Here is a 60,948-nt window from a genome sequence, read left to right as displayed (position 1 = left end):
TCCCCACAACTGATTATCCAGCCCTAAACGTCCACAGTGGTAAGGCTGGTAAACTGGCTTACACCCTTCCAAGACAGAGACAGGGTCTTGCTTTGGAGCAAAGGGAAGTCACGCTCACTATCTAGTATAATAAAGGTAATGTCTCCCTCAGAGGCAAAAGCAGGAATGCTACTGCCCACTATAAAAGCTCAGGGCGTAAAGAGCTTTTTATAAAAGCTCCTCTCCTGTAATGCTACCCACTAACATCCCTAGGCATTCATCTGGATCCACCCATATAATCCTACCCTATAAGAAATGTTAGAGGACGCTCTTGAGACAGGACTATGATACCAGAGAGGAACGTGGGTCCACACAAAGAAAAGAAGGAGTGCTAGAAATGGAATCAGTTTAGATAAAATAAATCTTTTTATTTTTAATTGCTCTAAAACAGAGGTCAGCAATTTTTTTTCTCTAAAGGGCAAACATCTCAGGAGTTGTGTGCCCCGAGGTCTCTGACGCGGCCGCTTAACTCTGCTGTGTCGTATGAGGGCAGTCGCTCATAAAACGTGAAGACCTGGTGTGGCTGTGCACCAACAGAACTGTATTTATGGACGCCGGAATCTTCCTTTCGTGTCATTTCCATGTGCCATGAAACATTTTTCTTCTTTTGATTTTTTTTCAACCATTAGAAAAATTTTAAATCCATTCTTCAGTCACAGGCCTTACAAAAAGAGGCAGCCGGGTAAATGTGGCCCTTGAGCCGTAGGTGGTTGACTTTTGCTCTAAAAGATAGCGTACTGTACAAAGCAAAACCAGCAGCAAAAGTACTGTGTTCTGAAACTAATGCACCACCGGGTGGAGCTGTGACCACGCCGTCACAATCTGCAGACATTTCATATAAGAAAACAGACAGGCTTTCAACAGATGCAGCTGTAACCCACGCGTTCCAACCCTGACTCAGAAATTCACTATTTCAGGCCAATTTCACACAAAGTGTCAGATACTAAGGAAAAAAGGGAGAAGCAGATGGGATCTTTCTGATGAGCATTTCAACCTTGAAACTGAGGAAACCACTCCATTATTCCAGAAAAAGACCTAGGGAAAAATTCCTTCCTATCTGCTTGTTTCTGCATTTATCTTGGTAATTAAAACAATTTTCGTGATCTTACCTTTTATTCTGGGTTCTTGTACACCAAAAGTAGTTTTAGAATATGTATTAAACATCTCAAAATAGGTATTTTAAGATATTTATTAGAATCTAAACTACCTGGTTTCTATTATTTGCTAAACTTAAAAAAAAAATCAATGTATAACTGATTCATTTTACTTCACACCTGAAACTAACACATTGTAAATCAACTATACTCCAATAAAAAATTTTTTTAATCACATCTTATAAAGCTTATCAATGGATTTCATAAATTTCAATTTTATTAGGAAACGTGATAGGTGAACAGGTACACAATGGTAAAGTAATGTAAAGTTAATCATAGAATCTAGGTGATGGGTATATGTATGTTCACTGTGAACCTCAACTTTACAGTTTTGATATTTTCATTGAAAAAATGTTGGGGGAAAAGGTGGGGGAGAGAAAACAAACCAAAACAAACCGCTCAGCACCTCCTCCTGCTGTGCAGTGACAACAGAACACGGAGAGGGGACGGGAGGCTGCAGGGGCACTCGAGCTGGTCCCCAGACCACCAGGAACCAGCCCGCTGGACAAACAGGGGCAGGCAGAGGACACAGCACACGAGGACGTTCTTGGGCGGTTATGAAACACCTGTGACCGGAAATGCAGATGGCACGAGGCTTCCAGTAGAAAAACAGAGGCATGAAGTCTGCTTTCCCCTTTCCCTCCTCACCAGCCCCCCATCTCCACGCTAGACACATCACGGAGACGTAGCCACTCCGCTCAGGCCAAGCCCCGGCAGGTAGGGGGGCAGCCAGGCTTTCCCCGGGAGCAGCAGCTCTCCTAAGTGCGGGACGGAGGAAGGGGGCATCCACCAAGGAGGAGAGGGCCAAGAAGCAGGGAAACAACCGGAAAGGTTTTCGGGGTTTCTACCTGCCGTCCCACATATTGTGGAACTAAATGTCAAGTTCTTCAAAAAGAACTGACTTTCCATCTTTTTCAAGCTGCTTCTCTTCCCCCCCGCCCCGACCCCTCGTTCCAGAAAATTCATCTGTAACCAAGGATTGCTTCAGATATGCTGAATTAACCAATAAAATGGCAAAAACACGCCAGCATCACATACACACACCCGCCACAGACTCCGAATTCCCAAGAAAGGAACTTACTTTCCAAACCAATAAGCCTTTAAGAGGAAGTTTAGGAGACCTTATGAAATGTAAAGCATTTCATCTGCGATTCAACACGCCCTCAGCTTTCCACTGTTCTGATAACATCTCCTTACATTTACTCCTGGAAGTCAGAAGAGCTACAGGCTGAAAGACAAATCCCCAATACTCACAAATGGCCAATAAGCGCAGTACTTCGGGAGAACGCAAATCAGAACCACAATGAGATAGTCACACATGCTAGACTGGCCACAATGTTTTTACTTAAAGGAAAATAAAAGTGTCGGCAAGGATGTGGAAAAATGGGAACCTTCGTGCACTGCTGGTGGAAACGTCAAATGGTGCAGCGCTGTGGAAGAGTTTGGTGCTTCTTCCAAAGGTTAAACATAGAACTACCACATGCCCCAGCAACGCCACTCCTAGGTCTACACCCAAAGGAACTGAAAGCAGCGACTCAAACAGGTATTTGTATGCCCATGTTATTCACAAGAGTCACACGGTGTGAACAGCCCAAGTGTCCATCAATGGAGGAATGGAGAAATAAAATGGGGTCTCTGCATGCCATGCAACATTACTCAGCCATCGCACGAAGCGTCGGTTTATGCTACACCACTGACGGACCTTGAAACACGATGCTCCACGAAGTAAGAGCGACACGGAAGGACGAATATCGTAAGGTTCCACTTATACGAGGTACCCAGAACAGGCAAACTCAGAGACAGCAAGTAGAACTGCGGTTACCAGGAGCTGGGGGAAGGTGGGATGGGGAGTTTCTGTTGGTGACGAGGAGGAAGTTTTGGGATACACGATGGTGACTGTTACACTGTATGTAAATTCCACTAACTGTACACTTACAGATGGTTAAAATGATAAATATGATTTCCCGTATATTTTACCACACAAAGGAAGATCAAACCAGCATTAGTAAGTTAAATGCTTACTATGTACGTGGCATTGGGCCAAGACATGCATGTGCTCACCACACCCACACGATTTGCTCTCCGTTTCACAGAGGCAGGTAAACGGGGAGTAACAGCCTGCCTCCCGTAAGGCCGCACAGCATCTCCAGCACAGCCAGTAAAATGGCCTATTCCGAAATGCTAATCCATTTTCCAGACCCGGCCATACCCCAAAACACACCCTCGACGAAGATCAGCTTCAGGGGACTTGCAACACAGGAACAACAGCATGTATTGTACTTGCCAGCACACCATAAACGCCAAACTTTTCCAGGGCTATTATACCCTCCAGGAACCTTCTCACACGGAACTGGGTATACCGGAAGGAAGCTTTTCTGATGATGAAGAATCAAGACACAGTAGCCTCAGAGGTGAAGAGGGTTTTGTATCCGACACCCTCGAAACCAAGACGTGGAGTGTTTTTTACTCGCAAGGAGAAGGCTAAGCACTTTCCCGCAGCCCTCCAGCCCGGAAGTGTTTGCTGTGGGCCAATCCCTGGAGACTGTACCACGTGCAACTTTCAACGGACTCTGCATTATTTGAATTCAAGGATGAAAAGTAGAACTCTGCAACTTATCGTAATAGAAAGAGCAATCTCCTGGCGTTTTTTATTGTTTGACTAACAGAACAAAACCAGGCAGAGAGGTCCCCGAGGAAATGATGGTCATGCTTCACTGCCGTTTGCCACTGGTCCTTCAAGCACTTACTGCTTTTCCTTCTAAAGATTTCAGACATTTATTTTGATCACAAACGCAATCCAAGTGTGAATAAATAAATGTATTATCTTTTAAGACCCTCCCCCGCCCCCCCCCACGTTCCTTTAAATAGAAAAATGTGCTAAATGTCTCTTCACAGCCTATTTGGCCATAGTTGTCCCACCTACAGTTTTCAAAACAGACTGAATTTGATCTTCTGAAATCCTTCCTTGAACCGCAGCTCACTCTGTTACAGAAGTCCTGGGAGAGAGGCCCTACTGGTATTGCTGGTAGTCCCCGAAAGGTGAGGATGGTAGCTGGGCTGAAGGCAACTGGGAGGGGTCTTCAGCAAGCGGAGGACCTGCAATTAAGAGGGAATTTAAACACCACCTGAATATTATGTAATTTAAAGCGACAAGTCTCTGTAAAGAGCAAATCAGTCAACTCAGAAAACAAAGTGCTACATCAGAGCTGTAACCTGAATTTCTTTATCAAGCTGCCCGATTCTCACGAGAGCGCGTGCTAACGTCCGGCGGCCTGGCGGCCCTCCTCCAGAACGAGCAGCTCTCAAATGCTACGCCAGCGAAGTCACATGGAGTAGTTACAGCAAGAAACAACACGCCAGTTTTAATGCAACTGCTGAACAAGCTGCCGTATCAGGACTGGACGAATCTCTCACACCTCCTGATGTATTTGTCAGTAGCTATTTAAAATTATTTTCACAAAGTTTAAGTACCTTAGTCACGTTTCAAGAGAACTCAGTAATACAATTTATACAACTAGGTAAGGAATGGGTCCTGAAATGGGAAGACACCGCCATCCCCTAGCTTGCGCAGAACTAAGTGTTGTAGTATTTGCTTTCAAAGGATGGGACGGCCTGTGACCTAAGAAAAAATGTGGCTGTTTAAAAAAAAGACTTTAATGGGAATAATCACTCCTCTTTTCTTCAGGGAAACTGAGGCAGACTAAAAACTATCTGGAAGGAAGAGAGAAAGAGGACAGTGGTAAAGAGGGCTTTCTTTCCAATACTTTACTCCAGTGAATTTTTTTTTATATTCTAAAAATATCTGTTCATTACAGAAAGCTGGAGAAGACACTGGGTGAAAAAGATAAACCAAAAATAACCACTGTTACCATTTCGATACAGTTTTATCTCATCTTTCTGTTTTAAGAACTCTTTCATGTAAGTTAACTGGAAAAATATGATTAGCTTTTCAAAGATTTTTGCCCCCACATAGCCTTTCGGAAACACTCCTCCTGTCTAAAATAAAAAGCACTTCTTTTAGAGAACTCCTTCCGAGGAAAGAAGCCGAAACCCCAGCAAACAAGGCTAAATCCTACAAGACAGTGTGACCGAGGTATTTTTCTATCAATTTCTGAATTTCTGCAAACATGGAACTTTTCTCACGTCTTATGTGAAGTCTTTCACACTAAAGTGCCAAACTAAAAAGCAAAATAAGAAAGTAGCCATCACAACAGAGCATTCAGTGAGAAATAATGATTGAAAGCAGAGGCAAGGACCGAGGGCCCAGGAGCCACCCGGGTCACCCACTGGCCACAGGGAGCAGGCCTCAGAACCGTGCCCAAAAGACACCGAATCCCTCGCCTGGTGCCTCAGGGAATCAAATCGAATCAGGAGCTGTCACCTGTCCCTCACTCTATGCCGAATCCTTTCCAAGCTCCAAAACTAACTTCCAACCAGTCACACCGTTCTGCGTATTTCCTTCCCCAAACGCCGGGTCAGCTCTTCCCCATGACGACCCTCGGTGTCTTTCTGCTCCCTTCCAATGCCAAGGAACAGTCCCATTTAGATAGCTCAAGTTTTCTAAGTTACAAGCATCTGCACACGCTGGCCGCAGAGCAGACATTCCCTGGCCACGTCGTGACCACCTGTGGACCACTAACCGCCCAGCATCTCACCTTCCCTGCACCAGGCAGGAGCAACAGGAGCAACGCGTTACATCACCAACGTCTCAGAAGAACCCTCCTTCCGGCCCTAAGTGAGCCCCAACCACGGGTCACCTTCTCCTGCTACTTCACCTTCTTCAAGGAAGCAGCACAACCAGATGACCGCATTTATCTGTGAGCGTGTCAGCCTGACGCTCCCACTGCCCCCGGCAGCTAGAGCAGTGCCCCACACACAGGCAGTGAAAAGCTGGCGACTGACGGCCATCGTTGTTCCACGTCTGCAGGGACCCTTCTTCCCACACCGCTGAAATGATCGGCAATTTCTTAGAATGAGCAAGTGAGCACTGATAAAACCTAAGAACTCTAAGGAAAGATCGACAGCAAGTCATCAGCCAAAGCATTCTGTTACTGAGATGAAACACAACTAACTGCACCCACACCCGTGCAGAGCCAGAACCCTCACAAAGCACGGCGTATTCACGTGTGATGCAGAGATGTCAAACTGCCACATCTGAGCAGGCATCGGGAAACCATTTCAAACGTCTGAGCTGTGGTGTCAGGCAGAAAGACGACTCACCGTTGGGAAACTGGGCAGAGGCAAATCTTGTCAACAAGATACCAGCTCCTTCGATGAGAGCTAGCAGAATGCCACCCATCGCAGCTGACCCAACCATGGCCACTGGTCCGTCTGAGCACGTTGAGAACAGAGAGATTACTTTAACAGAAATCCAGGTTAATGTAAGACACCATAAAGCAAAGACCTGTCCATAGGGCTCCATGCTACTCCCCGTTCCCAAACCCCCTTTCTCGCTGACCAAGACCAGGGTCAGCAAACTATGGCCCGCAGGTCAAATCCAGCCCACGGCCTGCTGGTGGAAATACAGTTGTATTGGGACAGCATGCGCGTTCATTCACGTATTGTCTAGGCTGCGCTCATGACATCAGAGCTGAGTACATGTGACAGAAGCCCTCACAGCCCACGAAGCCCACACATTTACTACCTGGTCCTTCACAGAAGAGGGTGCTGACTCCTGGGCTCACCCACTACGCCCAAAGGAATCCTAGGTTGTTCTGTCCCAAAGACCCAGAAGATGGATCTAAGCTCTTCACTCATAACAATGCTGTGTGACAGGTACAATGATTAATTCCAGAGGCTGAGGAGAGAAACTGCCCAATCACACAGCTAGTAAGTGGCAGGAGCAGAACCTGAACTGCTCTTAACCACGGGGATTACTGGTTAGAGCTCCAGGCTCTCTCGTCCTCAACATTCCAAGTTAAGAGATCCTTTTACTCTTCCCCGCAAATCACTGTATACACTCACTACACCAAGTTACACAGTGCTCCGTCTGTCTATTACAGATGTCCCTAAGTGCAGGCAGGGGCTGGCTTCAATGTGTGTGTCTAGGCCTGCTTACTTCTTGCTGCCAGGATGGCTCCTGTTAAGGCACCACTCGTGATGGAGTTCCAGGGGTCTTCTTTCCCTCTGACTTGAACCATACTGCAGTCAATCATGGAAAACAGGCCTCCCCAAACGGCAAAGCTGCCTGTTTTATTTAAAAACAAAACAAATAAATTTCATTTTTTATATTTTAGCCTTTAAATGTAATAGTCAGAAACAAGCTTAAATAACAACACTCACTATATTCTTGAAACTCTCACACACACATGCAAGCAAGTTTGAATAAGCACCGAACAGGAGTCAGAATACTTATCTTTTTAATAAAGCTTGGTTTGTATTACATCAGCAGGGAAATCAGCAACGGCCCGAAGCCTAAAAGAAATAAGCCAGGCCTAAAAGAGTTGGGCTAAACCCATTCAAACCCCCTTTCAGAAGAGTGTGTATCTGTTTAAGAAGTGTCCTCCTTCCTTCTTTTCATCACCTTACCTCTATTTTTCTTTTCTTCAGTCAGTGCCACTGAGCACCTGCTCTACAAAAATCACCGATGTGAAAACAAAAGAAACCGGGCTATTCTGGGATGTACTACAGGCGTAAGCCAATACACATAAAGGGCAAAAGGGTGATACAAACAGTTTGAATTATGGAACCTCGAGGGAATGGGAATTACCTTTCCTCTCTCATTTCTATCCTTCATTCCTCAAGCATGAAACTAAAAGCAACCCTAAATCAGATTACTTTGCACTTTAAACTCTTCCTAAACACAGTGACTATTCTGTGAAATAAAAAACAAACACCCACACGTACACGTGTATAAGTACACACAAAACACAGAAAGGCAACACCAAGATTTTAATTGTCAGCATCTCTGGGTGACAGATGATAACAAGACGATTTCACTGCTTTGTGCTTTTATTTTCCAAATCTTCTAAAATGAATACACATGACTTACACTCTATGAAGAGTTCTTTTATTAAGATTAAAGAAAGAAAAACTGCACTGAGGAGCCCTTGTCAGGTTATCCTTCACCCTCTGAAACCTCACAGAAGCAGGGGTGTGTCAATAAGGACAATAACCTGGGTTCCGCCAACTGCCTGAACCAGACCATCACCAGCACCCTTCCCCAGAGCTCACCCTGTGAGTTAAATCCAGCAAACACAACCAGTTAAAGTATGCACGAGGGACTTCCCTGGTGGTCCAGTGGTTAAGACTCCATGCTCCCAATGCAGGGGGCCCAGGTTCGATCCCTGGTCAGGGAACTAGATCTCGCACACATGCCGCAACTCAAGATCCCACATAACGGCAACAAAGATCCCGTGTGCTGCAACAAAAAAAAAAGATCCCACGTGCCACAACTAAAAAGATCCCACGTGCCACAACTAAAGATCCCGCATGCCACAACTAAAGATCCCACATGCCACAACTAAAGATCCCGCATGCCACAACTAAAGATCCCACATGTAGCAACTAAAAGAGCCCACATGACACAACTAAAGATCCAGCACGCGGCAACAAAGATCCCGCGTGCCGCAGCTAAGAAAAAGATCCCGCATGCCGCAACTAAAAAGATCCTGCATGCCATAACGAACATCCCACGTGCTGCAACTGAGACTCGGAGGAGCCAAGTAAGTATGTTTTAAAAAAAATAATAAACTATGCATGAGCCTCCTCGTTTTCGGTCCAACACTAAATACCACATGCTACATACAGACGAAATAGTCTGTCCTAACTCAGTGGCTCTGTGCCCTGGGAGAGAGATATGTCCAGGTATATTAGAATTATCTCACCAAATTCCTCAAACAAGGCTCTCCCACTCCCTCACAAGGATCTGATATCTGCCCACCCCAAGAATGACTGCCAGAGTAAGCTATGGTGGCTGATGAGAGTGGAGACTGAGTCCACACAAAAGGCTGGCCCCGTGTGGGCAGCTACAGCCGGAGCAGGGCGAGGAGGCGTCCGCAGGAAGGACACTCCCAAGCATGGAGATCAGTGTGCCCACGTGGAAGCGTGGCCTGTTACGAGGTGCCCTAGCCCAAGTATTCATATGAAAAGAGAAAGAAGAATGAACCTGTGGGGCTGGACTGGACTGAGAGGTATCAGTGTGAACCCATGATTCCTAATACATATAGATACATAGAAACACAGATATAAACTTGTGTATGTACGTGTACGTGGTGTGTGTTCATAGATATACAGTACATTCCTAAGAAGGCCTGGGAACAGCAATGCCCCACAGCAATGATACACTTAGTGCCCAGACTTTGGCTTCTAAGTACCATTCTTAACTAGAAGGAAGCAGGGCTCCTTGGGGACAGATGACTCTACACTCAGGCAGGGAAAGTACAAGATGAGCCTGGAACATCTTGTTCCAAAATGCAAGGAAGGGCTGGAAGCATAATGGGGACACGTCAAAAGCACGTCTTATTTCTGCTATGAAAATACAAGACCTTCAGGACACAACTGTGACTTTCCCACACTGCCTTTTCCCAGGAGCTTAACTGGAAGAGCTCAGTAAACACCCACTCAATTAAACTGCAAGTGCCATCCCAGTGCTTTTTTTTTTTTTTTTTTGCGGTACACGGGCCTCTCACTGCCGTGGCCTCTCCCGCTGCGGGGCACAGGCTCCGGACGCGCAGGCTCAGCGGCCATGGCTCACGGGCCCAGCTGCTCCGCGGCATGTGGGATCTTCCCGGACCGGGGCACGAACCTGCGTCCCCCGCACCGGCAGGCGGACTCTCAACCACTGCGCCACCAGGGAAGCCCATCCCAGTACTTTTAAAATTCAAGACTCCATGAAGATTCCTCAGTAGTTTCCTTAAAAAGCCTGACTCCAATTCACTCACACCACAACATACTCTTCCTCTATTTCACCCTGATTGTTTTTTAACCAAACCTTTATTCTTAGACTAGTTTCAGAGTCACAGCAAAGCTGTGAAGATGGTACAGTTCCCACATACCCCACATCCAGGGTCCCCAGCATCTAACATCAGCACCGTGCACTTGTCACAGCAACCCAATATTGACACATTATTAACTGACGTCCATACTTAATTCAGATTTCCTTAGTTTTTATGGCCTTGTTCTGTTCCAGGACACCTCATAACATTTAGTAGTCTTATCTCCTTAGGCTCTTCTTGACTGTGACAGTTACCTGATTGTTTTTTTATTCACTGAAAATGCATGTGATAGAAGCAGCCTCTCAAGAAACCTGGTAAACCTGTATGACTTCTGCATTTATCGAAGGTTCAGGGTTTGGTGTGTACTTTTCTTTTCTTTTTTTTTTTTACTACTTATCACTCTTAAACAACACGGTAACCATTAAAACAAAGGAAAATTAGTCACTGTTTACTTTCCAGGGTGTACAATTATTACAGGGAGAAAAACAGGAAACAGATACACCATCACTTCAACCCTCGGAGCCTCAATTTCCTCATCTGGAAAATGGAGATAATAGTACTCACCTCCTATGTTGCTGGGAGGACTAAATAAAATAATCCTGTGAAACACCTGGAGTGCCTGGCACATGGCAGGCACTGAATAAACAACAGACATTGGCTACTATCTTCTAAAGAAAACAAATGCTATAAAAACAAAGAGAAGATTATTTCTTCTGATGCACAAAATCACTAAGGAACGACTGAAAGTGCTAAGTCCATTTCACGTGTTATATGTGGTCTCTTCAGCCTGACTGTATCTTTGCAAGCAAATATAAGTTCCCAGATTTCTTATTCTCTCTTCTCCCAGCTTCTGAATTAATTACCAAGCTTAAAGAGTGTGATGGACATAATCGTTCTCCACCTCTGCACTGACCTCGGCACAATGTCCAAAGCTAAACCTGGAGGGAGCCCCATGACTTCCATCAGTCCCTTTCACACACCCTAACCCTTCTGTTCACATCCTCTTCAGTTTCATGCGAACCCAGAAGCTATCACTCCTGACCCTCACAAACCTGAGCTGTGGACACACTGTCTGGATAACGGAAGAAAATCAAATGAAACCAAGCAGAAACAAAACCGCACTGAGCTTCTGAAGGACAGAGTTTCAAATGGATGCAACAATTCAAGTTAACTTTCCAAATAAATCATAAATCGAGAATTCGCATAGATACTAACTTGTGACAAGCTGTTATTTAGACCAAACTAAAATCACTAACTGGTATAATCTAAAAAAGAAGGAAAAAAAAACAGAATTTCATTTTCAAAAAAATAGGAAAAAAATCATCTGAAGTACAAATGGGAACATTCTGCTTACCTCCCAACTGTGGAGCCCTGGTTCTAACAGCTGTCAGACTCCCTCGTAGTCTGTGGTTTACTCCCTATAAGGAAACAAAAGGAAGCAACCAAAAATACATTAGGAGTATAACACATTTCCAACCCACTGATGGGGCCCAAGTGACATTAGCAAACGGGTCTCAAGTAATGATGATATGAGACCATTCACCCACTTACCACCGGAGAATTGCGAAAACCTTTGATTGCTTGAAAGATCCCACCACCTATGGTTCCCATCGTAAAGGCCCCACCACAGTCGTCCACAATGCGCCAGGGGCTAAGAACAGGAAAGAGAGAAAAAAAGAAAAAACATGAGTGTATTTCTCATTTATAAACCATAAAACCCTCTTTGTTAATAAGGGATATACAACAGATTCCAGGGCAGGGCTCACTGCAACCAGTAACATCTGGCCCATAAAATACAGACAAAGATTAAGGATTCTAAACAGATCCACATCTATTCAGCCCAAGTCTTCTAAGCTACAGGGAATGAACTCGTAGTTGAATGGCTTCAACTCCCTACTGTTCACAGCACTTTATTCATTTGCTCAACTACTAGTGCATCTATTCTAAGGCACCGTGAAAACAATGTGTGAAAAAACACAAAACGCATTAGGAAATTACACTATAGTCAACAGTGACCCAGTCGCCTGGGGGACCAAGGAAAGCTCTCCAGCTGCAGCAAAATTTAAAGCTGAGACCCAAAGAATAAAATTTCAACAGGCGCAGAAGAAGACACATTATTTAAATTTTAAAACTTCTTTTTGGGTTTACTGAGTCCAAGTTAGCATTTGGAACTTAAGTTTGTATCAGATCCACTTAACACATTAGTAACCTCTAACATCTGATAATGAGAGGTTATATGTGTAGACCCGGCTTCCAAATGCAGCACCCTAACTCACGCAGCACGACATGAGTAATCTGATCAGTAGAACAGAACCACTCTACTAGGAATCTGGCTTCTTAAAAAGTCTGCGAATGGGAATTCCCTGGCAGTCCAGCGGTTAGCACTCAGCACTTTCACTTGTGGTGGCCCGGGTTCGATCCTTGGTTGGGATCCCGCAAGCCTCGCGGCATGGCCAAAAGAAGGAAAAAAAAAAACAAGTCTGTGAATAATTCAATTCATAAATGTCTTTTCCAGTCTCAAGGGTAAAATGCTGTAACGACCCTATGCGCAATCCAACTGCTCAAGTAACCGTGTGAGTTCAGAGCATCGTTGCTGCTGAAGAATCTGAATAATAAGTAATTTCTCATTTTGCCAGATAGAAATACGAAACACCTTGTCCTTTCCAAGTCTAACACAAATCAGGAGTTTGTACAGAATGACGATCTCATGCGGCAGATGTTCCAACTGTCAGCCTGAGGCTTCGGGGCTGGGAACTCGTTACAAATGCAGGCTCTGGGGAGGCCCCACTCAGGACCTACTAAATCAGAGTCCACAGCTTAGCACAATCCACGGGTGACCTGATTTCACTTTAAAAGTTTGAGAAGCAGTGCTCTGAGAGACTAAAAAGGATTAGGAAAATTTCTTCAAAATGGTAGAAACATTAATAGAAGTAAAGAGACAGGGAATTCCCTGGTGGTCCAGTGGTTAAGACTCGGTGCTTTCACTGCCGGGGCCCAGGTTCAATCCATGGTTGGGGAACTAAGATCCCACAAGCTGCGTGCTGCGACCAAAAAAAAAAAGTAAAAAGGAAAGACAAAGGAGAGTCACTAACTCTAAACGATCGATCCTAAATGATCCTATAATCAGTTAGAATGAAAATGAGTATTTAAAAAATCAGTAAAGAACAGCAGGATTCAGATCAGAGAGCAGCCGCAGGATTGCAAGAGAGGACGTCCAAAACAACGGCAAGATGCAAACAGTCTCTGAACTAAGTCTGGCTAAATCAAGGTTCCTGCAGGGAAGTGACGGATACACAAAAGGAAGGTTGAAGCCAGACTCTAATGTAAATGCCAGACAAATACAGGGCAACAGGGAACCAATAACTAACCACAAGATTAAAGTTATCTTTTACTAAGTATCAACTATGTTTTAGGTGCCTTATAGTGCAAATAACCTGATTTTCAAGAAAGCTAGCTTATTTTCTTATAGACTCCCTAATCTTTTAACTTTGCAGAAGAGTATCCCTGTCTCCTCTCCATTTTATACCTGAACAGAAGCTCAGATTAAGTACCTTGCCCAAGGTCATATAGGTAATAACTGGTAGAACCAATTTAAATACAAAATCTAGTACGCCAAAGGCCCCAAATTCTTTCCACTATATCCTACAGACTAGGGTTTCTGAAAACAAAACACAAGATTAAAAAGTATTTAGGACGATTAAGTACCTATAATGTATTAAAAAGGACTGAAGAGAAGGAAAGCAATTAGGAAACTACTGTAAAAGGCATTAAGGATGCCAGGTAAGATCCTGACAACAGGAAATGAAAGGTGGAAGGTTTGAAAGAATTCAGGCTGCCTATGGTGTTGGGGCAGGTGCAGAGGGAGGAGAAAGACGCTTATAGTTGGAGCTCGGATGACTTCACGAAAACAGGGTAGTCCAGAAGATCAAAGCAGTTTTGAGTATAAAACCAACCAGACAACTGACTGTACTGCTTCAGGACATATGTACTGAGAAAGCAAAGGGGCCACCTAATTTAGTAGTAGATGAAAATTTATGATTCCCATAACATCTTTAACCCAAGAAAGTCAAGTATTTTCCCCTCATGCCAACCTGTTTCACGATATCATACCCAAGAGCAGGTGACAACAGCAGTGTACAGCACGCTGAGTCCTGCACACCTGAGCACAACCCAGGAAGGGGGACCACTACCTTTGGAGAAGATAAATTTAAAGAGCTGGGAGGCGCTGAAACATACTCTGTATCTTATTTCAGGGAGGAAAAAATGCACAAAGCAGGCAACATGGCTAATGCTGGAAGGTCAGAATGTAAAGCCCTGGGCCCTTACACACAGCTGGAGAACACCTCGGTTCTTGCTCTTACAAAAAACACAGGTGGTTAACCCAAAAAACAAAATGTGATTTTTCATTCATGACCTCCGAAGCCTTCAACTGTGTGCGTGCCTGACTCCTCTATGCTTTCATTCCTGGGACCGACCGAGCGCGGGGCACAGACCACCACCACCACCCCCCGCTAAATGCCGAATGAAGGGACCCCCGTCGCCGGCTTTTCACACACGCTACTCTCCCCGTTTTCCCGACCGCGCCGCCCCTACCCCACGGGGAAACCCCAGCCCGGACCGCGGCCGCCGCGCCCACGCGGACCCTTCCCGGGCACTGCCCCCTCCCCACGCAGGCCGAGCCGCCCGAGCGCAAGGACGAGCCCAAGGTCGCCGGCGGGCAGAGGGGCTGCTCCCGACCCGCGGGCCGGGCAGGGGCCGGGGCCACACAGCCGAGCCGGGGCGCCCTCGAATTGCCGCAAGGTCACCCGGCGCGGCCCCGCGGCCCCCGCTGACTAGCCGGCTGCTCACGCCCGGGTGCCCACGGCCCCCGGCGCCGCCGAGCCCGCGGCTGAGAGCGGCCTCGCTCCGGGGGCCGGGCAGTGGCAGAGGGGCAGGCGGCGGGCAGCGGGCTGGCTCACCAAGGTTCGCGCGCATACTCCTCCATCTTGATTCCGCCGCTCCGCGATGCCGGGCGAGCGGGGCGGGGCCTGGCCCGGCGGCGGAAGTGATCCCAGGCGGCGGGCGTTAAAGTGTGCGGGGATTGGCTCGCCGCCTCCTGCCGCAGCCAATGGGAGCCGGGAATAGGGCTGCGGGGCGGAAGGCGGGGCTCCGGGCGGAAGGCAAGGTTCCGGGCGGGGGCGGGGCGGGGGCGGGGCGGGGGGGGGCGGGGGCGGGGCGCCCGGGGCGCCCAGGTGCGGAGAGGTACCCGTCACGGAAGCCGCGGGGCGTGGCCGAAGACAAACCTGGTGTTGCTCCGCTAGGGTTCCCAGAACTCCCGAACACGTTTCTTTGTTCTAGTACCTGGCTGTCAGGTGTGGATTAAATGCTGCCTACTTCGTCAGAGTTGGTGAAGCCCCACCGACTACCCGGAGCTTCTTTAGGGCGGGCAGTGCCCGAGTCCTTTAGAGTCTCGGGGCCGGACTGTAGTGGATGTTCCATAAATGTTTGTGAACATCTGGAGCTTCGTGTCCCGTGGGGGCCCTCGACGTGAGGGACAGCGACAACGAAGCCTCTTTCAGACCGCACTCCAAATGATCACCGGGAGACGTGAGGGGTGTTTAGCTCAGAGAAGAGGTAGCAAAAGGCTGGGGACCCCGGGCCCTTTGAGCTTGCAGCCGGCAAAACCTGTCATGTGACAGCTGCTACGGGACCTCTTCCCCACCCTGCACTTTTGAGGTTGACTTTAAAACTTGTATATATTTTTTTCCTGGGAAAGTGAGTGTAATAAATAATAGGAAACTGCAAGAAAGAGTGACGTTCCCTCCAAAATCTTGGAAATAAGTTGAGCAAATAAACTGAACCCTCCGTAGAACCAAATGAAGACTGTCAGTAAAATGTGTCTCATACTGAAAAGAACAGTTCAAACCGGTCCTGTGATTTGGATGCCTAAGTCCAAGAGGGCTTATTTGGAATGTGACTGTGATTAAGAACGCTTCAATCTAATTAATTGACAGCCTGAAGAGAATGTGGGGGACGGGCAACCAGGGACCTGGAAAGAGTCACCAGGCAGCAAGGGTCCTAGCGGGCAGAAGTATTTCAGTAACTAGAGATTTGCGTTCTCATGAGGTTCTGGTCTCACCAGGACCCAGAGGAAATATCCCTTAGCTCCTGTTCCATATTCATTATGCAGTCTTCTGATTGTTATTTGGTTTCTGAATGGATTTTCCTTTAAGAGAGAATGCTCATAACTATTCCTGTCCACTGGACGTTTATATTGGTTTATGCATTCACCTCTTGTGAGGTTGGTTCCCTTGAATCAAAGCAGTCACCAGGAACGGTGATCATACCAAGCTGCTGAGTTTGCAAAGCTGAGTCAGGGCCAGACTCTAGGCTCTGGTTACCCGGCTCACTTCATCCCAACAGTCCCTCTCCTGGAGCAGCCTTGCATTTTGGAGGGCACTGCTCACATGGCCAGCAAGCATTCTTGGACTTCTCACCTTCTGTTTTCTGTAACTGCAGCAGATAACAGGATGGAACAGACAGTTGGGTCTGGGCAAGGCCTAGGACTTGGCCTTTGGCTAGAGAAGGAAGCTGCCCCCGTGCCCCCCACACCCCCGGAAAATATCCCTATCCATCTTGGAAGAAAAGAGCGTAGTGAGTCTTCAAGACGTCTGCAGAGCTGAACGGTCAGAGACATGAAGGAATGACGTCAAGACCAACAGAGGAAAGGAGTGGGGTCCTTGAGAGGGACCTGGCCTGAAGGGGAGGGGAGTCTGAGATGGTGACCCAACACCCCTGGACACGTTTGGTGAAAGTCAGTGTGCTGGGCCCAGTGTGAGGCTGCACTGGAACCCTGCAACCCAGGTCCTCCGGGTGTTGCTTTGGGGAAAGCAGCTCCCTGTGTGAACTGAAAGAGCTGTGACCCGGGGCCCTTTTTGCTGAGATTCCCCCAACCCAACAAAGTGAAGGAAGGAAGATCCTCCCTCAGAAACCACGTGGAGGGATGTGAGGTGGCGGGTCCAGCAGTGACTCTTATGCCTCTTGCCCACCCCGTCCGTCCCTCACCCCACAATGAGCTTTCCTTCGTCTTCTGCTCTTGGACAAGCAGAACTTGTCTTTTTTCTTGGGGAAGGACCACTTTCCGAGGCTAGGGTTGGGGACAGGGCCATTTGATAGATATTAAGGGTACAAAGGTTGTGCTGAACCGAGAAAGTAACAGGGATTGGTAATCCCAAATCAACAGTAAGCCCCTTCCCCTGTGCTCAGAGTTGCCTTAGTGTGAGGACTGGGGTGCAGAGAATACTAAAAGTATCCATGTGGTTCCTCCCCTTGGGGTCTTCGAAAGTACTTGGAGAGAAAGAATAAGCCCTTGAGAAATAGCTGTCGGGTCAAAATTATAAGATGCCAGCATGTGACGGAGAATGTGCTAAGTGCTAGAGGCATCCGGACAGGAGAGAGCCCTGGCGGCTGGCGCGTGCTTGCAAAAGCGTCCTGGGGGAAGAGCAGTCAAGCCGGAGCCTGAAGACTGGGAGGACTCTGCTGGGTGAGGGGGGTCGGAGGGAGAGGGGATGCCAGCGACAAGGCGCAGGAGCATGAAGGACTCAGCGTTGTCACCAGGTGGGCTGCTGGTCCCACTGGGAGGGTAGGAAACTCGAGAAGCGGGACAAGGAGGCTTTCTCAGGGGATCAAGTTCCCGGCCGTGTGAGCCAGAGGGAGGGTCTGCTGTGTGTTGGGAGACAGTCCTCCACAGACCTCTCCCGTTTCTACACATCCGAGCATCAGAAGCTCCCCTCTGTCCGAGAGCGTTGCTGTAAGCAGGTCGCCTGGGACAGCTCCAGACATGACTTCCTCTGGAGCAGGTGTGTTTATGCTACAGGATAGTGAAGGGACAGCTCTCTCCCTCCCCTCCCTGGAGCAGACTGTCTACCTTCCAGGTACTAATGATGTATTAAAGTTTTCCCTACTTTATTCAAGTAGCTGAGGGAGTTCCTTCCAGAAGGATGCTGTCTTTTCGGTAGACGGTGAGCTCACCGGGTGAAGAACAGGCTGGAAGCAGCTTGGGTGAGGGGCGCGAGGGAGGAACCCTTCTCTCCACCCAGACCGCACCCTCGGAGAGGGGTGGACGTTTTCAGAACGCGCCTGCCACTTAGGGGGTCCTGGCACCCAGTGGGCTGGGCTCCATTGAGCCAGAGGTTTGGGGACCTCAAGAGCTCCACACAGCAGGAGGTCACAGGCCATGTACATGGCTCCAGACCCCCAGCCCCGCCTGGCCCGTCAGATTGCCGTGGACAAGTGAGGCTGGTACCACAGCCAGCTCTGGGTCTGGGCTTCCAGTGTGTGACTGGGGCCTGTTTGGGGTTTTAGCCGGGCTGGGGCGCCGTGGGTGGGGAGAGGAGGCAGTCTCTTGTCTCTCTTCTGCCCTCTTTCCTCCCCCTGCCCTCCTTGCAGGAAGACGTGTCCGGCCTGTGGTCTGTCTCTGAGCTCTCCTCTGGCCACTTCTGCCCATCCCAGGCGCGGGGCCAGGCCGGCGGCTTGCTTCAGAGACAAAGTCTGCTACTCCAGAGAGACCTCCAGGCTCCCTGAAAAGGAGAAAGCTGGTGTGGTCGTATACTGAGCATGAACACTGAGTGCTTACAGCGTCTGACGCTGTGCCGCGCGCTCTGTGTGCATCACCTTGTTTGATATATTTAATACCTTCATAACCCTGTGCAGTATGTTTTTTTCTCAAGGTACTTTCAAGATTCTCGTTTTCCATTTCCTGCAGCTCAGAGAGGTTAAATAGCTGACACAAAGTCACACATCTCAGATTTGAGCCCACGTCATTCGACTCCTGAGCCCGTGGCCTTATCTGCTACACCATGCTGCCACCCTGTATTCCTGAAAATGTGACTTTCCTGGGGCCACTCGCCAGCCGAGAGCCACCCTAAACATTAGTTAATTGCTTCTGGTCCCTGTCCCCCGACACGTACACAGGTTTTGGCCAGAGTTTGGGGTCCCTTTCCCGTCCGTCTAGCACAGCAATGCTGGGTTTTCTCTGGGGACAAGGCCATCCCATAATCCCGATACTCAAGATGAATTTGTTTTGGGTGGAAGTGGATTCTGAGCGTGGATAACCATTGCCCCTGGAGAGTGCGTGGGGCGGTGGTCCCTCGCCGCAGGGGCCCAAGTCCTCCGGCCCCACAGGTGATGCCTTTGGGCTTTCAGGGTCTGCGGGCCACGCCCGGAGCCTGGGTTCTAGGAGCAAAAGGCCTTGGACGAGACACACAAGGAGAGCCAGCTGTTTGGCATCGTGGGACAGAAGCAGAGAACATGCTGGGCTTCTGGGCAGACACCTTTGGTTGGGAGGCTGGGAGTCCTGCCTGGAAGTGTGGAAGCTCTGGCTTTGTTTTCTGAGTTTAGAACCAGGGGGAGGAGACTGGCTGCTGAAACCAGGTGGCCCGGGGCTGAGTGACTCGACTTTGGGAGGAGAAGGGAGAGTCGCCGGGGGCTGGAAAGAGCTGCTTTCAGCTGGCGGGGTCGAGAGGTTGGCTGGGGTGGCCCCAGAGATCAGGCCTCTTCTGGGTGGAAGTGAGAGCAGAGGCCGACAGACGTGAGGGCCTGGGGGGAGACAGTTCTGTCCACGCGCCCTGGAGCCCCAGGCCAGCCCAAGGCCTCGGCGTGCCCACTGGGGGCCACCTGACCCTCCCCACGAGGTTAACGTGTCTCCCTCGGGCTCTAGGCCGTTGCTTCTTGCTCTCCTGGTTCACCTTGCCTTCTAGTACGTGGAGTTTTCTACCTCAGTAGATGACACATTTAAAAGAGAATGACCACACTGTAATTATTCTTGTGTCTCTCCCCCTATAGCGCCTGGCCGGGTGAGATATAAACATAGCACCCTTGAATGAATGAATGAGTGAATGATGAGAACGAGGTGAGGAGACGAGTGTGCATACACACGCGTGTGCTGTATGCGTGCGTGTGTGTTGAAGGTGGTTTCTGCTGAAGGACGGAAAGACAAAGGTGAGCGAGGAGGTGGGGCGTGGAGAACAGAACCTGGGCCGGGAGAAGAAGTGAGTGATGATGATGCCTACAGACAGTGACTGTGTGCCCACTGCCCGTCAGGCGTGTCAACCGCGTGGCTCACGTGTAACGCTCACAACCATTCTCCGAGCCTGGCACCAGCGCTGTTCTTGTTTTATAGGTGATGAAGCTGGCTCTCAGAGAAGGAGGTGGCTGGGTCAGAATCCCACGTGGGCTGAGCAGGGAGCCCAGGACCCAAGCAGGTCGGCCGCCCGGGGAGCCCGCGCTTGAGCCGTGAAACCAGCCTCCCTGTCGTGCTCCCCGCGGCCCCTGCACTGCTCTTTTGAGGCATTTTGTAAACTCTTCTTTTTCTTTTCATAAACTGTTCGAAGTTACTTGTTTATTAACTGTCTTCACTGGGAGACTGTAAGCTCCAGGAAGGCGGGGACCACATGGATTTTCTATCCTTTAGCTTCATCCCTTGCTCTTGGACCGGTGCCTGCCACGTGGTCCGCACTCATCAGTACATGCTCATGACTCGCCCACGGACGCCCCGCCTCTGAAAAGAAACAACCCCAGGAGCCCCCAAGCCCCTCCTCCCGCTTCCCCTCGGCCTGCCTGCTCGCCTCTGCCCTCCAGTCCCACCAGCCAGCCCCAGCTCCTCCTGAAGCGGGACCAGCCGGCGGTCAACGCCAGGGCCAAGTTTTTCTCCCAGACCATCGCTGGCGTCAGCAGGGATGCCGACGGGTGACTGCCTCTCTCTGGCTTAGGGTGGACCGACGCCAGGAAAGATCGGAGGCGCTACGCAGTGGGTTACAGCAGGGCTTCTAGAGGGATTTTGTGGCAGGAGATTGAATGTCCCTGCGCCTTGTGCAGGGCAGCAGGAGGGATGAGCAGTGAAAGCCCTTTCACGAAACCTGCCAGACCCATTGCAATAGGGTCTCTCCCAACAGCCCAGTTATATTTCCCCGGATTTACACATGGTGGGGTCCTGCTGCCCCCACGGGAGGTGCCCCTGCAGAGGAAGGAGCCGACGGGACGGAGGGAGGTGGGAACCCTCTTCCCAAGAGCTCGTGGAGGCCGACAGCCCTGTCAGAGTTCCCTGACCTACTGCACCTCACATTTTCTTGCCCAAACAGCCTGCCAGTTTTCAGTCTAGGAACACAGTGAGGATTTATTTATCTCTCTCTCTCTCTCTCTCTCTCTCTCTCTCAAGAAGTGGCCACGGCAGGCGGGGGCCTCTGATGCTGGGCCCTCCTCGGCAGGAGAGAACGGCCGGGTGGCTCGGGGCTCCTGGAATCGAGCTCCTTCCTGGGGCTGTAGACACTGGGGAGTCCTCAGCACACTACCAAATACAGTAGAAAGGAGTCAGTGGAGCACGTGCTGACCACAGCGCCGTCCACCCCGGGTGGAGGCGTCACGTGTGCACTTGAACAGGGCAGGCCTGGGGCTGGCCGCTCGTGAAGCCCGCGTCCTGTCTGCTTGCATTTCTGGCTCTCCGTGGCTCTCGCCTGCTTCTGCCAGCCTCTGCATTTTTGTATTATATCTTTTTCTCATTGCGTGGCCCCCTTGTCTTTAAAAGGCTAAATGCTCTGTGCTAAATTTGGTCACACAGCGCTCCAAGATTCCCTGGAATGTCCTCAAGTTTCAAACAGCTCTGACAGCGAGGCAGGCCCGCCCCCGCCCGGGGATTGGCCTTTCCTTTCAGGGCCGGGCCGTCATGGGGCCTTATTGGCTGCTGGCTGGACCAGCCCGGGTCCACTAGCCCTGGGACTGGGGAGGCTGCTGCCCCCCGTTCACACTTGGGCACCTGCAGCAGGCAGGGCAGGGGAGCCGAGGTCCTCGACCAGCTGGGGGTCTGCTCTGTCCAGATCGGCTCGCACCCCGTCCCGGCCCACCAGGACCTCCCCGCAGCCCTCACGAGAGCAGCAGCCCACTTTGCCAAGATGTCCAAGGTAGCCAAGTATCGCCGGCAGGTGAGCGAGGACCCCGACATCGACAGCCTGCTGTCCACCCTGTCTCCTGAGGAGATGGCGGAGCTGGAGAAGGAGCTGGACGTGGTGGACCCAGACGGGAGCGTCCCCGTGGGGCTGCGCCAGAGGAACCAGACGGAGAAGTCGTCCACGGGCGTGTACAACCGGGAAGCCATGCTCAACTTCTGCGAGAAGGAGACCAAGAAGCTTATCCAGAGGGAGATGTCCATAGATGTGAGTGGGGCGGGGGGCGGGGGAGGGGGAAGGGAGAAGAGGGGGAGGGGAGGGAGGGAGAGGGGGGAGACCCCGACGCGCGATGAGGATGCTCTTTCCTTAGAAGAAGAGTTCTCGCTGGCAAAGGATTCAATGTTTCAGAACCGATTGTCATCCCCTGAACTGGCCGTGTGAGCCCCTTACCCCTATTTGCCGTCTCATGAAGCAGAGGTCGGATGTGTTGGGGGGACCTGCACCCACGTATCACGCGGGGCTGCTAGCAACTTGGGAGCTGGAGGGGACGCCCTTGGGGTGGTCACTGTCGGGTTGACTCCACCCGGACGCCCACACCTGGCTTTTTTCCTTCCCATTCATCCCACCCTCCTGGCAGGAAGGGAGACTGGGCTTGCAGTCCAGTCCTTGTGGAGAACAGCTCACTTTCAAGGCCTCTGGGCATCTCGTGGCATGTGGACCGTGTGAGGCAGCTGGTCAGATGGGCTTCCCAGGGCAGTGGAGACAGGCCAAGGTCTGCACCTTCACCCACAGCTCCCGTCCGTCTCATTCCCGGGGGAGGTGGGGTCTGCACCTTCACCCACAGCTCCCGTCCATCTCATTTCCAGGGGAGGTGGGATCTGCACCTTCACCCACAGCTCCCGTCCGTCTCATTCCTGGGGGAGGTGGGGTCTGCACTTTCTGGAGGAGCCTCTTGAGGGAGCAGGCCCCCTTTTGGGGGTAAGGCCCCTTGGCTGGGGGATGAAGCTCTTTCCCAGCCACCAGGTGTTTTGCCACCAGGAGGGGACAGAGGAGGGGCAGGGGTGACCGCTGGGGAAGCGTCTGCGCACATCTAGGATGGGCTTAAGCAAAGCGGCTTTCTGGGTTTTCCCGGGTTTCTGCCGTGCGCTCATATGTGGGTTTTCTTGGGGCAAAGGAGCCTGGCCTCGGCCGGAGGACGACTCCGCAGACACCCTTCCTCCAGGTCAGGAGTGTCTGCTGGGGAGACTGCTCTGCTGTGTGCCGCCTCCCCACCCCCCCGCCTGGACCTCGCCAGCCACCTCCCTGTGCGCCATCACCTGAAACTCCTGCGAGGCGTCCGGCGGGGACACTAACCGCAGCGCCCGCCGGTGGGCACGCGTGGCCCCTCGAGGTTGGGAAGCAACAGCAGAGGGGCAGAGGCTGGGGCAAGTGGGGGGCTGGCGCCCGGCCTGCCCCTGCCACCCCGGCCTGCGTTTAAAGCTTTGCCAAAACCCTGGTAGGGTAGGGGTCATTTCGTAACACACAGAACTATCAAATCACTCTGCTGTGCACCGGGAACTAACATAGCGGTAGCATTTTTGGTCAGTTACCGTTTATTATCCTGTGGGCAAGGTCCAGGTGCAGCTCCGACGCGCTGGGTAGATACTACCGCCTCGGTGGGAAATGAGAGGATGCGGGGACTTGCTGCTGGGACGCACGGAAGGAAGCAAGGCGCTCCCGGGGGGGTGGCACCTCTGTCAACGCCCCACTGGACCCCTGGCACCCAGTCCCCAGGCTCTGAGCCCACAGCTGCGAAGGTCCCCGGAGGTGAAACACAAGCAGGAAACACTCCTGATCCCAAAGCAAGGCGTTCAGGCCGCAGAGCATGTGAGGGGCTCACCCTCACAGGCCTCGCTCCCAGCCGGCCGGTTAGCACCAGGTGGACACTTGTCTCGCAGGCAGAGTCCGAGTCAGGGGACACATGACGCCTGTGGGGAAGGCACCCCTAGGCCTTTTCCCTTGGAGGGAGGCTGTCGGTCCTCCACACCCCACACCGCTTCCTCCCCCAGGCCGGGGGCCCATGCAGCTCGGTGGCTCCCGGGCCGTGGGCAGAGTCACCTGTGTCACCTGGGGAGGGGGCACAAACCCGGGGACGCAGCTTCGTCAGCACCCTTAGCAGAACTCGAGCCTGGTACGAGCTCTGCTTTGGAACACGTGGTCTGAGGACCAGAGTCCCGCACTGTGACCTGCCTTGGTCGCCTCATCCCCACAGAGAGGCTGGAACATCCACCTCATCGACTCCATCGACTCCATCGGGCTGGTTCGAAGGCAAAACTGCAGCTCCAGCGTGTCGGCTGTCTGGGTCAAGAAGCCCAGGAGCCAAGGGGCTGGGAGGGCGGTGCCGGAGCTGCCTCTAAGCAGAGAGTAAGGAGCCGGCGTCGCCTGACTTGATGACGGTGTTGTGGGCGCACTTTTGTCTTTTTTTGTATTTATTTAATTAATTTATTTATTTTGGCTGCGTTGGGTCTTCGTTGCTGCGCGCGGGCTTTCTCTAGTTGCGGCGAGTGGGGGCTACTGTTCGTTGCGATCCTTGGGCTTCTCATTGTTGTGGCTTCTCTTGTTGCGGAGCACAGGCTCTAGGTGTGCGGGCTTCAGTAGTTGCGGCACGTGGGCTCAGTAGTTGTGGCTTGAGGGCTCTAGAGCGCAGGCTCAGTTGTTGTGGCCCACGGGCTTAGTTGCTGCACAGCATGTGGGCTCTTCCCGGACCAGGGCTTGAACCCGTGTCCCCTGTATTGGCAAGCGGATTCTTAACCACCGCGCCACCAGGGAAGCCCGTGGGCATACTTGTTAAAGGATCCTTATCTTTTAGATGCGGACACTAAAACACTTATGGGAAAAACCCTGCTAGGATTAGGGAATTTGCTTTAAAGTACTGCGGCCGGGGGGAGTGGGCAGGGTATAGATGACATGAGACTGTCCGCTGGTAGACAGTTGCTGACGTGTTGAAGCTGGTGGTGAGTCCGCACTGTGCTATTATGCTCATCTCTCTACTTCTGTGTATATGTTTCAGATCTTCCATAGTAAAATGCTGTTTGTTTTTGTATTTAATACATAGAGACAAGAGTGGAAGGCGGGCCCAGTGTGGGTTTTGTATTTAATACGTAGAGACAAGAGTGGAAGGCGGGCCCAGTGTGGGTGCTACACTCTGGCTCTTCCTGGGGCGGGGTCCCCAAGGTTCATATGCAGACTGGGTGGGTCTCGCTGTGGAAGGGACCTCGCTTTGCTTCTTCCCCACCCCCTGCTTCCTCCAGGTCAGCTCCTATCTGTCCTTGGGTCTCAGGTACCACTTCCTCCGGGGAGTCTTCCCTGCCTTTCCCTGCCCCTGGCAGTGTCAGGCACCTTGCCTGGTCTGAGGCCTCCAACGCCACTTGTGCCAGCCCCACCCCGGCCCATCCTGTCCTCCCGTCACATTGTTGCCGAGTCTGCTTTCTTGTGCAGCTGGTGTGGTTCTGGGGATCACGTGCTAGCTCGGCCTGGTGAGCAGGGGGTCAGGGTGGGCTTGACAGAGCTGATCCCTGGCTCCCCTCCCTCCCTGTAAAGAGGCAGAGCCCTCGGCCAGTGTGTGTCATCCCGGTCCTCCCGCCCAGGTGGAAGACGGCCCTGGCAGGTGTGTGGCCAAGGGTTCAGTGAAACCGTCGTCGTGGCTCAGGTTTCAGGAACCGGATCCCAGCGGGTCAGCCGTGTGTTCTCTTTCCTTCCCAAGTGGGAAAGAAGGCCTCCCGCCTGCCTCTCCGTCCTCCTCCCTGGCCTGCCGGGGGCTGGGATTAGCACCTGCGCCCAGGCAGGAGCAAGGGCAGCTCAGCCAGGGTGGAGGACGCCCTTCTGGGTTCTCCCTCGGGGAAAACTCGAGAACCTCCATGAGCCAGTAGCTGCTGGGCCCAAAAGGCCTCTGAGCTCCCTGTGGCCCCTGCCCCCGCAGCCTCAGCTCCCAGCCCAGCATCCGTGGTCTCCCCGCAGCGACGGGAAAGCGGAAGAGCCCAGCAGCAGCGGCAGGTCCCATTGCCCTTTGCCGTGTGCACTGGGCGGCATGGCTCCTTGCTTAAGGACATTAACCCCAATGGGTACACAACCAGAATAGGCCCGGAGGCCGGGCGGAGGGGCAGGAGACGTGATGGGGAGGCACCAGCGGGCACCGGCGATGGCCCGGCCAGCTCAGAATCCCACCCTGGATCTGAAAGCTGCCTCTGTCCAACCGGAGTGTGAAAAAGCACACTTTTTTTTTTTTTTTTTTTTTGTGGTACGCGGGCCTGTCACTGTTGTGGCCTCTCCCGTTGCGGAGCACAGGCTCCAGACGCGCAGGCCCAGCGGCCATGGCTCACGGGCCCAGCCGCTCCGCGGCATGTGGGATCTTCCCGGACCGGGGCACGAGCCCGTGTCCCCTGCATCGGCAGGCGGACTCTCAACCACTGCGCCACCAGGGAAGCCCAAGCGCACTTCTTAAACTAGGTGGTGGGATCCACGTGTGTTTGTCTTAGTTGCTGCTCTTAATCACGTATTATATAGGTTCTTCTGTATGCATAGAATGTTCCCGTTTGATGAATTTTCAGCAAGTGAAGCTCCTGCTGCCACCCTTGGGCTGCCCCTGGGCGCTTGCCTTCTCCTCAGCGAGGCAGCAGGGTGGATGGATGGGCCGGGCGGACAGGGAGGCAGGACCATGGAGACCCGAACACGCAGAAAGTGCAGCAGTGCTGGGGGATGCAGGTGGGCGGGGCTGGGATGAGCATCCCACTGACCAAGGGGAGGTTGCTACCAGATCGGGTAGGCTGGGGGCTCGGGGTCCCCAGGCTGAGGCAGGAAGGGGCCAGGGAGGGGCCAGAGCCCGCACCCACCATCTGCTCCCATCAGCCTCTCCCTCCACCCAAGAGACGAGCATCTGTGTCAGACATCTGGGGTGGGGGGGTAGTTGATATTCGATGCCTGCCAAGTCGGATAAACAGGAATAGCCTTTCCAGACCAGCCTGAGCTTGTTTACCAGGCCTCTCCTGGCATAACGGGAGAAGGAAGACGGGTCTGTCCCCCCACAGTTTGCTGGCCCAGGACACGGGGGTGGGGGGAGCCCCCGGTGTCTGGAGCCCGAGGTGTCCAGGTGTGACCCAGCTCCTGTCCCTTACGAGCTCGAGAACTCAGTGAGTCCCCTCAGGAAGGAAGCACACTCACGGTGCTGAGGACCATCTGGGCCAAAGGCCTCATTAACGTGGCTTCCTGAGTCGACCACGCTACCTGTCAGGTGACCTTGGAGGGTTACTGTGAGGTTGAATTGGACCAGGTGCTGAAAGTGGCACAGGGACCTTGCCCTCCTCTCCCTGAATCCTGCAGACTTCATGCCTGGGTATTCGCCAAATCTTCTTAATCTCTCATGAGGTTAAAAACTACTGCCGGTGGGAGTGAGGACTGGATGGACGAGCAGAGAGTGGCCGGGAGCTCAGTAAAGAGGGAGGCAGGGGGAGTTTAATTACTTCCTGCCCCACCCCCATCCCGTGGCCTGGTTTCTTCTAGCCTCTGCCTAATTATTTTACCCCCAGGCCCAAGGGCTGAGGCTCCGGGCTGGACGCTGCTGGGGGAAGGGAGATGGGGGAGGTTTCGGGCCTGTGAACCCTCCTGGTCTCTGGGGTCCCCGGCAGAGAAGACCAGCTGGTCGTCCGGAGGCCGTTTACAAACAGCTAGGAATAGAACGGCCTCCTGCCCCGCGCCCTCTCCCTCCCACCCCCCTCTTGCCTCCCCCAGGAGGGTCCACAGCCCCTTCAGGCTGTTGCATCAGTGCCAGCGGGACCCCGTCCTAACCTGAAAAGTAGAACATCCCTGGCGCAGAAGGTAGCGAGTCTGGAGGTCAGAACAGGGTCTCCAGAGGCAGCTGGACCTGGATTCAGACCCCGTCCCTTTGCCTTTCGGAGCCCGAGATGCCCATCCACAAGATGGAAGTAAAGCCCACCGTAGGGCAGTTGTGAGGTTTAGGCCAGGGCACGGAAGGCCTGTGGCAGGGAGATTTCCCTGACCCTGAAGGTCCGGCAGTTAAGACTCCGAGCTTCCACTGCTCGGGGCACAGGTTCAATCCTTGGTCAGGGAACTAGGATCCTGCATGCCCTGCCCAGCGGTGAGGCCAAAAGAGAGAAGGCACTTGGCAGGCTGGGGGCTGGGGGCCTGGAGGTGGGGCCTTGAGCCCTGTCCCGCCTTCACTCTTTTTAGGCAGGGTTCACGGATCATGTTTGTGTTTCTAAGTAGGGAGGCGGATTCCACTAAATCATTGATTCTCCAGCTATTTTGTGAGTTCCCAACAGGCAATTTCTAAACGCTAGGAGACAGTAGTAAGACAGAGAGGCCCTTGGCCCTGAGCTCACATTCTAGTGGGTGAGACAGATGATACTCGTAGAGACCATATACACACATCACAGGTAACATCTGTTTGTTACAAAGAAGAATAACCTAGTTTCAGGAAAGAGTATACAACCAATAGTCTTGGTGGGGGGAGATTCCTACCAGGGGTCAGGGAAGACACTGCCCAGAGGCGACGTGGGAGCAGGTCTGGGATGGACTGAGGGATCGGCCACGGGACGCTCTAGAAGGAACAGCAAACACAAGGCCTGTGGTGCTAGCAGGTGTAGCCTGTCAGAGGGCGAGCCAGGCCCTGTAACTGGAGCAGTCGAACGGGGATGAGGCCAGGAGTAGGCTGGGTTCAGGTGAAGCAGGGTGGGTTCAGGTGAGGCGGGGCGGGTTCAGGTGATACGGAGCGGGGGTTCAGGTGATACGGAGCGGGGGTTCAGGTGATACGGGGGCGGGTTCAGGTGATACGGGGCGGGGTTCAGGTGATATGGGGCGGGTTCAGGTGATGCGGGGCGGGTTCAGGTGATATGGGGAGGGTTCAGGTGATGTGGGGCGGGGTTCAGGTGATGCAGGGCGGGTTCAGGTGATACGGGGCGGGTTCAAGTTATACGGGGCGGGGTTCAGGTGATGTGGGGCGGGGTTCAGGTGATACGGGGCGGGTTCAGGTGATGCGGGGTGGTTTTCAGGTTATACGGGGCGGGGTTCAGGTGATGCGGGGCGGGTTCAGTTTATATGGGGCGGGGTTCGGGTGATGCGAGGCGGGTTCAGGTGATATGGGGTGGTTTTCAGGTGATGCAGGGCAGGTTCAGGTGATGCAGGGTGGGTTCAGGTTATACGGGGCGGGTTCAGGTGAGGCGGGGCGGGTTCAGGTGAGGCGGGGCGTTACAGGGCAGCCGTGGGAGCTTGGAGTTTTATTCCAAGCAGGGTGGGATGGCATTGGAGGGTTTTGAGCAGGGGAGAGATGTGGTCTGACCTCCGTTTTCAAAAGGAAATGTACACACTGCTATATTTAAAATAAAATGCCTTTCCATGAAAAATAAAATAGAATGCGCGGACCCATTGCTCTGCCAGCGGTGGGACGCACAGAGGCAGGAGGGCAGGATGGAGAGGTGGTCAGATTCGGGAGATACTTCACAGCAGCACAGCCAGGCCTGGCTGACGTTTTGGGGGAAAGAGAGGAGTGAGGTGAGCCGTCCTGCCTGAGCTGCGGGTATATCTGGCGCCGCTCGCTGACGTGAGCAGGGGATTTGAGCAGATGCAGAATGCTCGTGGAGCTTAGCAGCCCCACGGGGAGCGCTGGGTCGCAGGTGCGAGTCTGGAGCTCAGCGGCGAGAGCCCATTTGGGAGCCCGAAGTGTGGAGGTGATGCTGCAAACCCCGAGCCTGGAAGAGGCACTTGGGGAGCGAGTGTGGGTGAAGAGCCAGGGCCGAGGACCAGTCTCCGTCCCTCCCACACTTCAGGCGCTGGAGAAGGGGGAGGAGCCCTGAAGGAGGCTGGGGAGGAGGGCGGAGGCTCGGAGCCGTTTCTTAGAAGCAGGTGAAAGGGGCTCACGGCGGGGGGCCGCCACGTCTGTTCCTGCTGAGAGATTCTGGAAGGTTAAGACTCGAGGAGGATGGCGGGGCCGGCAGGTGGAGCACACAGACACGGCTCTCTGTGTTTTCTGCATTTTGTTCTAGTGGGGAGCAGCTGGAGGTAAACACGGATCACGGGAGGAGTTTTAAAAGATGGGCTATGACAGCGTGTTCGGTGCTGCTGGGGAGGGTCCGTAGAGAGGGAGACCTTGATGGCGGGACGCACTACGGTGGGGCCTCACCTCCCACACTGGGGCGGGGCGCGGAGGGGGGCACGATGCGTCAGGAAGGCGAGTCGGGGGAGGGGGAGGGGGAGGGGAGCTTGGCTTCTCACGTGGGGCCAGGTACCCGGGCTGCTCTGGGAAGACACGCCCCGCCAAGCGGGGGTGCATTGAAGGGGAGAAGCTGGGAGGCTGGGGTCAGAGGTCAGAGGTTATGCCTCAGGTCCCAAGAGAAATGCTCAGTGCTTCCTGGTGAGGTAGGGACACACGAGACGCCCCAGACATGAAACCCGGCCTTGAACATCAGCTTCAACAGCTGCCAGAGCTGTTCCAAGACCCAGTAGACTGTCACTCCGGGGCACTGATCCTCTGTCCCCAAGGCCCTCGTGCCCAGCGGGAGGTGGGGGGCTCCAGGCCTCTCGGCATGGCTGGCGGTGGGACGAGCCCTGGGCTGCAGGCCAAGCAGGGGCCCCGGGCTCCTTTCCCGGCCAGAGGGTTCAGCAGCCGCTCAGCCTCAGATGAGCTCCGAACGTTCTCCAGGTTTACCGTCTTTCATCGTATTCTTCAGTGTCTTACCTGTGTCTCATTGACAAGAGTGGATGCTTTCTCTAGCGCACGTCTTTATTGAAATATAAAACACATGCAGAAAAGTGTACAGAACACAAATACAGACTTTCGCAAATTCCCACAAAGTGAACCAGAACCAGTGCGTTGACGGCATCACCCCAGGCGTCCTCCCCGTCGCCCCTCCCGTCCGTCCCCACGGGAGCCCAGCCCTGGCTTCTAACCCCAGGCTTAGCTTGCCCGTTTAAAATCATGTATTTAGAGTCACACAGCGTGTGTCCTGTCCCGCGTCTTTATGTTTGTGAGATACATCCATGTCGTCCGTAGCTTTGTTTGTTGTTTACTTGCACCAATATGTGGTAACCCCTTGTATAAATATGCCATAATTTATTTATCGTTTCACTGTTAGTAGACATATGGGTTGTTTCCAGTTTGGGGGATATTACAAAGCATGCTGTTAGGAACGCTTTTGTCCATTTTTGGGTGCACTTACGATTTCATTTCTGTTGGGGATGTGCCTGTGAGTGGCATTGCTGCCACACAGAAAACGCATAATGAAGTTCCCATTTCTTTGCCTGTGAATAGAGGTGATCCTATCTAATTTGGAGTCTCTGTGAGGGTGGGGCTCACAAGTTTGCAGCATGTCTAACATAGCAATTTGCAAACAGTAGGCATTTAAGTCAGTGATAGCCACCGTCGTCATTTCTCCTGGGGCCCATCCTTGAGGGCAACCGCCTGCCTTCACGTCCTGGGACACATCCTGCCCTCCCACACGCCCACCAGTCACTCTGTTCAGACCTGGATGCCGCAGTGAGGCCCGGGTCGGGTCTCTCCACCCCCAGACTATAACTTTCCCAGAAACGGTGGCCCCTTCCATCCTTGGCCCCAGCGTGGACAGACTTCTCATCAGTGTTTGGAGGCTTTCCGGCTTTGCTTATTTTCCCCTTTAGCTTCTATCTTACTCGGTCATTCTCAGCATTACCCTCGGTTCTCATGCTTCGGCCCCCACCTTCGTCACTGGGCCGGCAGGAGACTAACCCCCTGGCATATGTGCATCGCCCCACAGCTGCTCCCCAGACCTGGAGAGAATGACGTGGCGGGTACGTCGTCGTTGCCGCAGCCAGGCCTCAGGCTGCCCAGAAAACCTCCGCACATCCCCCTCTTCTTCCAGAAGCCAGCCTTCCTCTAGGAACCCTCTTGTCCCAGCTCTCTTCTCACCCTCAGCGGATGACCTGGCGCCAGGTTTCACTGAGAACCTTGAAGGCTTCGGGTGGGAATACCTTCAAATTCCTCTTCTGCTACCTGAAAACGTGTAGGCGTCCATGTATGTAATCTTCCCCCTTCCCTCCCATCTCAGCACGGAAAAGACGGCCCTCCTCTGGACCAGGCACTGTTCGGATCCTGTTCTCTCCTGTGTCCTCTGCAACCTTTGCTCCCTTAAACACCGGTTTTCTCTCAGTCAGTCTCTCTCTGTCTCTGTCTCTCTCTGTGTCTCTCTGTGTCTCTCTGTCTCTCTGTGTCTCTGTCCCTCCCTCTGTTTCCCTCTGTCTCTGTCTCTCTGTCTCTGTCCCTCCCTCTGTGTCTCTCTCTCTCTGTCTCTGTCTGTCTCTGTCCCTCTCTCTGTGTCTGTCTGTCTGTGTCCTTTCCTCTGTATCTCTCTGTCTCTGTCTCTGTCCCACCCTCTGTGTCTCTCTGTCTCTGTCCCTCCCTCTGTGTCTCTGTCTCTCTGTGTCTGTCTGTCTGTGTCTGCGTCCCTTCCTCTGTGTCTCTCTGTCTCTGTCCCTCCCGCTGTGTCTCTCTGTCTCTCTGTGTCTCTCTATGTCTGTCTGTCCGTGTCTGTCTCTGCCCGTCTCTCCTCAGCCTGCCTCCCTGCTCTCTCTCCGGCCCCATCTCTCCTCCTTCACAACAAAACTGCGGGAAGCAGCCCCACAGTCACCATCTCACCGCAGCTCCCTGGCCCCTGCACTGACAGCCTTGGGGGCTGGCTTTTTAGTCCTCGTCCCGCGTGCCTCCTCTGCGCCATCCGACGCCACCTCAGTCCCTGGCATCCTGACCAATGCGCTGGTTTCCTTCCCTCCGCAGCTGCTCCCTCCCCATCTTCCCCTGGTGTCCAGACACCGCTGTGGCCAGGGCTCTGGCCGCAGCCCCTGTGCCCGCCCACTCCCTCTGGCCTAGATCTCCATTCTGAGTCTAGAGCATTCACTTGCCTCTTGTGCTCCTCGAGTGTCTCAGGTTCAACTAGTCCAAAAATAAATGAACCATCGCCCCAGCCCGGGCCCGCCTCTCCTCCTCCTCTGTAGTTTGGTGAGCAGGGGGGCTGCCTAGCCCCCCTGCCCGTGTCCCGGCTTCTCTTGGCGACAGAACCCTGGTGTGCTGTCCTCCCCTCCGGTCCACCTCCCCAGTCGCTCAGATCGCGCGTCATGACCTCGCCGCCCACCCCCTCCTCTGCCCGTGGAATCCATCCTCCCCGAGCTGCCAGCGTCTTATCATTGAATGCAATCTCGACCCCAACACTGTCCTGCGTGAGACCCCCTTGCTCCGCACGGCTTCCACCACCAACCCACACTCCTTGGCGGCCCAGGGCGCGCTGGGCAAGCCAGCACCTCCCTGACTCCCGGCTACTAATGCTCGTCCCCTTGACTTTCACCCTTTGCCACGTCTACGCCTGACGGTGGCCCACAAAGGGGCTTCCTCTCCTTCCTCTGTGCCTGTGCTGACCTGCCAGCCCGGATAATCCTCCTCCCTGGAGGCTCGGCTCCGGTGACAGCCGTGACACGACTGTCCACACGCACACGTGGAACGCGGTGTTCCCGCATCGCCTGTGCCCGTGTTTCCCCGCACGTCTAGAGGGCGAGGCCTGACCCTCACCCAGCCCCGCTCCCCAGCAGTGAGTGCAGGGCCAGGCTCAGAACACATCTGAACGTTGAATGAACAGAGGATGAATAGTTTGCAAATACCATTCTCGTCCTGCTTGACTGGACCTGCAGAAGTTATTTATTCATCTGTGCTCTTCGGAGACTGCTGGAAAATATGATTTTGTGTCCAGATCCCCAGATGGAGAGAGACTTGGCGGTGACTCCTTTTTTCCAGTTTCTGTAAACAGCCACTGAAATCGGTCCACAAGTTTGCACCCTACGACCCCAGCGCTGGGAGACGTCACTGCCGTATTTCCCCCTGTTTGTTCTGCACAGAACGAGACTCAAGGACTCATTTTTAACTTGTTCCATTTTTCTTCTTTCTCTGGATCCTCTCTTAAATGGCTCTCCAGGGACCTGAGATCACAGGCTGACATTTTTAGCCTGACCAGTCCAGTTCGCCTGTGTCTCGGGGGCCACTGATACACCCTAAAGAGCATATCAATGATTAGCTCCAGACCCAGCCAGCTGGGGCTGTCAGCGCCCACCATCTGGTTTCTCCCCTAAAATGTCTGGAGAAGTTTGCGGCTTTGCCTCTAGATCCAGAGGAGGTGACGTGGCTCCTGCAGAGAACTGGCTCCAGGCAGGTCTCCCCTTGGAGCGGGAGCAAAGCCCCGGTCACAGTGTCGCAGGCCCACCTGTGGGGCGGCTGGGGGTCTGAACGTGGGGGTGTGATAACTGGGAAGGTCGTGGATGGGCCAGTCCTGACCCAGGTAGATGGACACCGGCCCTCCTGAAGCCAGGATTGTGAGGCCGGAGCAGAGCCGGGAGCAGGTCCTTGTAGATAAACGGTCAGCTTTTCTCACCAGGGCTCTGCAGGGAACCAAGCCCTGCAGAAAACTGAGTGACTGTGTCCTCAGTTCTCCCAAAGATGCTAAATAGCTGGTCCCACTCTAAATACAGAGGAGAAAGAAATTCAGTACATGCAGTGGACGCCTTAGGGCATCTCCTGGAATCTCCTTTGACAAGGGCTGACTTCAAGCCATTTTCCTCGTACCAAGTGTCCCCCGATGGGTCACCTCCCCTACTCCAACGGCAGAGTCTTCCGCGTGCCTATCCCTGTATATTATTTAGAAAGAATGTATTTCCAAATCACCAGGAAAGTGTCTACTGATGACCCAGATGCTGAAGACGCCAGTGTCCCAATGGTCAGGGTTCCTTCAGGTCGGGGGTCAGAGAGACTTTCTGTTTTACTCTCCGTCCCTGTAATCCTTGCCTTAAAGGCAGGAGGAGACAGTGGTACACAGAGCACGGAGGTGCTGTTTCTTCAAACAATAATTTATAATTGTAATGTCATAAGGCTCATTATAGACAATATCAAAACATAGGGGAAATAGAGAAAATAACCAGTAATTCTTTGTCTTATTAGCTAAAGGTGTCAGCCATGGTCACGTTTCCTGAGTGCAGGCGTGCGTACACACTTTTCCTTTTGTAGCTGAGATACCTTTATGCACAAACACACATATTCACATACATTCTGATTCCTGCTCGTTATTATTGTTTGCTTATCATATTACAGTAGTCATTTTCCCATGTCACTAAAAATTCTTCCTGAACATCGTTTTCAGAGGGTATTATGGTCCATCGTATGGCTGGGTTAAGCCATTTGCCTATATTTGGACACTTACATGGTTTCCAATAAATATACTTTCCAAGTCCCCAAGTGGATCCGCAGACGCAGGCTCCTTCCCCTGGCCTTTGGCGCCTGTCCCCAGAGAGACTAAGCCAAACCCCATGATAAACAGAGCCACTGACACACTTCGCAGCTGAGACTCTCGCCAGATGGGCGAGACCGACTAGGGAAGGGGAGAAAAGACTCCCCGATGGCTAATCCCGGGACAGGGACACGCGAGGCCACCCCTGCTCCTTCTTGAGGCTCAAATTCCTGATGTTGGTACATCTGCCAAGCAGGGCAGCCCTCCGCCCCCCCCAGGACCAGTCACCTGCGTGCACCGTGGCAGAACTGGCGTGCCCGGCTTTCCTCGGACTTGGGAGGAAAGAGTTGTTCCTACTGACAAAGAGAATCAAGTCTCCAGCCTGGGAAATTTCAGGTGTGGGCAGGATGTCAAGGAGGGGAGGGCATTGGTCCATTCTCCTGCTTCCGAGGCCCTGCCCCAAAGGCACCCCAAGGTACCAAGTCCTCGTGGTACCGGTTCCCTCCCCCAGAAAAGCAGAGGAAGGGTGTCTCGGCTCAGCTGACCCAGGTGAGCTCTCAGCTGCCGTCCTGGGACATCCGCCCACGAGCCCCAGCTGTCCAGGCTCCAAAGGGGAACCTCACGCTTGCCGGCCTGTCCGGTCTTATGGGTTCCCGCAGGCGCCGTCTGATTTCCCCTCCTGTCAGCCTTGCAGTGTAGGGCTAGACAGGCTTTAACCTGCTTGACAGACAAAGGAGCTGGGGCTGAGGAGGTCACCCAGCTGGTGACCAGGGACGCTCTCGAACACCTCCTTCTGACTTCATGTTCACAGAAAAAGTCTGTCTCTCAGCCTCCTTTCTGAGCACCCCCTTGAGTGGCGGATGCCTGCCGTGCACCCGCCTGGGGCAGGTGCTACGCCTGGAAGCCCTCTGCGCTCTGGGGCGGGAGCTGGCTCGGCCCACCCTGCCGTCGGTGGTCCCAGGATGGCTTCTCCCTGATGCAGACCCAGGGCTCGCTCACCCAGCCTGCGGGCCCGGAATCGCCACCCCGCACCCCCTCCACCCCAGGTCCTGCAGCCGCTGCGGTGGAGGCCGTGGTCTCTCCACTCGCCCCCTCCCGGGACGCTGGGTCACTAAGGGTCTTTGTGGATCACAGGAGCCCTTACTATTTAGGGCATTTATTGCTCGTCACAAATGGGAATAAACAGAGGGAAGCAAACGGCCCACACGGGAAGTGCAGTCACTCGGGATCCGGCACGGGGACCCCTCCACGTGGGGCTGGCCGAGCTGGAGGTGTGGCCGCCGGGAGCCCAGCGTGAGTCACGCAGACGCCCCAGACCTATCGGGAAGAATGAACTGGCTCACTAGTAATTTTACATTGATCACATGTGGAAATCGTTTTCAGATGGGCTCCAAACATGTATTTTTTATTTAAAAAAACACAGGATTTATTAGGAAATCATGTCATCAACCCTTCCTGCGTGTGTCCCGAATGCATATCTTCACAGAGGGAAGTCTGACGTGGCGTTGGGTGTGTGTGCGCATGTGTGCGTGCACACGTGAGCATATTCTTGGGATGCTGGGAAACAGAAGGATGTGATGGGTTCAAGGTCAAGTTCAGTCAGTGCTGATACATTCAATCTGCAGGGTTAGTGACTCAGCCCCTTCTAATTCAAGGGCACTGAAACTTCAACAAACACATTATTAAAATTCATTTCACTTGTTTCTTTTTCCTTTGTATTAACGTGGCTACTAGACCATTTAAAATTGCTGGTATAACTCCCATGATGTTTCCATTGGGTGGGGCTGGTCTAATACGGTGTTCCATTGATGGTCCCAGGCACATAGGTTCGTTTTATGGTTTCAGTTCTTTATTGAATCTTTATCCTTTAGAAATTAAAGCAAGAGAAGATAAACACAGTACATACAATAGGATTTTGTTCAGTATAACCTCCCATCATTGTGTGATAAAGAGCAAGGTCTCTTTTAATTATCTTCCCATTTTTCGTTGAGATATAATTCACGTACCATGAACTTCAACGTTTTAAAGTGTGCAGTTCAGTGGTTCTTTTAGTAATTCACAAAGTTGTGCCACCAGTCCTACTATCTAATTCCAGGATGTTTCCATCTGCCGCAAAATACACCCCAAACCCACGAGCAGCTCCTCCCCAGGTCCCGCCCCCGCCCCCCAGACGCTGGCGACCGCTCATCTGCCTTCTGTCTCTCTGGGTGCGCCTGTGCTGGCGTCTCATGTGCGTGGAACCGTACAGCACGGGGCCTCTGGACTCTGCTCCTTCTACGTATCGTGCTTTCAAGGTTCATCCCCGTTGGAGCGTGGTACTTCATTAGCGTTATGGCTGAATAATATTAATTTTTATGGTTACACCACAGCAGCTGATGGGTATCCGGGTTGTTTCCGCATTTTGCCCGTTATGAATAATGCTGCGGTGAACATGCGTGTGTAAGTTTTTGTGTGGACACGTTTTCATTTACCTTGGGTATATATAGGACCTAGGGGTGGAACTGCTGGGTCATAGGGTAACTGTGTTCAGCTGTTTCAGGAACCGCCAGGCTTTTGCAAGGCGGCTGCACCATCTTACATTCCCGCCAGCAGTGTATGAAAGTTCCAGTTTCTCCACATCCTCGCTGACACCAGCTATTATCTGACGTTTTTATTTTTTTTTTTTAATCATAGCCACCCTAGTTGGTGTGAGGTGTATATCTCACTGGGGTCTTGCTAACCTCAGAGGACACGGGTTTATTTCATGAAATAATGTGGCGATTTCCTCAAATCCCTTCCGTCTTCCTAACCCTCCTTCTCCAGACCTGCCGTATTTATTCTTGTGGTTTCACTGTTGCTTGCACACCTGCCACTCCCAGATGTGCGTCTCAAGCGCAGGTCTCTGTCCTGAGCCGTCGGTCTTAACTAAAGCCAGCTCCTTGGGCATTTAACCGTCATCCCGGCCCAAACCGCCGTCACCCCACTTCCCACCCGCCTTCCCTCCACCCTCCTCGCCATGGTTTTAAAGCATCACCATCTCTCCTGTCAACCGAGCTGAAGTCCCGGGGGCTTTCCCCACTTAACCAAATCTTATGAACTGTCCCCCAGAAACGAGCATAGAATTCACCTCAAGGCGGGCGCTGTCAGCCTCGGTCTGGGGTCCCATCACGTCCTGCCAGAGCTGTCTCTCCAAATACAACCTGACCGTCCGTCACTTTCCTGCCTAAAAGTGTGTGTTTCCGTTGCCCATCATGTGAGGCCCATGCGTGAACTCTGGCGTCTGGAGTGATCTGGCCCCAGGGCAAGGTTCTGGTCTCAGCCCCTCCACCCCGTGCCCAACAAGTCCCGTGCTTTGCCCGTTTTGACCCTCGCCCTGAGAGAGTCCTTGCGTGTCTCCTGTCCCAGTTGAGCCCTCTGAAGTAGGCCCCCTGGGATGACGCTTCAGTCCCATGTCCTCCTGGCCCGGCCTCCACTGCATAGACACAGGGTCCTGTACTGGGGGGGGGGGCTTGCCCTCCCTGATGTAAGGGTTTGACATCCTCTTCGCTGCCTCCCCCCACTAGACTTTTTTCTTTTTAATATTTATTTATTTATTTGGTTGCACCAGGTCTTAGTTGCAGCAGGCGGGCTCCTTAGCTGCGGCTCGTGGGCTCCTTAGTTGCGGCTCGTGGGCTCCTTAGCTGCGGCCCGCCACCTCCTTAGTTGCAGCGCACGGGCACCTTAGTTGTGGCATGTGAACTCTTAGTTGCAGCATGTCGGATCTAGTTCCCTGACCGGGGATCGAACCTGGGCCCCCTGCACTGGGAGCGCGGAGTCTTACCCACTGCGCCACCACGGAAGTCCCCCCGCCCCCGCAGCTAGATCTCGACTTCTCTCCCTGCAGTGGAAGGACTAGACCCACCTCCCAGCTGTCCTGGGGCTTAAAGGCTCAGCTCAGTGCTCAGGCTGGTCCCCGGCTCTGACCCTCCCCCACCAGTGTGTTTCAAACGGGAAGACCCAGCCTTTTCACTCTACTACAAGGGGGTCCCAGCTCCCTTGCAGCTCCCTGACCTCGACTGCGGGAAGGGAGCTGCCTCTGGGAGTCGTGACGACCCCGCATCATGAAAGAGGGAACTTTCCAGAACAACCTGCAGGTGCCCAAGGCCTGGGGGATGGAGGCTCGGGTGTGGCATTTTCCTGGGGTACAATCTGCAGGAAGAGTCAGCAGCGGGGGAGGTGGCACTGGAGCCAGCAGTCCCTCATCCCCGTGGTCCCGTCCGTCCAGAGGCATCGGGAGACCCCTCACGGTGGCACAGGGGGCCTGGAACGTGGGGAGTCCCCGAGGCCAGCAGGGCTGTCGTCCGTTCTGCCCTGTCCTGCGGGCGTGGGGGTCTGGGAGGCACACCCACCAGACCTGTGGATTACCTGAGGCCCAGAGGGAGTGCGAACTTGGAAACAGCGGAACCAGGATCCACAAAGTTCTGGTCAGACTGGGATGACGGGCTCAGTATGACAGGTGGAGGGGACCTTGTTCCGTGGGACCCTGGGGGTGGAGCCAGAGGGCTTCCTGCCATAGAGTCAGCTTCAAAAAAAAAAAAAAAAAGGCTTGGCTTCCTCAGGAAGAACTGAGCTCTCAGTCCCTGGAACCTAAGTGGTAGGGACATCATAGGTAGGGTTGAAATATTTCATTCCATCCCAGCAAACATTTGTTACATGCAAAGCACTGGGCCAGGCCAGATGCCGGGGACAGAAATAAAGGGCCGGTCCTGCCCTCAAGCCGCTCACCATCTAGTCCCAGGACAGCGCAGAGAGGGCTACAGGGCAGCCACCCGGGAGGGGCTCCCGGCCCAGGGCCTGGGCTGCATGTTGATGGTCCATTCCGAGGAATTAACTATTATTAACCTTTTAGGTAAGAGAACAGTGTCGTAGCTCTCTTTCTCAAAAGTTGCCATCTTTTAGAGATACACACTGATTTGTTTGTGCATGAAGCGATATACCTGGGATTTGCCCTGAAATAATGTGAGGGTGAGAGAAACACAGGGGGGCAGACAGTGATGACTGAGCTGCCAGGAGGTCATTATGCTCTAGTTTTATGAACCGTTGAAGTTTCCCCAAATACAAAGTTAAAAAGAAGGAGGAGGGGACTTCCCTGGCGGTCCAGTGGTTAAGAATCCACCTTCCAATGCAGGGGACGCGGGTTCCATCCCTGGTCAGGGAACTAAGATCCCACGTGCCGCAACTACTGAGCCCGCGTGCCGCAACCAAAGAGGCCGTGTGCCGCAACAAAGATCCCGAGTGTCGCCACTGAGACCTGATGCAGCCAAGTAAATAAAAATAAATATTAAAAAAATTTTTTTAATTAAAAAAAAAGAAGAATGAGGCAGAGGAGGAGAAGTTGGGGGGAGGAGGACAGTCAGGCAGGCGGGGGGGGGGGGACAGAACACTGGGCGGCATGAACAGCACCTCGAAGGCAGCCAGGCCGTGTGTCCTGCACGGTGACCGGAGTGCAGGCAGGAGGGGGCAGGGCACAGCCGCGGGCAGCGGCCACGTCACGAGGACCTGTGGGCCTGCTCAGGGGTCTGGGGCTCATCCCAAAAGCCCGGCCCCACTGACCAGGTGACATTTCTGAGAGATGGCCCCGGCTGCAGGTGCAGGTGGCTTGGAGAGGGCAGTGAGGCGGGCAGGGGACCAGCTTGGCCCCAGCACAGTGGTGCCGAGGGTGCTGAGGTGTCAGGAAGGCAGGTGAGGGAGCAGGGAGGTGGGGCTGCCATCCCAGGTCCGCTCCGGGGACGTGGCGCCTGCTGCTGCCTCCTCCCTCCTCTTTCCCTATTCGGCCCCACACTGGCTCCAGATTCCTCAGGACCCAGAGCAGAACTGAAGTGTGAGGCCCCTCGTCCAGGAATTAAGCCTTTCAAGATGGTGACTCGAAGCCTGGAGCCGAGCTCGGGGCCTGGGGCAGAGCAGAGTCCAGGCCTCCGTCCAGAACAGGCGGGAGGAGCTGTGGGAGAGCCAGGCCCCCTCTCACAGCTGGGCAAGAGGACGGCGTGTCCCTCCTGCCACCCCGGGACCTCAGTGGGACCCAGGGACGTTACAATTACCTTTCAAAATACTATGTAAAATTGAGTTGCCACAGAAAGGTGGAATATGAACCCTAGATAACTGGGACAAAGCAATGTCAAAATTGAAGGAAACGATCGCTTATAATAATTATAAGCACTACAATTGAGACAAGCTACTTAAAAATTATTAAACTGCTCAGCTCACTCCCTGGGTCCCACTGAGGTCCCAGGGGTGGCAGGAGGGACAGGAGGCAAACGCTCACATCTAAGCGGCCCTTTACAGCCTTCTCCAGACTCACTGGCTTGCGTCTGCCTGGGACGAATTGCAGGCGCTCAGGGCAGCCGAGCCCGGCGGACAGCAGAGGGCCAAAGCGACTTGTTTGTTTCTGCCGTGTGCTTTCCCAGTTTCTCCAAAAATGGGGTTTGCTATAAGCTTCCTACCCTGAGTCACCAGACCCAGCGGCCAGAGACAGGTCCCTGAGGCCCACAGAGACACTGCCGCTGAGCCTTCGGGGCAGAGGAGATCCACCAGACACCCTTCCTTCTGCCCTGGAGGTGTTTCCTTCCAGCCTCACACCGCCCGCGGGGGTCTGGCCAGGGCAGGCCCAGTGCAGCCGCGACCCACCCCTGACCTGGCGCCCCCTTCCCCGCAGGGAAATGCCGGTGACCGCAGACAGACCCCTCCCTTCTTTGGGTGGCTTTTGGAGCTCGTAGGAGGGGGCAAGGGCCCCAGAGTCTCCCCTGTCCCCGCCGGCAGGTGTCCTTCCCCTGGTCAGCACTTCACGTCTCTTTCACACGAAGTCTTTGCCCTCGAGGACCTCAGGCTGCCAAGGGGCAGAGTTTGGTGAGGTGTTCGGTGCAGGGGCTGGACCACCGAGTCTCCACATCACCTGCTTCCCAGAAGACGCTGGCCTCCTTCCCTCCACGCACAGGGCAAAGCGGACACAGAGGCGGCCTGGCCTCGCGCTGGACGCCAGCAGAAAGTGCCCCGTGTCCCTGGTTCACAAAGCACCCCCATCCCAGGAGGTAAAGATGAACTGTTTACACTGGGTGGGAGGCAGCGCCTGAGCCCCCCTGCCCTCTGAGCAGCCCTCATATTTATCACTGCGCTGACCTCATAGTTGCTGGAACGAGGCCGGGCAAGGGTCAGGCTCCGTGGTGGGTCCTGGCACAGCGCCGCTGGGCTGCGTGATGGGGAATCAACGCCCATCTCTGTCCCTATCCGTCCCTCCTAGCTGCTGCTGACCTGAGGGGCTTTGGTTTTTTGTTTTGTTTTTCTTTTTCCTTTTTTTTGCTATGAACCTGAAATATCTAAAGACAATTTTCTTTCCTTTTCTTTTTCTGCAACAACTTTTTTTTTTCTTATCATAAAAGTAATCCAGACATTAGATAACTCAGACATTAGTTTGGGGGAAAAGTTAGATTGCTACCTCCTAACATACTCCAAAATAAATCCCAGCTGATTTAAAGATCTAAGCTAAGATCCCTCAAAGTTCAAAATTAGGGTAAGAATTTACCAGGAAAAAGGAGGAAAAGCTTTCCAAGCAGTGAGAACATCATCGCAAAAGCCCGCAGTCTGGGTCCCTCGAAGGCGAAGGCAAAGGTGGGGCTGGTGGGAAGGAATGCAAGTTGGGGTGAGGTCTTGGGAGTCAAGGCTTACCCTGGGGGACTGGGGAGCCACCAGAAGGTTTCAGGGAAGGGAGTGAGTTGGCAGATCTGTACTCCAGAAAGGTCCCGATGCTGCGGTGGGAAGAGTGTCCCGGCAGAGAGGAGGCCAGTGAGAAGGTCTGCAGTGACCCAGGTGAGAGGTGACAGGGCCTGGGCCAGAGGAGCACTGGTGAGGATGGAGAAGGTAGTGTGGAGGATGAATCTCTTGGGAAGGGGAGCAGGGATGAGTGAGGCAGAGGGGTCCACGCCGCCCCCCACATGCTACACCACCCCTTCTCATCAGGATGGATTTGGGGACCCACCCACCAAGATGGAGCAGGTGTGGTGGCGGGGAGAGAAGTGGAGTTTTGGGGGTGCATTGGGGCTCGTAAGCTGAGATGTTCATTAGACAGTTGGTTACTAGGGTCCGAACCTCCGTAGGGGGTTCTGGCCCGGAAGTACAGCTTCAAGAGACACCAGGACATAGAACCCAACTGATGCCATCAGAGTGGACGAGGTGACCCAGGGAGAGTCTAAAAGAGCAAATGAAGGAGGCTTCAAGGAAAACCTTGAAAAGACCAACGTTTAAGGGGCAGGCAGAGGAGGACGGCCTGGGGACTGAGAAGGAGCTGCCAGAGGGCCAGGAGGTGGCTCGAGGGGGGAGGGGAGGGCTGGTCCACAGTGTCACATGTTTTCCAAGCAACTAAGCAAGATAAGGAATAAAAGACCTAAATCCAATTTAGCAACAAGGTCAGCGATGATCTGGGTGAGACATTTCCATGGAATGTTGGGGGTTGAGGCGAAACTGTGTTGGATCCAGAGATGAACAGGGATTTAAAAAGAACTCTTTGGGGGAGCCTGGGGTAAAAGGATAGAGACAGAGGGCACCTGGGCGGGGCGGTGGGCTTGAGGCAGGATCTGGTCGTCCTGGTGCTGGGAGAGGTGTGAGCACTTTTACAAGGCGATGGGAGGGGGCCAGGGAAGGGGAAGAGGTTAGGGTTCTGGGAGGCGGAGGTGCAGGGCGTGGGGCTGGGAGCCAGAGCCCCAGGCAGGGGAGCCCTGGACAGGAGGAGGGAGGATTCCCGCAGTTGGTTTCTGTTTATTCCGGGGACGTTCGTGGAGGAAGCGGTCTGCTGAGACTGGGGGTGGGGCGGGTCAGGGGCAAGGAGAGCAGGAGGGGCTGCAGACTGGCACATGCGCTCAATGAGGACGCCTGACTTTGCCGGGAGCTCCTGTGCGCTGGGCACTGTTAGAGCTCCATGCAACTTTGTTGAAGCCGCTGGACAGCCCGGGAAGGACTGTGGTCCCCAAGTTCACGTGAAAGCAAAGGCTGGACCCGGGCATTCTGTCGTCAGAGCTGGGGCTCAGGAGGTGGTGTGTCTAGCAGCCTTGGTGCGGAGCAGCACAGACACGCAGTGGGCGAGAGTCAGGCCGGGGCTTGCATGGTGGCTGTGACCACGGTTGAGGATTTTGTAAGGATGTGATTGACACACTCGGTACAAGGAGGGTTGGGTGGTGAAGCAGTCCAGGCAGCTGGTGTAGAGAAGCCAGAACCTGGGTTTCGCTCCAGGGATCCTGTTTCTGGGTACAGACCCAAAAGGATTGAAAGCAAGGGGACTTCCCTGGCAGTCCAGTGCTTAAGGCTGTGCCTTCCCATGCAGGGGACGCAGGTTCGATCCCTGGTCGGGTAACTAAGATCCCACATGCCGCGGGGCAGCTAAGCCCACACCCTGCAGCTAATGAGCCCGCGCTCTAGAACCCGTAGGTCACAATTAGAAGTCTGTGCGCCACAACACGCGACGCAACCAAAAATCCCGCGTGCCGCAACTAAGACCCGACACAGCCAAATAAATAAATAAGTAAATAATTAATTTAAAAGAAAGAAAATGCACAACCTAAAACTTGAGGACTATTTTTTAAAATAAGTAAATAATGAAGTATGTGAAAAGGATTTTTTAAAAAAAGGATTGAAAGCGGGAACTCAAGACACACCCCTGCCCAGCCACGCTTAGCAGCTGATTCACGCAGCCAAAAGGCGGAAGCAACCCAAGGGTCCATCCGAGGATGAGTGCACAGACGAGATGTGGTCTGCACATATAATGGGATGTTAGCCTTAAAAGGAAGAAATTCTGAATTCGAGCTTTTCGAGGGTCCCTGTCCAGCAGGTGATCCCTCCATTAGCAGGACCTCATCTCACTCTCACCCACGCACCTTCCTCAGCAACAAGAGCATCCGCGGTGATCGGGGTAAGAACTGAGTAGTCAGTGGGGGGGTCCAGCCTTGTCCTGAAGGACCACGTTCCAGGTGGTGGCCCAGAGGGAAGCCGCTGGGGAAGCAGCCGGAAACTAGCCCATGGGTGCCAGTCTTGGGGGTCAGGTCTCGGCCTGAAGGTAACCGGTCTCTGGTTTGGAGAAGCAAACGCAGCCTCTCCCAGCTGCTCCGTCCTTTGGGATAAAGCGGTAGAGGTGGAGGGTAACGCCATATAAGTGGAATAAAGTGGCTGCCAGGGGCCCCCGCCCTGAGCCTCCCACCTTGGTCCCCAGGGCCGCCTCCCTGTTTACCGCCTTCCTTCAAGGGCCATCCTGGGGGGCAGGCTCTGGTGCTGGCCGGCTGGTCTTGCTGCCTCTCAGCTCCCACCTCCCTCCCCAGCTCCGGACATCCTCGAGGCTGGGAGCCTAAGCAGACTCCTCGAGGGCCTCTGGGCCCTGGCTGGGGCTTGGCTTCCTCAGGAGAGGCTGTGGGGAACGTAGAAGTGGCCCCCGCTGGCCCTGCTGGGAGGCAGAACCTGGGCCGTCTTTCCAGGGGACACGGGGTCACCTGCATCCTCCCCCAGCAGCCCGGGCCTCACACTGCCCCGCCGGTCTGACCCGGCTCAGCGGTCTGCCTAAGCGGTCCTGGGCTGCAGGGCTGGGGCCCGGCGGGAAGACAGGTCAGGGTCCTCAGGACTGACTTCCAAGCCTCCGTCTATTTCATTTCTGGCCCTTGCCAAGCACACAGGCCCTCTGAATTTCAGTGTCAGTGCCAAGTAATGTGGGAAAAGCAACATGGGGAAGGAGAGGCCCGGGGTTGCAGACGCTGACTCCTTCAGCATCTAATAAGCAGTGGCCCCCAGGCGCACACGTCCCCGCGTGCCCTGAGCAGGTGGGAGCCTTCCTTTTTTTGACCTTCTTTCCCACGAGGCTGTTTCCCCACCAGCCTACCTTAGCAGAGGCCACGGGGCCCCTCCTGCCAGCCTGGACGTGAAATCCAGGGGAACCAGGGAATGCTGGCTGCCCGTCCCACCCCAGTTCCGGGCTCCTGGGGGATTCCCGGCCTGCCCTCTCTGCACCCCAGGGGCCAAGCCTTTCCAGGGGACGCGGGGTCACCTGCATCCTCCCCCAGCCCGGTGCAGAGCTGTCCCTCTGTGTGTGCCAACGACCGGGCACCCAGGGGACGAACGTCAGGTGTGCTCCAGGTGCCTTGCCAGGAGCTCCTGGCGGCGGTGGCACCCACTCCTCGGATGGCAGGAAGGGCAGTGAAGAGCCCAGGAGATCTGAGCTTGGCCTCCAGCCTCTCACTTCCCCCGATACGCCGTCCGCAGAGCCAGGAAAACGTTAGCACTGGCCCCCGGCCCACGTGCTCCCCTTCCACACGCTGTCCAGCGGCGGTGGGTTTTCCGTGTTTGTTTCCAAGATACTCTGACGACGTGATAAAGGCGTGTAGGGACAGCGAAAGGCAGCCCGTGAGACACCAGGGAAGGTCATCGCGGGTGAGGCCCTCACCCCCACATCCCCAAGCTTCCTCCTGCTAAGCCCGGAGCTCAGCTCCCTCTGCCTGCTTGGATGGATGGATGGATGGACAGACGGTCAGGAGTAACGGGAGGGACGGCTCAAGGCAAGCCCTCAGCACAGCGTTTCAGTGAAACCCAGGACGGTGGGCTGTGGAGGAAACGGTTCAGACCCCAGAGCTGGAGGCCCGGCCTCCTCCGGGGTAGCTGTGCGGCCTTGGGTTTCAGTTTCTTCCTGTGTGAAATGGGGACGATGACAGCCCTGCAGAGCATCGCACTGGGGTGAGCGTTCCGGGAGGGGCGGGGGCCGCGGTGCCCGCACCAGACGCGGCCAAAGCTGGGAAATGGCCGGTTTCCTCACTGGGCGGGACAGTGGGTGCCTCGCCGTCCCTGGTGTGCGGTCCCCAGGATGGGCTGGAGCCTGGGTGTCAGGGGTGGCTCCTCTTAAGCTCTTGACCTTGGCCCCTGGGCTCAGGGCCCACCAGGCACACACGTCCCCGGGCGTCCTGAGCAGGCAGGAGGCTTTCTTTTGGGAGTCGAGGGGCACAGCCTCCAGCACAGCTTGTTGTGTTCGCGGGTGCGGACTGGCGCTAACCCTATCCACCCATGCGGCTCCAGACTGGGAGCACGGAGGGCCCTGAGCGTGTCCTCGCCTGGCATGGCCATCGTCCCGACAGGCACTGCCCACTTGCAGGCCTTGTGTTGGGAGCTGCAGAGCTGGGAGCAGCGTCCTGGGCCTCAGAGAGTGCGAGAAGCCACGGTGCTGCCCTCACAGTGAGGGGCCCAGACCCCAGCCCAGCAATGGGAATTCCACTCCCAGCCCCCGTTCTCAGGGGACTAACCAGACACCAGTTATGGGCAGGAGCTGAGTGTCTGTATGAGCCCTGAACATCCCAAAAAGTATGTTTCCGGGAATGTTAACCAAGGGGTGTCAAAGTCCTATGCCCCCTCCTTCGGTGCCCCCTCCCCCTCCCCCAGCTCCAAGCCACCCTCTGGGTCTCAGTTTCCTGCAAGCTGCCTGCCAAGCCAATGAATGCCCGTGCAACTATAGGCAGAATTTCCCCGGCAGCCCTGGAGGGAACCGGTGGCCTTCTAGGGGATGATCAGTTGTTACAGACCTGCAGCTCAGTCCAGTGAGCTGGCCTAAGCCTCAGTAGGGGCTCCTGCCCGCGAACCACCAAGGGAAACGGGCGCCGCCGTCCCTCCCAGGACTGCCAGCCCCAGGAATACCACTTCCCCCCAAAGGCAATGGCCTCTGCTGAAACTTCTTGTTGGGAGAATCTAGACTCTTTCTTCTTGGTGGAAAACAGTGAGAGAGCTGGCCCTCCGTGCAGCAGGAGGCTGGAGGGAGTGAGCTCTCCAGGCCCCCGTGAACCCTGGCCCTGCCCCTGTGCTGCCCTCACGCCCGCCAGCCCTGTAAGGGAGCTGCCCTCCCAGGGCACCTTCGGGCGCCCCCAGCCCATGGCCGTCTCCTCCCTGCCCTCCCTTGTAGACAGACGGCCCTGACAGCTGCTGTGCCTGACATCAGAGGTCACCAGGTGCCTGGAGAGAGTGGGGGCCAGGGCCCCAGCCCTCGGCCAGCCGGCTTCAGGGGAGAAGCAGGGGATGCGAGCTGGGCTGTGAGACACGGAGGGGCTGGTGGGGAGTGCAGGTGCAGGACAGGAAGGAGAGGTGTTTGGGGGGGCGCTCTGAGCACGGGAGCAGGACACGCCCCCTGATGCTGTCCCGGGAAATGGAACCTTGACCAGGGAGGAATAAGAAGCAGCCCCGGCCAAGGCCCAGGGGAAATGCTGTCTTCTAAGGGGCTCCGCTCCACACCCTTGAGGCTGTCAGCGCCCCCAGAACTGCAGTGAAGTCTGGGGAGAGAGTTCTGGCAGCGCGTCCCTGCCCGCAGCCCGGATGCACCGGACACAGACCTTCAGGGGCCTCGCCACGCAGCCCTGGGGACACAGAACCATCTGGGTGGGCATCACCCTGCCCTCGCCCTGGGGAAGGAGCAAATGCACCTAAACTCCAGGCGGTGGCCACACCCCTGCCCCTTGGCTCCGCCCCTCGGCTCCGCCCCCTCCAGGCTAGCGGGTCTGCTCTGCACTCCCTCCCCTTCTGAGGCGTTTCCCAGGCTCCACCTGCCCTCTGGGGGCCTGCGACCCCTCCTTGCAGATGCCTTGGGCCAGGATTACTCTTCCTCAGGTGATGGGTCACAGGAAGGACAGAGGGGACCCGGTGGCAGTCAGCGTGAGCTCGCAGGGCACCGCTGGGCCGGGGGCTCAGTGCAGCACACCAGGCGGGGAGGGGGTCCTCATTTTCAGGGATTTCCTGACAGGCACGCACTTCCTTTCCTCTCCTGCTTTGGCAGTGGAAGTGGGAAATGCTCTCCCCCGTCCAATCAGACGAGACTTCCCGGGGAAGTGGTGCAAGGCCCAAGGTGGGGAAAGACACTGCATCCTGCCGTCCACACCCGCCAAAGACGCGTCACTGGGTCCTGACCACGTGAAGGTACAGAGCAAAGTCATGAGGCCAAAAGGCCTGGAGGAGCTGGGGGCCAGGAGCTGCTTCCTCCCCTGACCCTGACCCTGGACTCACGGCAGGTCCCTGCCACTGTCACAGGTCCTTAGAGATTTTCCAAGGTCACCCTTTCCACTCCCCTGCGTCCACGAGGAAGTCCCTAACCACGCCTGTGGGCGCCCCTGACCCGAAAGCTTTTCCCAAAGGAAGAGGGTAACTCTGCTTAGTCTCATCCAGAGGCCTCAGACCTTTGCTCCATGGAGGTCCCTAGTTCAACTCGACCTAAACCCTCTTCGTCGAGGGGCCTAGAGACAGGAACACAGAGTCACCCCCAGAGGTCACCAGGATGCAGCCCCAGTTCCAGCAGCAGAAGTCGGCCTGGCGTCCGCGTCACGCAAGCAAGGAGGCAGCGTGCTCTGTGCCGAGAAGCTCGGCTCCGCGGAAGCCCGGCCCTGGGACGACGCTGGGCTGCTTCTCCTTTTAAGGCAACGTCTGAGCTCTCGGCCCCAGCCCCACTCATTCCTGGCTATTTGGAGGCAACGATGATTACTCAGCGCCACCCCGCACGCCCCCACCCCCGGCCTGTTTTTCATTAGGTTCTTTTTAAAGGGATGGCGCCCCCCCTGTAGAGCAGACACGTGGCCCATCCCAGCCCACTAGGAGCCGGTGCGGGGAGCGCGTGAGGTCGGGGGAGAATCCCGGTGAAGACAACGCGGGGGCAGAGAGAGGGCTAGGATGTTGGAAAACAGTCCTGAGAGGCTGGGTGCGGGCCGTGCAGGTTCTGCGGGCAGCAGGGGGTGGTGCCTTTGCCCATCCCCCCCCCGCCCCACGGGGGCGCCAGTGAGACAGGTCTGAAGTCGGGTTCTCGCGAACGCTGGCTGAAGCTGGCTAAGCTATCATCCCTCTGGATCCCCAGTTTCCCTCCAAGCCAGGCCTGCGAGCGGCATGGGAGCTCTGCAGAGGGCAGCGGGACCGTATGCCGTGGGCACGGCCGGGCGCCTGACCTCCGTCTGGGGGATGGGCCACGGCCCCAGCTCCCCCGCAGCTCCTTGAGGGGACGGCATCTGTGATGGAACCACTCTGAACCCGGGGGGAGGGGGGCTCCCTGGCCAGACGGTGGGTGGGTTCTTACAAACGTCCTAAAAGGGCTGAGCCACCGGGCCCCTCGCTGGCCTCGTATCTGCAAGTTCCTCTCTCCCTTTCGAATCAAGGCACGGTCGCCACCCCTCCTGGCCCAGCCCTGGAAGGTGCTCTGAAGGGTCACCCCGGTTCTGGGAGCTGGAGTGAGTGGGAGAGGGCTCTGTGCCCCACGAGCCCCGAGCTGGGCCTGCGAGGCAGGAGGGGGAAGTGGTGTCTTGCAAGGCCCTGGCTCACCAGGCCCCGTGCCCCGTGGCTGCCTCATGGCATTCTGGCAGCGGAGCTAAATGAGCCCTGGGGCTGGTCCCCGAGGGCACGTGTTTGTGGTCCAGGTGCACGCTGTTTCCATAGGGCCAACCGGCACCCCACTCCCTCCGGGACACACGTGAGGAAGGGCCACGTGGGCCGAGTGGGCTTCTGTCCCCACAGCCACCTGGCTCCTGAGAGACAGAACACCTCCCACCACTCGGGCCACAGCCTCCTCCTTTTAAGAACCTTCAGAAGGACGTCGGGGCGTCCCCGGGGGCCCGGCTGCCCTGGGGTCTGTCACAGTTGGACAGGGTTAAATCTAATATCTCATCTTAGGCGATTCAGCTGCTCCCGTGGCTCTCAGAATAAGGTGCGGGATTCACGCTCCAGCCTCTAGCTCAACGCAGCATGCTCGCCACGGCCCCCGCCGCTGCAGCGTGGGTCCAGCTCTCCCGAGGCCAGCTGACCTGGCGGGTCCCAGGCTCCTCACAGAGAGGGCTGGGCCTGAGCAAAGTGCTTACTAAAAAATAAGGGAATTCATGTGGACTTTTCAAAAAGCCACGTATATTTGATGCAAAGGTATGTCCTTTATTCTGTTACGTCTACCTTCCTTCGTTATTGTTGACTCCTTATTTCGACGAGATGAGGATGGTAGACAGAATTTACAAATACTCCTAACTGATGAAATAAAACACAAGCAGTCCTTTGTGGGTCCCTCCAACCTTTGTTTCCTCTGAAAAGGTCTCGGCGGTAAAAACCCCAGGATCTGAGAATCACTGACCTACTGCTGGGAGCCAGGGCAAGGCCCTGAGGCTCCCGCCCGGAGCACAGGAAGCAAGGGGAGCCCAGCAGCCCAGAGATCAAGACAACTAATGTTGTAACGAATACTGTAAAAAATCAAATTTAACACGAAGAACGCAATATGGACAAAAATCTAAAATTTTAAACAAAGACACGACCAGTTCTAGGGATGGTCCAGCGAGGCTCAGCAGGGTCCACCTTCCCGGTCACCCACGACAGAGGGGGGCGCTTCAGGGTCTGAGAGCCTCTGGGGAGGAAGGGCCACAGCTGCCCAGGAATTCCCTTCGGGGCCTCACGACCCTGACGTTCTGTGAGTCCGATGTCAGCTGTGACCCCAGGCCCCCGCATGGCGGCCTCAACGGAGGCTGTCCGGGGGCTCCAGGCGGCTCCATACGTGACCCCACGCTGTCCCCAGGCTCATTCCTCTGCCTCCGTAGCCAGCTCTTCATGTTTATTTTTCTTTCCTGAATTCTTAGGAGGACAAGCAAGTGGAGACCAAGACAGATGCCAAGAAGGGAGAGGAAAGGGGCAGAGATGCCAGCAAAAAGCCCCTGGGCCCCAGACGGGACTCAGACCTGGGGAAGGAGCCAAAGAGGGGCGGTTTGAAGAAAAGCGTCTCAAGAGACAAGGACGAAGCTGAAAGCAAAGGCTCAGAGAGGCCCAAGGAGGAGAAGCTCATCAGGGGCCTCGAGAAGGGCCGGGTCAGGGCCGCGGTGGACAAGAAGGAGGCCGGGAAGGAGGGGCGGGCGCAGGAGGGGACGGCAGCCCCCAGGAAGGACGAGGAGAAGCAGGGCAGTGCGAGCGGAGACAAGGGGAAGAAGGGAGAGGGGAAGAAGGTAGAGGAGAAGAAGGAAGCAAGCCAGAGAGAGGGGACCGAGAAGGTGAAGGGGCAGAGGAAGGACACGGACGCCTGGAAGGAGGGCCAGGAGGTGGAGAGAGGGAGCAGGGACAGGGGTGCCAGGCCGGAGGACGAGAAGGCCAGAAAAGAGGAGCCCCGCCGTGCAGAGGCCCCCCGCGAAGAGCCCAAGAGCCCGGCGCCAGAGAGATCAGCCCCTGGAGACCGCACCGAGCCCGCCGACGGGCCCGCCCAGGCTGAGGAGGAGGCGGCCCCCAGCGTCTTTGACGAGCCCCTGGAGCGGGTGAAGAGCAACGACCCGGAGGTGACCGAGCTCAACGTGAACAACTCGGACTGCATCACCACCGAGATCCTGGTGCGCTTCGCCGAGGCGCTGGAGTTCAACACGGCCGTCAAGGTCTTCGCCTTGGCCAACACGCGGGCGGACGACCACGTGGCGTTCGCCATCGCCATCATGCTGAAGGCCAACAAGACCATCACCAGCCTGAACCTGGACTCCAACCGCATCACCGGCAAGGGCATCCTGGCCATCTTCCGGGCCCTCCTGCAGAACAGCTCGCTGACCGAGCTCCGCTTCCACAATCAGCGCCACATCTGCGGCGGCAAGACCGAGATGGAGATGGCCAAGCTGCTCAAGGAGAACACCACGCTGCTCAAGCTGGGCTACCACTTCGAGCTGGCCGGGCCCCGCATGACCGTCACCAGCCTGCTCAGCCGCAACATGGACCGGCAGCGGCAGAAGCGGCTGCAGGAGCGCCGGCAGGAGCGGGAGGCCCGCGGGGCCGAGGCGCTGCTGGAGGTGCCCCGCGCCGGGGCCCCCACCCGGGGCTCCCCCAGGCCCTCCCCGCAGTCGTCCCCCAGGGCCGCTCCCAGGACCTCCCCGGGGAAAGGGGGCGCCCCGGCCGCGCCCCCGCCCCCGCCGCCGCCCCTGGCCCCGCCGCTCCTCATGGAGAACCTGAAGAACTCGCTCTCGCCGGCCACCCAGCGGAAGATGGGCGACAAGGTCCTCCCCGCCCAGGAGAAGAACTCCCGGGACCAGCTGCTGGCCGCCATCCGCTCTAGCAACCTGAAGCAGCTCAAGAAGGTGAGTGGGTGCGCTCAGCCGCCGCGCCAAGCAGCGCGGGGCCGGGAGGGGGCTGGCTCATCCCACCGCCCTCTGCCCCAGGCTGGCCGCCCCGCCTTGCCCGCGACGGAGTCTGGCCTTCCTCTGGGGTGGCCCCCTTTAGCCCCTCACCCAGCAGTGAAACCCGTTTCTCCCAGAAATGGAGAAGAAGCTTCAGACCCTTCCTCCCTCCCCCCATTCCCCAAACCCAAATGGTCTTTGTTTTCCTAATTCCCTCTCAGGACCAGCCAAGTCCTACAGGTCAGTTTATCCCAAAGGTCTTTGGGAAGCACTCCGTCCCTGGAGACCCTGCTTCTCAAGGCTCGGCCTCCCTGGGTGGTAGCGTCTCGGTCCTCTGCCCGGCTGTCCCCACCCCTACACGGTCACTCCTGAGACACTGCACAACCTCGACTGTAACTCCAGGGTCATTCGATGACATCCGGTTTTCACAGAAAAGGGGAAGGGCTCCCTCTGTCCACACTTCATCTCTTTGTGAGCCCAGCAGGAAAGGAAGTGAGAGGGATTCCAGAGGCCCCCGCTGGGTTCCCTCCTCTAAACCGGCTCTGCTCTGCCCGGACAGGTGGAGGTGCCCAAGCTGCTGCAGTAGGACCGGGCTGCAGGCGCCATCCGCAACGCCACGCCTGCCCAGGCCCCGCTTCCCAGGGCCGCACAGACCCCGCCCGCCACGCCGGCTGACCTGCCCTGGACGTCCCTGCCCTGCCGTGGGAGAGCTGGAGGCCTGGGCCAGCTCCGGGAAGGGTGCCTTCTCTCCTTGCTTTCCTTTTCTTGTCTCTGAGGCTCTCCACAAATGTCTCATACCTGGAGCTGAGGTTTCTGGACAAGAAGAGTCCTTTCAGCACGTGACTGAGAAGACGGCACGCCTGGGGCCCATGCGGCTGGCAAGCTGCCAAAGTCCTAGGATCCAGGAACGATGTCGCCCAGGGACCACGTGACCCGCCCGGCCCCACTGCCCCGCTAGGGCCAGGATTCAGGCCTCTGAGGAGCCCTTGGGGCAAGGCCGCTGGGCTGCTGGCTCTCTGTGTGGGGCAAGCCTGGAAGACTGGAGGGCCAAGGGCCCAGGGAAGAGGGAGGAGGGGCTGAGGACACCCCCAAGCCCCTCCCAGCTAATCAGAGGACACGGCAGGGGCCGCGAGCCTGGGGGCAGTGGGCTCCAGACATGGGGAGAGGACAGACAGCAGCTGGGCCTGAAGGTTTGATGCCAAAGCAGACATTGCCTCACACCCACCTGCTGCTGTATAAATAGCTGTGTATCTGTTTTTCCATAAGATTTTGATAATATATACGAGCCTTTAGCTGTGCTTGGCTGTGCTCACCTCTGTGCTGTCCCGAGGGTCCCGATACTCACCTGGGCTCCCTGGAGGGCTCCAGAAACTCAGGTTCCCTGCCATGCCTCCCCAGGTTGCCACACACAAGCTCCCATCCACAGAAAGCAGAGCATGAGGGAAAGACTCGGGGGGCGGGCTCCCGCTGACCCGCCGTCCAGGCCCTGGGGTCATTGGGCAGAGCCGCCGTCGGGGTGGCAGGCAGAGGGCAGCGCAGGGCGCCGGGATGACTATGTTAGGCGCGTTCTGGATGCTCCTTTGCGACTCTTCCTAACCGCGGGCTCCAGCCATCTCCTCCCAGCAGCCCCAGGCCACTGGGGAGCAGTGCCCGCACCGTGGGTGCCCCCACGCCCTCCATCCCCGATATAGCAAAGGCAAAGGCATCTCTCTGGTGTGATCGGCTAAAAGAGCTGCACCCCTGTCGCTGTGGAACTGCCACCTGGGTGTGGGTCAGATGTAGGCTTTCTTGCAGCTTGCCGTCTGCAGGGCGGAGGTGGGGCGTCCCTGCGCCGAAGCGGGACCCCTGAGCTAGCTCTGGCCAGAAACAGAGCGCAGCCTGGTCCCGGAAGCAGAGAGCTCAGATCCCAGGGCGCACCCTGCCCCCTCCCCCCACCCACGCGCCTGTCCCCCAGAAACCCAACCAAGGCCGGGCCGGAGGGGGACACACTGCCGCCCCCAAGCTAAGCGCAGCAAGTCTGCGGGCCAAGGCTGCAGCTCTGTGAGCCGGACCAACGTCACCTCCGCGTCGCAGACAAAGCCTGGCCCAGAGAGTGTGACACGGGCCGCGACCACTCAGCTCATCAGGATCCCGAGCTCCGCCCCGAGCTGCTCCTGGTGACGCCCCCTCCCGGCACCGACAAGGGCAGGTGAAGGGGCTCAGGTGGCCTAAGCGACCCCGCCCGCCAGGGTCCAGATCCTAGAGCTCCAGCTGGACCCGTCGCTTTAGGGCGTGACACACTTAACTCAAGATTAGCCGACAGAAAATCAGCTTCTGCTGTTCCTGGGCCGCCAGGGGCACCGCCCTCCCCCTCCCCCCTCTCCGCTCCGCTGTGGCCTCCGCAGGCCGATGACGTCATCCCCTCCGAGCCTGGGGTGGGGGCGTAGCGCCACCTGGCGGACAGCGCGGCTCCGGGCCTTCTGCCGCGCAGCGTTCCGAGCCCGGAGGGTGGACAGCTGGACCTGGCGAGGCCCAACTGCTGGGAGGCCTGGGGTCGGGGTGGGGGGGGGCGATCGGGAGAGTCCTCGGGGCGCGGGTGCTCTGGGATCAGCTGAATTGAGGGGAGGGGTTGCAAGGCGGGGCAAACGACCTGACAGCTGATGGATCCGGATTCAAACCCAGGTTTCCTGCCGACTTGGGCCAGGAGGCTCCCCCAGGGCCCTCCGGCCGCCGCACTCTCTCCCCCACCCCGTCCAGGGGTCCATCTGAGACTCTGGCCCCAGGCCCTGCCCGCAGGAAAAGTGCCCCCCTCCCCCATCCCCTTCCCGTCCCCTCGCCGGGCCTGGGGGCTGTGTGTACAAGCTGGGGCCCAGGCCCTGGAGGCACCGGGCCTGCAGGGCTATTCGGCCCACTTCCTGTCGTAGGAGGCCCAGGCCGGGCGTCAGGACCAAGGCCACTCAGGTGGCTTCTGTAAGGAGCATAAGATCCGAACACGGGTCACCCACCAAGATCACCCAGCCTGGCTAGGCGTGTGCCAGCTGCCTGCTGGGGAGGGCGGGGTAGGGGGACAGGCTGCTGGCCTGGGGAGGGTCCCCCTCAGCCGCCTTGCCCGTGCTCTACCTGCCCTACCTGGCCACGCACCTTCCCCCCACCCCTCGGCCCCCTTCTGCAGCCCTCACCCCCTCCTTTATCCCACCCGCCCTCCAGCTTTCCCCTTGCCCCACCGGCGCTCCCCTTTCCTGCTGACCTCTGGCTCCTGGCCTGACTGTATTCCAAGTACCTGGGCCCTAGCCCTCTCCCTGTCTGCCTGCGCTGGGCTTTGCCCAGCACCACAGCATTCCCCCTGCGCCCACAGTGCAGGCCGGCGGGCTTCGTGTAAGATGCCACCTTTCCCCATCTCGGCTTCCCAGACCTCCCCTCAGGGTCCCCGCCGGTCCCTCCCAGGCTAGCAGGACCGCACTTTCGCTCGATCCCTGAGGATCACGGCTCCTCCCACCCCCACCCCACCCCCCACGTTGTAGGGTGTCTGCCGGTTTTCCGGGGTGCTGGTGCAGGGGCAGCCGTGCCCCGTCCCCGGGTGAGGAGCTGGGCCACAGAGGATGTGGCACTTTTGGAGACAGGGTGCTGTCTTGTTTTAAAAACTAGAGAACGTGACGGGGCCCTCCTCTCTGCTCCCCACGTGTGGAAGCTGCACTCTTGTCACGGTCTCCCCTTCTCTGAGAATTCTCTGTAGAGTTAATTGACTGGAAGTGTTGGGGGCAGCGTCCCGGGAGGCAGCTCTGACTGGGATAAACTTGACTCCCCTCCCAGACTACAGAGCAATTTTTAATTGGCCCCAGGCTGTTGACATAAGGATAATTAGTTCTGACCAGCACGGCCTTGCTTCATTTGCACGTCATTTCTTAGGGAAACTCAGAAATCTTATCCTGCAAACCTCCTCCACCTCCCAGCTTCAGGAGAGAGGAGGATGGTCCGAACCTTGGAGTGACCTGGTGACCGCCTCTCCCAGCGTGTGACGGCAGAACCTGCGACCCGCAGAACCTGCGACCGGAAGCCAGGACACTCGCGGCCCCTCCCGCCTCTCTGCCCCATCCTCAAGGAAAAGGTGGACTTGCAGTTGTGGTCCCAGCTCTGGCCCCAGCAGCCCTAGCTTCCCCTCCATCTGGGTCAGGTCCAGGGACAGAGGTCTGACCCTGGCCCCAAAGCGGCTGGCCCAGGAGCTCCCCGCCTGGGCTGTGTGACGAGAGCCTCCAGTGGGCCCCGGGCATGGTTAGCACAATGGCCATCCAGACGAGGCTGCCGGGGCGCAGAGGCCTGAGGAAACTGAAGGGCAAGCAGGTTGCAGTGGGGCTGGAGGACCGCGGATGGAGGGGAGGGGGCTGAGCCGAGGGGCTTGGTAAGGGGGAGATGGCGGATTGGGTGGCTTCCCAAGCTGAGTTGGCACTTTTCCCACTTGAATTAAAAACTGGCCTACGTCTTCGGGAGGTGAGGTCAGGGGGGCGGGGGAGGGGACCTGCCTGGCCCAGTAGAGACACAGAATTGGGCCTGGGGGCCTCGTGCCTTGGGCTCCCCTGGTGCTCCAAGGCAGCTGACGGCACCTGCCCAGGCTGCCTCCTCTGATGGAGAAGGGCAGACCTGACCAAGCTTCCTGTACACGGTTCACCCTCAGGACAGCCCCGAGGCAGCATCTGCATTCTACAGATGAGGAAGCTGAGACCTGGCAACCTCGGGACACAGACACACCCAGGTTCGATGGGGGCGGGGCCCGAGTGTGCCAAGTGTACTGAATGGGGGCAGGGGCCCTTGTGTGGCGGTGGTGCCTCACTCGCCGGCCCCTCGTGGGGAATCTGTAACCAACCAACGAGCACCCTCTTCCCCGCAGTGGCAAGATTCGCCTCCCCGGCTCTGGGAACCAGCCCGAGGAGCCCTCAGCCTGGGGGCTTCTGCCTGTGCTCCAGCCCTGGCACCCGCCCTCCCCTGCTTCGGGTCTGTGGGGGTGCCGGCAGAGCCAGGAAGTTGTGCATGGCCCAATGACACAACCCACATGACATGTCATTACAGCTTTAATCCAGCAGCCGGGGCACGGCCCGTGGGGGCGCCAGCAGGAGGGCTTCTGCCCACGGCCGGTGGAGCCCCCTCAGCCCACGGCGGGCAAACAGGAGCGGCCCAGCCTTCCGGCTGGCGTCCTGGGAGGAGAAGGGACTAAAAGAAAGCAGGGGCTGTGACCCAGGCTTTCCTGTCCTTCCCCCGCCCCGGATAAAAATAGTCCACGCATCCCAGGCCCTCCCCACCCACCCCTCATTCACGGCCAAGTTCCAGCTCAGCTCCTGTTGCTCTCCCTGGGGCTCTGCTCCCAGAAGGTCTCAGGGCGTGGCTTGGTCTGGGGCCTGGCAAGCAGAGGACCCTGCCCACCCCCGGGCCGCATGAAGGTTCAGGAGGGGGCATCCCTGAGGGACGGCAGAGACGCAGCTGGTTGCTCAGGCTCCCGGGTAGGAGGGCTGAGGTGGCATATATGGGGGAGGAGCTGCAAGCCAAGGAGACAGGGTGAGGGTCACGGCGGCACGGGAGGGCGCAAGGGAGCCCCTGACCGCAGGGCCACGCAGGACCCACGGGGCCGAGGCAGCCTGGAGGTCTGGGAGAAGGACTCGGGTTGTGAGGGGGCGGGGGCGGGCAGGTGGGAGCAAAGGGCTCACTTACCTGCAGGGTTGTAGACAGGGGGCCCCGCCGGGTAGAGTGGATACTGGGGTGCAGGACCACTAGGTGGGTACATGAAGCCAGGCTGTGGGGCTGCAGGGCCAGCTTTGGGGTCCTGGGGGTACGGGTACACCGGCTGCACTGGGATGCCTGTCATTGGGATCTCCTGGCCTAGTTGGGGGCCAAGGACCAGTATTCAGAGCCCTGCCTCCATGGGAAGCCACCTCCTCCGGCCCGGGAGGCCCTGCCGCCTCTGCTCCCAGACCCTGCTCGGCCGAGTCCAGCAGGGAGCCTGCGGGTGGTCCCCGCTGGTCAGTCTGGGTTCAGCAGTTTGCTCCCTCAGGGGGTTTCAGAGACCTCCTGGGCCAGAGAGCACGGCCTGGGGAACGTCTTACCTGGGCAAGGAGATGGCCGCTGTGGGGCTGGACTCTTGCAGCCTAGCAGAGCTGCCCCCAACGGGGGTCCCCCCACACTGATCCCCCCCCCCGGGCGGGAGTCACCGTTCCCACGCCCACCAGTCACACGCCAAGTCAGGCACACGTCCTCGAGCACGCACGGAGCGCACCGCACGGAGCGCACCGATGATGTTCACGCTCCAGGCCCCACCCCAAGTGCTTCCTACGAGCCAAGAGCACGCACAAGCCCAGGGCACACACGCGCATGCCGGCAAGCGGTGCAGGCGCATTCGTGCATACCAGTCCAGCGTTCACACAGGCCCCTGAACGCTCCTGTTTCCGGGGTTACATGCTGGCAAGTGTGTGTCTGGAAGCACACGCTGCTGCACAACCTCACCCCCTTGACCTCTGGTGCCCACCGTGGGTCTCAGCCTGGCCCGGCTCAGGCTCCCCTGGCCCGTCCCACATGGACGCACCTTCAAATGGGCTCTGCAGCTGCTGGCGCCGGCGGTACAGGTAGCAGCAGGAACAGAGGAAGCAGCAGATGGTGGTGGCGACCACGGCCACGAAGAGGATCACGGCGGAGGCGATGCCCGCTATGGTCTTGGGACTTAGACAAAGAACAGGTCCCCTCACCTTCCAACCTCAAGGGCGGGATCCTCACCACGCCGACAGTAACACTGGGCTCGGACCCCTGGCCAGCAGGGAGCCACCACAAACCGAGATGTGGGTCTCCTGGTGGGGCTGTGCCCGACTGGTGTGGGTAGATCTTAGGGGACCACACTTCCCGGAAGGCCAGGCAGCCTGCTGGTCAGAGAGTGGCCGGCGGAGATGTGGAGTGTGTGCCCCCGTCCATGACCTAACTGGTTAGACTCCAGCACGGGAGCCCTGAAAGCCCCCTGGGAAGTGATCCAGAGCTGTTTTCTCAGATCCCTCTTTAATCACAGTCCCCCTATACCTGTTCTATATGTCAGCGTCCCCTCCAATAAGAAGTTTGAAAACCACTCATTGTGTCCCCCCCTTTTCATGGAGAGGAAACAGTGACCCACCCGGGCACGTCCTCCCCAAGATCATGCAGCTGGTGAGCAGAAGACCTGGGAATCAGACCCCGTCTCCCACCTCCCGGCCAGAGCTCCACTGCGCCCGGGTGCGCAGGCCCGGAGCGAGGGGAGGGCTCGGCCCAGCCAGCGGTGACCACATGACGGTAACTAGCCGGCCCCTCCTGGAACTCCCCAGCCCCGGCGCTACAGCCCCGCTTCGTGCCCAAGCCGGAGCCCTGGGTGTGGGCGAAGAATGTGGAGGCGGACAAGGAGGGAAGGGGCCGGAGCCTACCTGAAGGCCAGGCAGTGCTTCTGCTGCCTCTCGGTGATAAGCAAGGTCAGGTCCCGGCAGCAGTACCGATGGTAGCAGGTCCCGCAGCAGAAGGTGAAGAACTCGCAGTTGAAGCCC

At 56.1% G+C, this 60,948-nt stretch overlaps 3 protein-coding genes and 1 non-coding gene across 6 annotated transcripts in view; 2 read left to right on the top strand and 2 right to left on the bottom strand.

Annotated features, from left to right (window-relative positions):
• Nucleotides 1-3,806: 3,806 nt before the first annotated feature.
• On the bottom strand, nucleotides 3,807-15,178 carry TIMM17A (translocase of inner mitochondrial membrane 17A). Its single transcript, XM_067729907.1, has 6 exons — nucleotides 15,088-15,178; nucleotides 11,681-11,780; nucleotides 11,484-11,547; nucleotides 7,252-7,380; nucleotides 6,414-6,524; nucleotides 3,807-4,289 (listed from the first exon to the last, which is right to left on the bottom strand). Exons 1-6 carry the CDS (start codon nucleotides 15,111-15,113, stop codon nucleotides 4,204-4,206), a joined length of 516 nt encoding a protein of 171 aa, XP_067586008.1. The 5' UTR covers nucleotides 15,114-15,178; the 3' UTR covers nucleotides 3,807-4,203.
• On the top strand, nucleotides 8,419-8,491 carry TRNAW-CCA (transfer RNA tryptophan (anticodon CCA)). The gene has a single exon. It is a non-coding gene; the product is annotated as a tRNA-Trp (tRNA).
• A 6,649-nt stretch (nucleotides 15,179-21,827) lies between the features above and the next one.
• LMOD1 (leiomodin 1) lies at nucleotides 21,828-54,729 on the top strand. Of its 2 annotated transcripts, XM_067729900.1 has the most exons (3): nucleotides 21,836-22,314; nucleotides 51,929-53,392; nucleotides 53,991-54,729. In XM_067729900.1, the coding sequence occupies exons 1-3, from the start codon at nucleotides 22,054-22,056 to the stop codon at nucleotides 54,015-54,017; spliced, it is 1,752 nt and encodes a 583-aa protein (XP_067586001.1). In that variant the 5' UTR covers nucleotides 21,836-22,053; the 3' UTR covers nucleotides 54,018-54,729. The 2 variants fall into 2 exon arrangements, with proteins under 2 accessions (XP_067586000.1, XP_067586001.1); XM_067729899.1 differs by having other exon boundaries at nucleotides 21,828-22,314; nucleotides 51,929-54,729.
• A 3,726-nt stretch (nucleotides 54,730-58,455) lies between these two features.
• SHISA4 (shisa family member 4) overlaps nucleotides 58,456-60,948 on the bottom strand; it is a 2,973-nt gene continuing 480 nt past the window's right edge. Inside the window, exons 2-5 of one of the 2 annotated variants that reach the window (XM_067729902.1) lie at nucleotides 60,832-60,948; nucleotides 59,976-60,109; nucleotides 59,108-59,275; nucleotides 58,456-58,934 (exon numbers count right to left, since the gene is read on the bottom strand). The exon at nucleotides 60,832-60,948 is cut by the window's right edge and continues 55 nt beyond it. In XM_067729902.1, the coding sequence (XP_067586003.1) occupies nucleotides 58,888-58,934; nucleotides 59,108-59,275; nucleotides 59,976-60,109; nucleotides 60,832-60,948 (466 nt within the window). In that variant the 3' untranslated portion in view covers nucleotides 58,456-58,887. The remainder of the gene's footprint in view (nucleotides 58,935-59,107; nucleotides 59,276-59,975; nucleotides 60,110-60,831) is intronic. The other variant, XM_067729901.1, reaches the window with a different exon arrangement.

The sequence above is a fragment of the Pseudorca crassidens genome, chromosome 2 (assembly GCF_039906515.1).
Source record: "Pseudorca crassidens isolate mPseCra1 chromosome 2, mPseCra1.hap1, whole genome shotgun sequence".
Lineage (NCBI taxonomy): Eukaryota > Metazoa > Chordata > Mammalia > Artiodactyla > Delphinidae > Pseudorca > Pseudorca crassidens.
This window is presented reverse-complemented; position numbering and strand designations above follow the sequence as displayed.

Excerpts from the sequence above, each read along its gene's own strand:
- TIMM17A (XM_067729907.1), bottom strand. The coding sequence starts at position 15,113 with ATGGAGGAGTATGCGCGCGAACCTTG. Across the intron at positions 11,781-15,087 it reads GAGTATGCGCGCGAACCTTG|CCCCTGGCGCATTGTGGACG; the intron begins GTGAGCCAGCCC and ends TCCTGTTCTTAG. Across the intron at positions 7,381-11,483 it reads CAGGGCTCCACAGTTGGGAG|GCAGCTTTGCCGTTTGGGGA; the intron begins GTAAGCAGAATG and ends TAAATAAAACAG.
- LMOD1 (XM_067729899.1), top strand. The coding sequence starts at position 22,054 with ATGTCCAAGGTAGCCAAGTATCGCCGGCAGGTGAGCGAGGACCCCGAC. Across the intron at positions 22,315-51,928 it reads AGAGGGAGATGTCCATAGAT|GAGGACAAGCAAGTGGAGAC; the intron begins GTGAGTGGGGCG and ends CTGAATTCTTAG.